Source organism: Haliotis asinina, chromosome 6, assembly GCF_037392515.1.
Source record: "Haliotis asinina isolate JCU_RB_2024 chromosome 6, JCU_Hal_asi_v2, whole genome shotgun sequence".
NCBI classification, from domain to species: domain Eukaryota; kingdom Metazoa; phylum Mollusca; class Gastropoda; order Lepetellida; family Haliotidae; genus Haliotis; species Haliotis asinina.
The window spans coordinates 42,516,022-42,576,478 of NC_090285.1; the positions used below are offsets into that span (position 1 = coordinate 42,516,022).

Below are 60,457 nucleotides of genomic sequence, written 5' to 3' on the forward strand. Positions count from 1 at the left end.
CTTTACATGTATTAGACAGTATTTCCGTACCTTTACTTTGACACATAACAGCAGTGCTGCAGGCATTGGGGCGAATGTCAAACGCACACGCCTCACACGACCAAGGGTGCACAACTCTTGTCGCCCTAGTCCTGCATAGGCGAGGTGTGTGTCGGTAAAACACCCGGTGGATGTCAACGTGCTTGTGGAGCTACATGTACACACATAAAAGGAAATCTGTATTGACGATATCTGATATCATCAACACTTTACATGATACATATACAATTTGCATTCTTTGCTTCACATCTTGCTTTGTTTATGTTAAACTTTTGTAGTCTTTGCGTTTATTTTCCTTTGTTTATTTTAGGGTCGGGTATCTGGCTTGAGTGTAATGTGTATGTGGGGTTATGTATTTTGATGGGTCTAAGTGAAACAAAACAAGACACACCGGCCATTAGATGGGGTAGGGTTTGGAACGCCCACTATCATATCAATGTAGGAACATACTTATCAAATCCTTCTTTGCTCAATGCTGTATATGCTTTTGCTCAATGTATATGGTTTTACCGACACCTACCTTGGGCAACGGTTTCTTTGCCTCACCTTTACGGTTAAGGCTCATTTTGTAATTATGATCAGTCTAAGCCATCATTCACACTATACCTGCTATCGCTGACACGCATTCTTTGTTATTTCTATGCTGCTGAAATAAATGGCATTGTTTTGTTATCAGTGTTTTCAAGTTTTCTTTTGGGGTATTTGGATGGCCCTGAAAAGGGCCTTTGGACCACAGAAATGTGGAGCGAAGGCGAGACAAAGAGACCTTAGGCCTTCTTTGGCTTGGTGGCCTTCTTCTTGGGGGTCTTGACCTTCTTGGGTTTGGCAGCTGCCTTCTTAGAGGTCTTTGCCTTCTTGGGCTTGGCTGCAGCTTTCACCTTCTTTGGTGACTTGGCGGCCTTCTTAGCGGCTGTCTTTGGCTTCTTGGCAGCAACTGGCTTCTTGACTTTCTTGGGAGATTTGGCAGCCTTCTTTGGCTTGGCAGCAGGCTTAGCCTTCTTGGGTTTTTCGGCTTTCTTCACCTCGCCAAGACGGAAGGACCCAGCAGCTCCAGTTCCCTTTGATTGCTTCAGTGCACCATTCTTGACTCCATTTTTCAAAGCAACCTTGACGCGAGCATTGATGGCGACCTGGTTGTCACCAACTTTGTAGTTGGCCAGGATGTATTTCAGTATAGCCTGTCGGGAAGAACCACCCCTCTCCTTCAAGGATGAAATAGCTTTCTTGATCATATCCACATAGGTGGGATGTGCGGCAACCTTCTTCGGCTTGGCAGCAGCTTTCTTCTTGGGAGTCTTGACAGCAGCGGGGGCAGCAGCAACATCAGCCATAGTGGTAGGTTTGAGTGCAGAAAGTCACGTCAGCTACAAACGGAGCACGGAGAGCGAATGCCTCTCCCCGTTGCGTTGCGTGCGTTAGTTTAGTGCTTTTGAGGTCGCCTTCGCCGGTTGGCATGTCGGCAGACCTATCCCTCCTTGGGATGCGTGGGGTGTCCCTCTTTGGGACGCATGGTTGCGGACGTGGTTGTGGCTGCCAAGGGCTGGGGGTGTCCCACTTTGGGACGCATGGGCCGTTGCTGGTGTCGGTGCTTGATGGGGGAGTGGGGTACACAGTGGCCTGTGTAATGGTTTTTTTTTTTTTTTTTTTTTTTATTTTTTTTTTTTTTTATTTTTTTTTATTTTTTTTTTTCGTACGGGAGTAGACACGGCCACTCCCCTCGCTATTTGCTGGGGAGTAGACACGGCTACTCCCCGACTTCACCCTGGGAGTGGGCACGGCCATTCCCCTCGCTATCTACTGGGGAGTAGGCACGGCTACTCTCCGACTTCACCCTGGGAGTGGGCACGGCCATTCCCCTCGCTATCTACTGGGGAGTAGGCACGGCTACTCTCCGACTTCACCCTGGGAGTGGGCACGGCCACTCCCCTCGCTATCTGTTGGGGAGTAGACACGGCCACTCCCCGACTTCATCCTGGGAATGGGCACGGCCACTCCCCTCGCTATCTGTTGGGGAGTAGACACGGCCACTCCCCGACTTCATCCTGGGAGTGGGCACGGCCACTCCTCTGGCTATCTGCTGGGGAGTAGACACGGCCACTCTCCGGCTTGACCCTGAGAGCGGGCACGGCCACTCCCTTAGCTCTCTGCCGGGGAGTGGACGCAGCCACTCCCTCCCATACCTGCTTCTGGAGCGGATATGGCCTCTCCATTGTGGTTACCTATGCTTACCTTGTTCTGTTTTTGTCCCTCCTTGGGACGCATGTGGTTGTTAATTGCCGACGGTTGTGTTGCACACGTGCAATGGTCCCAGACTATGGTGGGGAGTTTCAAACCATGGTGCGGTTGGGTTGAGACCTTGGGGATGGGAGCTTGGGTGCAATAATATCCCTGTGTATGTAACAAACCGGAGGACTGGCTGATTGATATAATTTCTCTATATATACTGACATAGTTCACTGTCCAGAAGAAAGTTTGCTAGTGGCTTATACATTGAATGGTGCTCCGTGTGAGCCAGCAACTGCTTTGCTGTCAACGTATCTAGTTTGGTTTCTCCCCGACAGCCAGCCCGGGTGATACTACAGAGGCGCGGACGTCGGAGGAGACACCCTGCATGTTGTGGCTGCTAGCTGCTAGCTCGGGAGCGTGTGTGCTTTCTCGTGCATTTGTATCCGAATAATCACTTCTTATTCGAGGAAAGTTTCTATTTTAACTTCATGACTGGATGCAAAAATCATTTGGCTACATGTCTGTTACAATAACAACACTCACAGGTGAATGGTGAAGCCACACGGGCTATTTTCAGTGAAGCCATCGAGGCAAAAATGTAGACATCGTTCGTTTCAAAAGTACATTTCGAGGCTTTAGACTCAAATTCAATCATTTCAAATGTTGTATGTCGTTTCTCAAGATATCTAACTATGAAGGTAAACCCCAACATAACTCATTACTGCCTCTCAGACGCTAAAACAAGCACCCAAACAAAGGCAATGAAGCACGTTTATCTGACAAGTTCGCCATTTTGCGAGAGAAAACATTCGACACTGTTACTGAACACATGATCTGGGGCACTACATTTACTGTTGAAATTTGCTTTTTGCCTCATAAGTAAGTAGCTAGGATGTTTCTTTCAATGAAACGGTGTTCCAAGACGCGAATCTCGGCACACAAACGGGGCGCGAACCCCAGTATGTAGAGTAAGATGGACATCTATTATACAAGACGCTGTACAGAACGATACCAGCAGTCGATCGTCACAGATTAACTATTTTTGCCTGCCACGATTAACCCGACTTTCTTGACATCACGACAGTGTGGGCCGTCATCGTTTTCATATTAATTTTATTCGAAAAACAACATAGGCTGCATGCACGATCTCTATTGGGCGGGCGAAAACTGGATGTTTGGGGCGAGGGGGCGGGCGAAGTAGTGTGTCCTTTCTCGCAGCAGATGCGCACAGAAACAGCGTTCATATGTATCACAAGTACCAAATACTTGCCAGATACTGTAAAGATAACACTCCAACATGAAAACACATGATTGTGTAAACCCACTGAAAATGCGAGGATACTGTTTGATCGCAATGTCCCTTCCCCACTACCCCGTGTGTATATGTAGCCGAAGTTTGCCTGTGAGCGTTGTCTACGGCCATACCACGTTGAAAACACCGGTTCTCGTCCGATCACCGAAGTTAAGCAACGTCGGGCCCGGATAGTACTTGGATGGGTGACCGCCTGGGAACACCGGGTGCAGTAGACATTTTCATTTTCTCCTTTTTTATGTATATTTTTTTTTATTTGTTTGTATTTCCACCACAAGGTGCATGTGTATCATTGACATCGGAAAGTCATGATACATTCTATTTCGTTTTGAATGGGCAAACTCCTGCATGCCTGAATATGCTTGTGAACGATTTGTTCTTACACACTTACATACCGAGGACTTTTCAGTTATACTTCTCACCATTTTCCCTCGTCAGTTCACTCGACTACTCATCATCTACTCTGAAGGCATGTATGTTTCATTCGCCACATGAAAGTGTCACTGTACTCCGACAATCAAACATGTCATTTACGATCTTACTTTCGTATATTAAAGGCTGCTTATGTCACATCACAATGTTGTTTGTATCAGGTCTCAGCGCACAACTCTTTGCCTATGCAGATGAGATAATAAGGAAAAGGTAAATCGCATTGAACGCCTGCTATAGGATTCACTGGTTTGCTGTAGGAAAATTACTTTCAAATCTGTGACAGCAAGCCCACAGTGATTCCCTGCTTTCTAAACACACATGGCATGACGATGCGGCTGGGTGGTGAATCAGTCAGCTATTTTATGTTTGCAGTTCTAGCTAGGTCACGCAGACGTACTTTACATGTATTAGACAGTATTTCCGTACCTTTACTTTGACACATAACAGCAGTGTTGCAGGCATTGGGGCGAATGTCAAACGCACACGCCTCACACGACCAAGGGTGCACAACTCTTGTCGCCCTAGTCCTGCATAGGCGAGGTGTGTGTCGGTAAAACACCCGGTGGATGTCAACGTGCTTGTGGAGCTACATGTACACACATAAAAGGAAATCTGTATTGACGATATCTGATATCATCAACACTTTACATGATACATATACAATTTGCATTCTTTGCTTCACATCTTGCTTTGTTTATGTTAAACTTTTGTAGTCTTTGCGTTTATTTTCCTTTGTTTATTTTAGGGTCGGGTATCTGGCTTGAGTGTAATGTGTATGTGGGGTTATGTATTTTGATGGGGCTGGATCTAAGTGAAACAAAACAAGACACACCGGCCATTAGATGGGGTAGGGTTTGGAACGCCCACTATCATATCAATGTAGGAACATACTTATCAAATCCTTCTTTGCTCAATGCTGTATATGCTTTTGCTCAATGTATATGGTTTTACCGACACCTACCTTGGGCAACGGTTTCTTTGCCTCACCTTTACGGTTAAGACTCATTTTGTAATTATGATCAGTCTAAGCCATCATTCACACTATACCTGCTATCGCTGACACGCATTCTTTGTTATTTCTATGCTGCTGAAATAAATGGCATTGTTTTGTTATCAGTGTTTTCAAGTTTTCTTTTGGGGTATTTGGATGGCCCTGAAAAGGGCCTTTGGACCACAGAAATGTGGAGCGAAGGCGAGACAAAGAGACCTTAGGCCTTCTTTGGCTTGGTGGCCTTCTTCTTGGGGGTCTTGACCTTCTTGGGTTTGGCAGCTGCCTTCTTAGGGGTCTTTGCCTTCTTGGGCTTGGCTGCAGCTTTCACCTTCTTTGGTGACTTGGCGGCCTTCTTAGCGGCTGTCTTTGGCTTCTTGGCAGCAACTGGCTTCTTGACTTTCTTGGGAGATTTGGCAGCCTTCTTTGGCTTGGCAGCAGGCTTAGCCTTCTTGGGTTTTTCGGCTTTCTTCACCTCGCCAAGACGGAAGGACCCAGCAGCTCCAGTTCCCTTTGATTGCTTCAGTGCACCATTCTTGACTCCATTTTTCAAAGCAACCTTGACGCGAGCATTGATGGCGACCTGGTTGTCACCAACTTTGTAGTTGGCCAGGATGTATTTCAGTATAGCCTGTCGGGAAGAACCACCCCTCTCCTTCAAGGATGAAATAGCTTTCTTGATCATATCCACATAGGTGGGATGTGCGGCAACCTTCTTCGGCTTGGCAGCAGCTTTCTTCTTGGGAGTCTTGACAGCAGCGGGGGCAGCAGCAACATCAGCCATAGTGGTAGGTTTGAGTGCAGAAAGTCACGTCAGCTACAAACGGAGCACAGAGAGCGAATGCCTCTCCCCGACAGCCAGCCCGGGTGATACTACAGAGGCGCGGACGTCGGAGGAGACACCCTGCATGTTGTGGCTGCTAGCTGCTAGCTCGGGAGCGTGTGTGCTTTCTCGTGCATTTGTATCCGAATAATCACTTCTTTTTCGAGGAAAGTTTCTATTTTAACTTCATGACTGGATGCAAAAATCATTTGGCTACATGTCTGTTACAATAACAACACTCACAGGTGAATGGTGAAGCCACACGGGCTATTTTCAGTGAAGCCATCGAGGCAAAAATGTAGACATCGTTCGTTTCAAAAGTACATTTCGAGGCTTTAGACTCAAATTCAATCATTTCAAATGTTGTATGTCGTTTCTCAAGATATCTAACTATGAAGGTAAACCCCAACATAACTCATTACTGCCTCTCAGACGCTAAAACAAGCACCCAAACAAAGGCAATGAAGCACGTTTATCTGACAAGTTCGCCATTTTGCGAGAGAAAACATTCGACACTGTTACTGAACACATGATCTGGGGCACTACATTTACTGTTGAAATTTGCTTTTTGCCTCATAAGTAAGTAGCTAGGATGTTTCTTTCAATGAAACGGTGTTCCAAGACGCGAACCTCGGCACACAAACGGGGCGCGAACCCCAGTATGTAGAGTAAGATGGACATCTATTATACAAGACGCTGTACAGAACGATACCAGCAGTCGATCGTCACAGATTAACTATTTTTGCCTGCCACGATTAACCCGACTTTCTTGACATCACGACAGTATGGGCCGTCATCGTTTTCATATTAATTTTATTCGAAAAACAACATAGGCTGCATGAACGATCTCTATTGGGCGGGCGAAAACTGGATGTTTGGGGCGAGGGGGCGGGCGAAGTAGTGTGTCCTTTCTCGCAGCAGATGCGCACAGAAACAGCGTTCATATGTATCACAAGTACCAAATACTTGCCAGATACTGTAAAGATAACACTCCAACATGAAAACACATGATTGTGTAAACCCACTGAAAATGCGAGGATGCTGTTTGATCGCAATGTCCCTTCCCCACTACCCCGTGTGTATATGTAGCCGAAGTTTGCCTGTGAGCGTTGTCTACGGCCATACCACGTTGAAAACACCGGTTCTCGTCCGATCACCGAAGTTAAGCAACGTCGGGCCCGGAGAGTACTTGGATGGGTGACCGCCTGGGAACACCGGGTGCAGTAGACATTTTCATTTTCTCCTTTTTTATGTATATTTTTTTTTATTTGTTTGTATTTCCACCACAAGGTGCATGTGTATCATTGACATCGGAAAGTCATGATACATTCTATTTCGTTTTGAATGGGCAAACTCCTGCATGCCTGAATATGCTTGTGAACGATTTGTTCTTACACACTTACATACCGAGGACTTTTCAGTTATACTTCTCACCATTTTCCCCCGTCAGTTCACTCGACTACTCATCATCTACTCTGAAGGCATGTATGTTTCATTCGCCACATGAAAGTGTCACTGTACTCCGACAATCAAACATGTCATTTACGATCTTACTTTCGTATATTAAAGGCTGCTTATGTCACATCACAATGTTGTTTGTATCAGGTCTCAGCGCACAACTCTTTGCCTATGCAGATGAGATAATAAGGAAAAGGTAAATCGCATTGAACGCCTGCTATAGGATTCACTGGTTTGCTGTAGGAAAATTACTTTCAAATCTGTGACAGCAAGCCCACAGTGATTCCCTGCTTTCTAAACACACATGGCATGACGATGCGGCTGGGTGGTGAATCAGTCAGCTATTTTATGTTTGCAGTTCTAGCTAGGTCACGCAGACGTACTTTACATGTATTAGACAGTATTTCCGTACCTTTACTTTGACACATAACAGCAGTGTTGCAGGCATTGGGGCGAATGTCAAACGCACACGCCTCACACGACCAAGGGTGCACAACTCTTGTCGCCCTAGTCCTGCATAGGCGAGGTGTGTGTCGGTAAAACACCCGGTGGATGTCAACGTGCTTGTGGAGCTACATGTACACACATAAAAGGAAATCTGTATTGACGATATCTGATATCATCAACACTTTACATGATACATATACAATTTGCATTCTTTGCTTCACATCTTGCTTTGTTTATGTTAAACTTTTGTAGTCTTTGCGTTTATTTTCCTTTGTTTATTTTAGGGTCGGGTATCTGGCTTGAGTGTAATGTGTATGTGGGGTTATGTATTTTGATGGGGCTGGATCTAAGTGAAACAAAACAAGACACACCGGCCATTAGATGGGGTAGGGTTTGGAACGCCCACTATCATATCAATGTAGGAACATACTTATCAAATCCTTCTTTGCTCAATGCTGTATATGCTTTTGCTCAATGTATATGGTTTTACCGACACCTACCTTGGGCAACGGTTTCTTTGCCTCACCTTTACGGTTAAGGCTCATTTTGTAATTATGATCAGTCTAAGCCATCATTCACACTATACCTGCTATCGCTGACACGCATTCTTTGTTATTTCTATGCTGCTGAAATAAATGGCATTGTTTTGTTATCAGTGTTTTCAAGTTTTCTTTTGGGGTATTTGGATGGCCCTGAAAAGGGCCTTTGGACCACAGAAATGTGGAGCGAAGGCGAGACAAAGAGACCTTAGGCCTTCTTTGGCTTGGTGGCCTTCTTCTTGGGGGTCTTGACCTTCTTGGGTTTGGCAGCTGCCTTCTTAGGGGTCTTTGCCTTCTTGGGCTTGGCTGCAGCTTTCACCTTCTTTGGTGACTTGGCGGCCTTCTTAGCGGCTGTCTTTGGCTTCTTGGCAGCAACTGGCTTCTTGACTTTCTTGGGAGATTTGGCAGCCTTCTTTGGCTTGGCAGCAGGCTTAGCCTTCTTGGGTTTTTCGGCTTTCTTCACCTCGCCAAGACGGAAGGACCCAGCAGCTCCAGTTCCCTTTGATTGCTTCAGTGCACCATTCTTGACTCCATTTTTCAAAGCAACCTTGACGCGAGCATTGATGGCGACCTGGTTGTCACCAACTTTGTAGTTGGCCAGGATGTATTTCAGTATAGCCTGTCGGGAAGAACCACCCCTCTCCTTCAAGGATGAAATAGCTTTCTTGATCATATCCACATAGGTGGGATGTGCGGCAACCTTCTTCGGCTTGGCAGCAGCTTTCTTCTTGGGAGTCTTGACAGCAGCGGGGGCAGCAGCAACATCAGCCATAGTGGTAGGTTTGAGTGCAGAAAGTCACGTCAGCTACAAACGGAGCACAGAGAGCGAATGCCTCTCCCCGACAGCCAGCCCGGGTGATACTACAGAGGCGCGGACGTCGGAGGAGACACCCTGCATGTTGTGGCTGCTAGCTGCTAGCTCGGGAGCGTGTGTGCTTTCTCGTGCATTTGTATCCGAATAATCACTTCTTTTTCGAGGAAAGTTTCTATTTTAACTTCATGACTGGATGCAAAAATCATTTGGCTACATGTCTGTTACAATAACAACACTCACAGGTGAATGGTGAAGCCACACGGGCTATTTTCAGTGAAGCCATCGAGGCAAAAATGTAGACATCGTTCGTTTCAAAAGTACATTTCGAGGCTTTAGACTCAAATTCAATCATTTCAAATGTTGTATGTCGTTTCTCAAGATATCTAACTATGAAGGTAAACCCCAACATAACTCATTACTGCCTCTCAGACGCTAAAACAAGCACTCAAAAAAAGGCAATGAAGCACGTTTATCTGACAAGTTCGCCATTTTGCGAGAGAAAACATTCGACACTGTTACTGAACACATGATCTGGGGCACTACATTTACTGTTGAAATTTGCTTTTTGCCTCATAAGTAAGTAGCTAGGATGTTTCTTTCAATGAAACGGTGTTCCAAGACGCGAATCTCGGCACACAAACGGGGCGCGAACCCCAGTATGTAGAGTAAGATGGACATCTATTATACAAGACGCTGTACAGAACGATACCAGCAGTCGATCGTCACAGATTAACTATTTTTGCCTGCCACGATTAACCCGACTTTCTTGACATCACGACAGTATGGGCCGTCATCGTTTTCATATTAATTTTATTCGAAAAACAACATAGGCTGCATGAACGATCTCTATTGGGCGGGCGAAAACTGGATGTTTGGGGCGAGGGGGCGGGCGAAGTAGTGTGTCCTTTCTCGCAGCAGATGCGCACAGAAACAGCGTTCATATGTATCACAAGTACCAAATACTTGCCAGATACTGTAAAGATAACACTCCAACATGAAAACACATGATTGTGTAAACCCACTGAAAATGCGAGGATGCTGTTTGATCGCAATGTCCCTTCCCCACTACCCCGTGTGTATATGTAGCCGAAGTTTGCCTGTGAGCGTTGTCTACGGCCATACCACGTTGAAAACACCGGTTCTCGTCCGATCACCGAAGTTAAGCAACGTCGGGCCCGGATAGTACTTGGATGGGTGACCGCCTGGGAACACCGGGTGCAGTAGACATTTTCATTTTCTCCTTTTTTATGTATATATTTTTTTATTTGTTTGTATTTCCACCACAAGGTGCATGTGTATCATTGACATCGGAAAGTCATGATACATTCTATTTCGTTTTGAATGGGCAAACTCCTGCATGCCTGAATATGCTTGTGAACGATTTGTTCTTACACACTTACATACCGAGGACTTTTCAGTTATACTTCTCACCATTTTCCCCCGTCAGTTCACTCGACTACTCATCATCTACTCTGAAGGCATGTATGTTTCATTCGCCACATGAAAGTGTCACTGTACTCCGACAATCAAACATGTCATTTACGATCTTACTTTCGTATATTAAAGGCTGCTTATGTCACATCACAATGTTGTTTGTATCAGGTCTCAGCGCACAACTCTTTGCCTATGCAGATGAGATAATAAGGAAAAGGTAAATCGCATTGAACGCCTGCTATAGGATTCACTGGTTTGCTGTAGGAAAATTACTTTCAAATCTGTGACAGCAAGCCCACAGTGATTCCCTGCTTTCTAAACACACATGGCATGACGATGCGGCTGGGTGGTGAATCAGTCAGCTATTTTATGTTTGCAGTTCTAGCTAGGTCACGCAGACGTACTTTACATGTATTAGACAGTATTTCCGTACCTTTACTTTGACACATAACAGCAGTGCTGCAGGCATTGGGGCGAATGTCAAACGCACACGCCTCACACGACCAAGGGTGCACAACTCTTGTCGCCCTAGTCCTGCATAGGCGAGGTGTGTGTCGGTAAAACACCCGGTGGATGTCAACGTGCTTGTGGAGCTACATGTACACACATAAAAGGAAATCTGTATTGACGATATCTGATATCATCAACACTTTACATGATACATATACAATTTGCATTCTTTGCTTCACATCTTGCTTTGTTTATGTTAAACTTTTGTAGTCTTTGCGTTTATTTTCCTTTGTTTATTTTAGGGTCGGGTATCTGGCTTGAGTGTAATGTGTATGTGGGGTTATGTATTTTGATGGGGCTGGATCTAAGTGAAACAAAACAAGACACACCGGCCATTAGATGGGGTAGGGTTTGGAACGCCCACTATCATATCAATGTAGGAACATACTTATCAAATCCTTCTTTGCTCAATGCTGTATATGCTTTTGCTCAATGTATATGGTTTTACCGACACCTACCTTGGGCAACGGTTTCTTTGCCTCACCTTTACGGTTAAGACTCATTTTGTAATTATGATCAGTCTAAGCCATCATTCACACTATACCTGCTATCGCTGACACGCATTCTTTGTTATTTCTATGCTGCTGAAATAAATGGCATTGTTTTGTTATCAGTGTTTTCAAGTTTTCTTTTGGGGTATTTGGATGGCCCTGAAAAGGGCCTTTGGACCACAGAAATGTGGAGCGAAGGCGAGACAAAGAGACCTTAGGCCTTCTTTGGCTTGGTGGCCTTCTTCTTGGGGGTCTTGACCTTCTTGGGTTTGGCAGCTGCCTTCTTAGGGGTCTTTGCCTTCTTGGGCTTGGCTGCAGCTTTCACCTTCTTTGGTGACTTGGCGGCCTTCTTAGCGGCTGTCTTTGGCTTCTTGGCAGCAACTGGCTTCTTGACTTTCTTGGGAGATTTGGCAGCCTTCTTTGGCTTGGCAGCAGGCTTAGCCTTCTTGGGTTTTTCGGCTTTCTTCACCTCGCCAAGACGGAAGGACCCAGCAGCTCCAGTTCCCTTTGATTGCTTCAGTGCACCATTCTTGACTCCATTTTTCAAAGCAACCTTGACGCGAGCATTGATGGCGACCTGGTTGTCACCAACTTTGTAGTTGGCCAGGATGTATTTCAGTATAGCCTGTCGGGAAGAACCACCCCTCTCCTTCAAGGATGAAATAGCTTTCTTGATCATATCCACATAGGTGGGATGTGCGGCAACCTTCTTCGGCTTGGCAGCAGCTTTCTTCTTGGGAGTCTTGACAGCAGCGGGGGCAGCAGCAACATCAGCCATAGTGGTAGGTTTGAGTGCAGAAAGTCACGTCAGCTACAAACGGAGCACAGAGAGCGAATGCCTCTCCCCGACAGCCAGCCCGGGTGATACTACAGAGGCGCGGACGTCGGAGGAGACACCCTGCATGTTGTGGCTGCTAGCTGCTAGCTCGGGAGCGTGTGTGCTTTCTCGTGCATTTGTATCCGAATAATCACTTCTTTTTCGAGGAAAGTTTCTATTTTAACTTCATGACTGGATGCAAAAATCATTTGGCTACATGTCTGTTACAATAACAACACTCACAGGTGAATGGTGAAGCCACACGGGCTATTTTCAGTGAAGCCATCGAGGCAAAAATGTAGACATCGTTCGTTTCAAAAGTACATTTCGAGGCTTTAGACTCAAATTCAATCATTTCAAATGTTGTATGTCGTTTCTCAAGATATCTAACTATGAAGGTAAACCCCAACATAACTCATTACTGCCTCTCAGACGCTAAAACAAGCACTCAAAAAAAGGCAATGAAGCACGTTTATCTGACAAGTTCGCCATTTTGCGAGAGAAAACATTCGACACTGTTACTGAACACATGATCTGGGGCACTACATTTACTGTTGAAATTTGCTTTTTGCCTCATAAGTAAGTAGCTAGGATGTTTCTTTCAATGAAACGGTGTTCCAAGACGCGAATCTCGGCACACAAACGGGGCGCGAACCCCAGTATGTAGAGTAAGATGGACATCTATTATACAAGACGCTGTACAGAACGATACCAGCAGTCGATCGTCACAGATTAACTATTTTTGCCTGCCACGATTAACCCGACTTTCTTGACATCACGACAGTATGGGCCGTCATCGTTTTCATATTAATTTAGTAGTATAGGGAATGACAGTTCTGGCTCACTTTCAAGAAATGTCTCTACAAAGCCTTATTTACTAAATAAGGCTTTGGTTGGGCCATTAGCTCTTGCTACTATTACCCCTACTACAAAAAAGTTGGCGGTAATTACTGTGCCTTGGTAGGAGGTAACACTGTGCCGTACGGTACGATCAATAATTCTTCTCTTACAAATCCCCTACCCGGCCCATCCCTCAAGTAGTACAAGTTAGGTTCGTCGGCTTTCATATCCACTTTATCTATGTTGTAAGTTTTGACTGACCATATAGGATCGGTGGCTCGCTTACGGCTATCGCCCTCGTGTTCCCCCGGCTGGTATAGATACCTCACTAGGGCCCTATCTGGTATCTGTTTCTCCTTCCCACGTAATGGAGCGGCCGACTCTGCAACTATTGATTTTAGTTTGATAGCGTCTGCCGGTTTCTTACCGGTGAGACGGGTGACTTCATGGTTGATTGCCGACACCACCTTGGGTAACCTCGTGACCCATTCAGTCGATCGTTTTCCAGGGGTGGCCATCTCCCTAGCATACTGATGGCCGAACAAGCGCTCAGCTAAAGTCCTATTAAATCTCTCAACTATGGCTTGGCTGCGATGGGCTCCGGCCGTACCACGCCTGACCTTTGTATCGTGTTTGGCTAGCAGTTGTGACACGGCACCCATGAACTCCCGTCCGGGATCAACTTGCAGCTCTGTTGGCCACGTCAGCGGGCTGCGTTTGTATATGCGTTCGAATCCTCTGGCTACCTGGGCCGAATCTTTCGTGGTCAAGTGGTCAAGGGTTCGGCTTCCTTGTAACGACTGGCTACGTCCACTACGGTTAAGGCATACTTGTACCTCTTGTCGTGGGGTAGGAACAGTAGGTCTGCCTGGTGAACGCTATTAGGTATGTTAATACCGAACCTCCTTCTAGGCACGTAGCGTGGTGCCGGCAAATAGATCTGCCACAGGGCTTGTTTTTCAAGCCACGCTTTGGCTTCCTCCGGGGGTACTCGCGCTATTTTAGCTAGCTTATCTACTGCGCTAGCTCCTTTCCAGTACCCACGCGGGCTGTAGTAAATAGCCTCAAATTTTTTCATGTCCATACGCGTATGTGTTTATACCATCAATAGCTATCCAACGTTTCGTGTCCATAGGCGACAGGGACGTCTTGTTTATAGTCAGTCCGTATATCTTATGCCCATCACTTCTAAGTGTGTTCATTTTATGTCTAAAGGTACGGGTCTTGAACAGGGCTTCCTTGAATCTGGCGTGTTTGATGTGTTGTTTCACCACATACTTCTTAACCCCCTTAGCCTTCCGGATCTCACTATTGTCGGCTTTCAGTATGGAGTACATCTTAGGTCTCAAACCTATGTACTCGGCTATGGGCGTGCCAGCACACTCGTCCTTCATCTTACCTAGGACCTTTTTATTTACCGTACTGTGTAGGGTATGGGTCTTAGGGTAGTCGCTGGTGTCGTATAAATCAAGGTGTTTTTTCATGTCCTCGTACACGTCCTCGGTTCGAATCTCCATCAGCAGGGAATCCGTGTCAGTGTACAGCACTTCACACCTGTCACCGTACTGTTTCTTGAGCTCGTTGTAGTAAAAGTCGTACATCAGGTGTTTGGATAAATCGAGGATGCTCATCCCCACGTAAACAGGCCGGTTGAATTTTATGTGGCTTTTCTTCATGTGTATGGCAACCAGGTCGTCTGTAAATATTTTATTACGGTTGAATGCCGGACTGGCTATCAATTTCCTGAGCTTGTCTTCCTCAATAGATCTAACCAGCTTCACGGTCACGCGTTTCCTCAGGTTCTCCATAGTCTTACCAAACACCGAGTTATTCATGAGCTTGTAGAGATTTTTCTCAAAATCACTGGTGGCTTTTTTTCGTAGGTCTGTGTTCATTCTGATATAGGGCTCCATCCATGGACTCTGGTCGAACATGAGCACCCTGTGTATTTTGGTCAGCCTCATACCCAACGACAGGTACAGCTGTAGGTTGCGATAGTGAACGATGTACTTGGTCTTATTCATTAAGTTAGGTACGAGTTTTTCAACGTCTGTCACACGACCACCTGACAAGTTATGTTGGTACTCAGACATCCAGTCTGTGTTAACCCTCATACGTTCGGGGGCCAGGGGGTAGCTGTTGTGTGATGTGTGTAATTCCTTGGGATACTCTAAGTCAACTTCGAGGATATACCCTTTGTTCGAATCTGGTGCAACCTCCATAACATCAACGTGGGGTACCCATTCGAATCCCCCTGTAGGTAGATACTGGCTCATGGCCCAGCCGTACAGGTTGTTTGCGTCGAGGTATAGAATGTGATTGGTTGGTTTGTTAGGATCGTAACCTTTCACGTATTGATTATTTGCTTTCGCGTATCGTTTGGATGCCATGGAAATACCACCTCGCAAGCCTTTCTCAATGAATAGGTGCATGTCGTAATCTGTGAGCAATTCCAAATTAACTCCGGTCTTTTTAAGCAGGGCGTCCCACGACAGACCTGGGCTGGTGTAATACCATGCGGGGTCGAGTTTATACTGCTTTAAACAAGTCCGCCTGAACGTTTCAAACACGTCGGCTAACAGCAGTACATCTGTCCTCAAGTACAGGTCGTGATAATCACCCAGGTTCTTACAACCCAGTTTATTCCATACGTTAGTCGCGTGCGAGTAATCATCTCGTGAGACGGACGCCTCATTCAGCTTGCTATAAAAGCAGTCAATAGGGTGTAGTCTGGTCTCGGTGAACTTGGCCCAACTATCCATGTACTCATAGGGGTACACACCCTTCCTCATAAGCAGGGGTCTAGTCTCAGCGTCTGTGTATCGATCGGTGATAGGGAAGGTATTGTTGGCCTTGACCAGACTGTCGAGTGACGACAGGAGGAACTGAAACGAGTCAATGAACCTAAGTCCGTTTAAGCTGAAGGAGATGTATCTCTCCATGTTGTTGGGGATGCACGTTATATTACCATCGATTTTCGCGATGGCCTGCATGATCAAGTGTGAGTCGTACCCTCTCAAGTTGTGAAAGACAACGGGGATGTTTATTGTCTTAGGGTTGATTTTAAGCTTGAGGTTGCACGCGTTGTGAGCGGCGCCTCTATACTTACCAGTTATGTGGCAGTGATCTCTCACCGAATCACCGTTAAGTGGTGAGTCGCACACGTGACAGCGAGTGCTACTAGCGTGGGCTAGCCTGTCGGCTCGGGTCATACGCATGGGAGCGATTCTATACAATGCATTCCTAATAATTTTTTCTTCCTCCTGCAAACACTTTAGAAACCTTTCAGCCGCGTCAGGGCCCCTATACACTACCGGAGCTTTCGTTTCCCCATCACAACGGACGACAATATATCCAAACGAACAGGCTTTATGCTCTTGTGTCTTGTGGGTGAAGCTACCCCCACTAGGGGGTGTGGGGGAATCCCCACCCACAACTAAGGCTTCGAAGTCGGCATATATAATATAAGGTACAGACATTTGGTTCTTGTGGTTACTGAATTTTAGGATATTTTCACCTTCCTTAGGCATGTCGACTCGTATGGCCGTCTGCCCCACACCTTGGCAATCATCCCGGTGGGATTCTAATAAATCAGCTCGACTGAAACCGTGTAGGCATCGTACACAAAAGTGTTTTTCCCCATCGTGTTTCGACTGGTCGTGCAACAACCGGCTGAGATGTTTTATCCACGTGTAGTGATACTTTTCACCTAGTTGGATCATGAATATATTGATAACTTGGCGATCCTTCACCGGGCTGACCCTGTGTACTATTGTTGTGTTACCTTCGTGTCCAAAGACATTTATAGCCAGATTATTCTGTTTTTCTACTTTAGTGATCTGGGATATGGGGGTGGGTTCATCTATACCATCCCAATTAAGCCCATCGTCTTGGGGATAACTAGAAAGCCTATCTGAATTCTTGCCAGCTGGAAATAAGGCTGACCTGATAGCTAACCTCAGGCAATCGTTTCCTCTATTCTTAATGTTTACTATGGCATGTTTGTTCCTATAGTAGGGAGGCAAGGCTAGGTATGACCCGCCTCTGAACGGCACGTAGTTAGCTATGTCTAGATAGACATTATCGATTTTATCTACAGCCCACCCGGACCCCAAGTGTGTATAGCGTTCTAGGTATTCTCGTATCTGCTGAAAACTTGTATCGATTGATGCATCAATGGTCTCTGCATGTGTGACGACCTCTTGTTGACCTCGGAAGTAAGGCTGAACATACTCAGTGGTACTCCCAACCTGCTTATCGAGCGACATTTTCACTGTGATCTGAAACTTGATACTTCCTAGATTATTTAGTTCCTGGTTGACCTTATCAGCTATCAGAGGCTTGATATCTATAATGTCTATGTTTCTATCAACGTGCATGCGCCAACCTCTCAAATAGTTACCTACAGCGCACTCAGTGCTCACGAACTGTAGGTCAATAGCTCTATTCTGTCGTAATAATTCTACAAGCTGTGGTTTTCTCATACGGGAATACCCGCCTAAACCCAAATCGTGTGCCTCGGCTTTCAGTTGTTTTACAGTGGGACGTGCTACGGGGGCATGTGATAACAATGCGGTTAACCCGGCTCTCCCCAGGTTTGAATAACCCGTGTGTCCAAGCTGTTTTGCTTGAGCTTTTAATTGTTTTACCGTAGGAGGGGCTTCTAAACCTAGTAATCTCAACAATGCTGACTTCCGCATTCTAGAATACCCGATAACACCTCTCTGTTTTGCGACCCTCTTGAGCTCGCTTACAGTAGACATCGTGTTTACACCTAAGAGAACCAATGTCTAATTGGTTCACAGTAAGGGGAGGTAACTCTTAAGTGGCTATCTTGAGCAGTCGCCTACGTTCTTTTATGTAGCCTTTTTTATTCTCGTAGATGAGTTGATGTCTGACTACGTTCGCTCCGTGAGCTTTACATAGACAGTAGTGTCCTTTAACCCCGATACCACACACAGAACACGTGTAGTTAGGACTTCCCATATGGAAACAACAGAACCCCTGATTCCTGCATTTCCTACCACAGGCCTCGGTCTTCCCCATAAGTATGTATTCGCATCGATATGGAGCGGGTCTCATGTTTACTTATAAAGGTATTTTAGTTTAATTGCTTCGCAACCAACGCAGTAGCTGCTATACCCAACACTATGAAGCCCAGTTCACGATTCATTTGTCCCTTGGATGGTGTGTAGTACTGAGCGAGTGTGGGTTTATTGAGCGGTTCCAATTGTTTACCAGTTAGTAGATAGTATTCTTTCATTGCTTCATCGACATCGTAGAATGTTTTAATGGCATGGTTTTCACGCTTGAGCTGTTCATTAATAAAATCGATCCTCTGGAGGCGTTTTTTAACGTACTCGTCCTGTGCCTTTTGTAAGTTCTCAGTAGCGAGATCGTGCCGCTTCCTTTCTTCCTGTATTTCAGCCGCGTGATCATCTCGTAGTTTCGAGAAGAGGAAATTACTCCCGGAAAATGCCAGGGCATTCACTAACGCCCCACCGACCATCATAGCTATCGTGGCCATCCCTATATTTATTTCATTATATTATCAGGTATTATTCCTTGTTTTACTAGGATGTCTTTTGTGGCCATCGCCATACCAAGGTTCATTATGAGCATACCCATATCCTGCAGGTTGAAATCTAGCTTGATAGTTGGTTGTTTAAGCACCATTTTAGTCAACCGAGCGTACCCTACGGCTAGACTGGCGACCACTGTGGCGTGGTATGCGTCGTTGACGAACGTTTTCCCCTCAGACATTATGTATATGATATAAAATATTAAAATTATAACATGATATGCGGGTCTACCATGGGGGATACCCCCACACCCCCACTGTTGTTGGTGGGGGGCTCACTGTTGGGTGGTGGCTCACTGTGGGAGGGTACCCCCACGTATAACCACGAGATAGCCAAGGCAGCAGTTACACCTACAGCCAACAACAGTCGGGTTGGGTTGGTCACTTTATGTTGGTTACACCACCGTTTTTTACCGGCAGCTACTCTCTTAGGATTCTTCTGTCTGGTTACTGTTGAAGTGGTCACTTCCCTCACTGTTGGGGGTATCACCTCGGGAGGGGTTTCCCTCACTGGTTCCTGTGAACTCACTGTTTGGGGTGTGGGGGGGTACCTCCACTGGGGTTTCCTGTGCAGCATCCATCTATACTATTATTATTATTCTTTCTCTCAAATTGACAATGTTTTGCCGTGATAATCGCCGCCGTCACTGGAGCCAACAACATACCATATTTGTGGTACAGCCCGCAGCTGATAGAGCTCACGGCGTGTTCGATAAAAGGGTCTTTATCTAGGTCCTCCCACAGGTAAAGTCGGCGCTCTGGTGGAATGGGAAGGAAATGTGACACAATACCGGTGTATATCTGGGTCATAGCCGATCCTATTGTCTTTGTCATTTCTGCTCCGAGCCGGGACTCGTATCTAGCGTACAGCTTATCGATTTCTTCGGCTGACATTTTGTTAATTTTATCCGGAGTGTAGTCTCCAAAGTAATGTTTGGCTTTGCCGCCAACAGCCAACGCCACCAGTTTCTCTCGCTTGGGGGAATCCCCAGTGGGGGTACCCTCCAACTGTTCGAGCAATTCCTCACACTCCATCTTATAATATAACAAGTAAGATTTAGTTTTAACTATATAATACCCGATGCAGACAAAACACAGAGAAATGAAGGTTAAGTTGCACACGACAAATACTTCAAATATCATAGCTATGCTTAGCTTTGCTTAGCTTTGCTTAGCTTTAGCTTAGCTTTGCTTAGCTTTAGCATACTATATATGCTACTGGTTGGTCGGTTTTTAAAACGAGCTTAGCGTGTTTAGTTTCAGCGAGCTGTTTCTTCACCCGTTCCCGTTCTAATTTACTCATCACATCGTTCTCTCTCAAACACTCCTCAAACGAATCCCTGTCCTTGCAGTGAAATAAGGCCACCCATCGCGTCTGCTCCCTGAGGTCTTTCAACACCGAGTTGAACTTCTGCGTTAGCACCCAGACGCTGTGATTTGCATGCCGGCCGGAGAAGGCCAGGTACGATAGCATGTCTCTCTTTTTTGTTATCTCGCGATTAGCGCTGCAGTCGTCCAGTATAAACAGCGTCGGTTCCCCTTTAAATTTCTCGTGAAGAGCTTTCAACCAGTCCTGCAGGCGTGTTCCAGGGTCGATTTTGTGTACGTACGGGTCCGTCATCACCCAAGGTCGCGCGTACGTTTTATTCATGCTCAGAGTAGGGCACATGATAACGATGTTATCGAACACATCCTTGTAGTAACCCTCCAACATATCCAACACGAAAACGGTCTTCCCACAGCCAGTCTGCCCACACACTATGGCGCAGTGTGGGTCAGTGGGTAACCCCAGGGGGTCTCCCCCATCAGTAGATGGCTTGCACGAATCTCCCATTGTCTATATTAAGTTGCGCGTCCATAATAACGTACAGATATAATTTCAACTTACCAGCGGTTTGAGCCTTCTTAGTAATCTGGATGGTTATCCCTTCGCTGCCGTTATCTATACGACGCCCGCTGCCGTGCAGTTTATCATCATCCGTGGATCGCATGTCCAACCATAGGGCGTACTTGGTGGTCAGGTATTCACCGATCTGCACGGAGCCGAGGTCCAGGTCCTTTGTTATGTAGTCCCCCACTGGTAGCTTTTTTATCTCATCCCACTGCTGGTGTGGTCTCATACCATGACTGAACAGCTGGTTGGGCACGCCCTCGATGGTAACTTCCACCTTTTCAATCTCGGGGTTGAAAAACTTCTCGCTGTCCCTCCGGAATGGATCGTAATCCTCCACGGGAACGACCAGGATACCTTTCATCGATCGCGCCGGCACGTTCAGGTTGATATTCCACACAGTGTCGCTCTTATCTCGCACGACTGATCTATGCCTCAGTACGCGATCGTACAGGATAGCCATCTTCCCAGAGTACTGGCTTCGAACCTGCCTGGCCAGCTCCGGGCTAGTGACCATGTCGAACTCCAGAGAGATGTTGTCTATGGCATAACTGGCCTCATCACCGTTCGGCGTACGCACTACTTTGCTATAGTCGTTAAACGTGAGCTCGTATTCGAGCCTATCACCCAGCGCGGCCTGGTAAAACGGCGCGTGTCCCGTGAGCAACTCGAAGTCGAGCGGCACGCAGAATCGATTTCCGTATGCTAGAGCGATGGCCTTTTCACCGTCCGATAGCTTGTCTTGCTGGTCTGTCGTGAAGACGTATCCTATGCGCGCCCGGGTTGATTTGCTGATACCCTGGTACACATCATTGACTCGTTCTCTCTCGCTTTTCCAGAGATCCTTGTAGCAGTGAAACACGTCGCTGTCGTCGATGCTCAGCACCTCCTTACCGCTGATCTTGACGGTCGTTTTCTTGATGATAGCTCGACCCACGTTCCGCACTAGCTCGCGTTTGTCGTTGTCGGAGGTCAACGTGATATTGAACGCCAGTCGAACAGTGCCTGGTACAATGAGGTCATTCTCACCAAGGTTTGGAAATCTAACCAGCAGAGTTTGATTCTGGTCTATCTTGCTGGGATTGTTGGTGATAGTCACCGACTGGCGCACGGCTCTGGCTCCTAATGGCTCTCTCAATTTTCTGAAAGGATCTAATTTTCTGCCGTACATTGTTATATATAAATAAAATATATTTAAATACTAATGGATGAAGACATAGATATGACGGAGATGCCGGGCGCTAGTGCCCAGGCATTCGATGATGAGCAGGAGACCTCATTTACTAGTTCATCATTGAACCAAGAACTTTTGGCAACAACGGTAGATGATTATTACGAAAGTTTAAGAAGAGATAAAAACTACGTTGAACCACAGGGTCGATACCTTGATAATTTTTTTATTGATACAAAGGGTGTTCTACGCCTTAAGTCTGACCCAGGGGTTGACCTCGTTAACAAGCGCAATAAAAAACCACTGGCCTTGTCAACTCTAGCCAGACGCCATGGTGTCGAATTTATCCGTGAACATCTAAACATGCATGATTACGTTGGTGCAATACCTAAGGCCGTTGTTGAAGATCTGCAAGCTACCAGATCCCACCTCACCACTAGAGATGAAATGACACCACAGCGTGCTACAGAAGCCTCAGACAGCATAGAAAAACTGTTGAGCACCTACTGGGACAAACCGTTACCGGGGTTTGACTTTCCGGTAAGGGAACTGCGCGGCTTGGATGAAGCCGTGAAACGCGTGCGTGGAGAACTCGTGAACAACATGGGGAAACTGAACGAAATCGACGAGCACATCGCTAAGGAAAAAACCAAACTCAACGAAACTGAAAACGATGATATTAAGCGTCGTATCAATGAACGACTACGCGATTTAGAAGACGAGAGACGTACACGATTGGAATCCGCTTCCTCGAATCGTGAACAGCTTCGATCCCAGATCAGTCGTATTCGGGAAACAATCGATAGAATACTGAACGAGGATACAACTTTAGCCAACAGGATTCGGATATTGTTCCGGGAGCAAGGGATCACCATCGCCAGCATTCTAACTGCATTGGGTTTCATCATATCAACCCTGGTGGTGTCACTGACAGGGGGAACCCCTGTGGGACCTGCCGGCGGAGGGGGAACTCCAAGTGGCGGTGGTGTTAAAGACTGGATTAAAAAACTCGGGGAAGGCCTAGCTAAACTGGCTGGTAAAGCCGCCGAAGCCCTTCCCGGCATCCTGGGTAGCATCGTCTCGTGGTTGTTGAGCGCTCTGTCTAAAACTGCCACGTGGCTCAGTCAAAACCTGTGGGCAGCCATCGTCGCCGTGGCGGGTCTGGTGTACGTAGCGGCTAAGAAATCTTTAACCAAATAAGTCCCAAAGCTACCCCACCAACCACCAGGGCCGTTTTACTATCAATATGCTGCTGATAGGGGGGTACCCCCACATGCACATGAGGGTGTGGGGGGGACACATGAACTTTAGGCTCCGGGGGTGGCGCCACTATACCCGTTTCACGTGGTTGGGTGTGTGGGCTAGGGGGGGTGTTAATATCGGGGTTGATACCCAATTTTTGGTCCGCCGTGGCTACGATTATTTTGTTGTTATAACCCACCTCTTTTTTTATTCTCAGTTGCATATCACTCGGAGCCATGTACAACCCCACGCCGAACACGTAATTGACTTTCGATCTGGCGTTTGCTAACGCTTTTTGGTAGCGGCCGATGGCCCGCGGTAGATCAACTGGAGAATTGATAGTATCATCAACGTTGGCAACGAACTGTTTCTGAGTGTCGAAAGCAGTTCCCTTACCGATAATGTTGGAACGCGTTTGCGCCTGCGCACCCAACAGCGCCCACACGTACGTTCGAATCGAGTCGTTCAACCTGACTATCCCGGCACGAGTGAATCCTTTCGACGTGTCCAGCATGAACATTTTCCACCCGTCTGCGGTTGACTGCTCCACTTTCTGGATTGTGAAACCAACACCACCTTTTTTAAAGTCCATACGATCATCCCTCCATTCATTACTCGACAAAGCAAAGTCCTGCCTAAGTATACCTAGTGTCAGTAAATCATCACTGGCATCTTTCACTGGTTTTGGTCCAGATTTGTTAGGTTTAGGAACAAGATCAGCTAATGCATGGGAAAAACGTTCCGTACTAAACATTTTTCGTTGCATAAATTTTATTAGTATATGTTTGTCAAATGCCTTTGGCGAGAGCCCATGAGCGTAAGGAATACCCAACCCGTGGTTCAGCCCCGGCAAACGCCAATCCGTCTTCGGGTCTATTTCGAATTCGTTGCAAATACGTTCGTAGACCCGTCTATCGTACGGGTTGTTTGTTGCGTCCCACGCTTTGTCCTGTGGGAGGGGGGCGCTGATCTCTTTAAGGATACGTCTGACCTGGTAGTACACGTGGAACTTGAACACAGACTGACTCAGCGGTCCACGCCGAGTGTCGGTCAATGTCACACCACACCCCGTTGTAGCGCACCACACGGCAAAGTTGAATTGGTTCTGCCAGAACTGCATAGGGTTGTTGAACCAAGCGTGGACTGCCTCAATGTTAGTCACCGAAAGCTTATACTTATCAGGCATATCTATAAACTTGGCATTGAAATACAACCCAGGAGCAACCACGATCTTCATGGTGGAGAAATCTACGTCCAGTTTAGGGTAAAACACACCAGGGGAATACATTTTAAAACTATTATATAAATAAATATATATGTAATATGTACATAACACTTCCAGGAATAACGAGCGGTGAGGCCGTTCAGCTGACGCACGCGATCGATAACACGTCAGGTCAACTCGAAGTCGCACTCTGCGATATCACCTACCTACCGCAATGGACTAACATTAATATCAGCAACAATAAGCTGTTCGTAAGTGGAACTCGCAGTCAGATAACTGACGGTTACTACAGCGTGTGCTCTCTAAACGACGAGGTCTTCAAACCCCTGGGAGCCGAACTCAAGATGAACGACTCAAACGGCACAGTGGTGTTAATCAACAACGGAAGAACCTCCTTGAGGCTCGGCCGACCATTAGCGAGGATACTCGGTATATCTCCTGACGAGATAAAACCAACAACAACCGTCACAGGCACGAAGTTACCCGACCTAGTACCGTACCGAGAGCTGTACATTCATCTCGATCAGGTGAGCACAACGTACAACATTCAAGGAGGTCACCCTTCCACTATACTGAGAGCAGTGCCGGTGAAAACTGAGAAATTCAACGACGGTAGAACCGAGTCGTTTTCACCACGGCAGTATAAGAGATTAACCCAGGGCAACATACCTGAGCTGACAATATCGGTGTTAGATATAAATCATAATCCTGTAAATATAGGATACCTCAGCTTAACGCTTCACGTAACATGACCAGCGCACAAGGGCCCGGAGTGAAAAAATGCGTCAATATCGGGATCTCCGACCTCGGAGACACACGCGGTTTCGACGCTCCCGGAGTAGATGGTAAATCGTATGCCTTGCAACTGAAAAACAACATTTACAAACGCGTTGAAATCCCCTGCGGTGGAACCCTAAGTGATATGATAGATACCACAAGAGCAACAGTCAACACTAAGTACACCCTTGTCAACACCGGTGATAATAATTGGGTAATATACCCATCGTTCGGTGGTAAACTGTTCGACTTAGACGATATTGAGAGCACTACCGTCGTCAAAAACAAACCATATATGCTCGTCTTCACCGAAGATAACAAGTGGGTGTTGTTACCCGAGAACGACTGGTTTATCAATATTAGACTCGTCTCTCCCTACGTGTTTACTGATAACAAAGACAACCACCTAAACAAAGTCGTGAACAATGGAATTCTGCTCGTGGCTTACGTACCAACTCAGAGACGTAGTATAGTCGTCAGCCCAGTCAACACTATAGCAGCCCACATGCTATCGAGTAAACCAACCATACAAAACGTGAAATTGCAGTTGGTGTCTGAATTCGAAGGCGTGGTCAAGATACTAGAGAGTCTGCCGGCAAACTCAACACTGATCATCAAAGTCTACCTAGGGGAACCATCGGTGAATGATGTCGAGATCGTGAAGGGGATCAAACTCGGGTGGGTGAAACAACACCAGTTTCAAGTTTGCAACGTTTACGTGCGGGTGGGTGTCGACTCCAAGACCAGTCTGCAGGGGGTCAACGTGATCGTGGAAAATAAGATATCACTAATCAATATCTTCCTGCCTGACAACATACACTTCATGGGTATGAAGTTAACCCCTGAATTATTATCAGAAAACCAGTTGGAAATTATATCGTAATAGTATAATAATGACCAGTCATCATCCCAACACTACACTTAACGACCTGGGAGATACGGAGGGATTCGATCAGCCTGGTGAGGAAGATGAATTTTACATCCTGCACTTCAAAGACAACGTGTACAGACGGGTGCCGTTACCAGATTTAAAAGAGCCCAAATGGCTGATCAACTTAACACCCACCTCACCTTATATCACAATAGACGCAGATACGGGGCGTATCTCTAAGATTAAGAACAACGGTATCTGGGCCGGGGATTTCATTCCGGAGAGGGCATTAGTACACATACCATCTACTGGTTACGGCAAAAAGGGGTTAAGTGCTTATCCAAACAATAAATTAACATTTAGCAGTAATCTTGATAGAATATCCTCCCCTTTCACCCTCATCATAGAAGTCTTCTTTACGGCTTTATTCGATGGAGACCCCCCAATAGTACACCAAATTTTACCCGGGGTGTCAATACGCTGGTCTGACATATACCAATATTGTCGTATTGTTATACAACGGGATACCACGGGTCCTATAAACCACTTAATAAGCCTCCGTGGGGTTTCTATTACAACAGGAAATTCTTTTAGCCTCTCACCTATTGCCCTGACTAGTAGTCTAGAACTTGTAGACTTCAAATTCATTGATAGATTTTTAACTGAAACCCAATTAAAATATCTTTCAAAATATATATTATAGGATGGGTCTGTACCCAGTTGTAGAGGAAGTAGCGAAGACGCTGGAAACCGTAGATGGGTTCCGCTTGAGGCAGTTATGTGATGTGAAACGTCAACTAGAACAAGACCGTGACACACGGAAAGCACTATGTAAAAAGTACAATAGAGCTTTCAATATCGTGGACGGGGCTGACACTACCCTTATGGCAACCAGCATGGGACTAGGGGCGGCAGGTGTTGGATTGTTAGCTACCATCGTGGCTGCACCTATAGTGCTAGGTATTGAAATAACGGCTGGGGTGACAGGGTTGGTAGGGTTGGCGCTTAAGTTAGTATCACGCAGACTTAATCGTAAGGCATTGAAACACGACGAGATCAGGGTTCTGGCCGAAGCAAAGCTGAACACAGTGAGTGAGCGAATTTCCACGGCACTCTCTGATAGTAAGATCTCAGAAGAGGAGTTTAGTTCAATCCTCTCTGAACTCAAAAAATATAACGGAATGAAACAAGATATTCGATCCAAGTCTCGTAAGTCTGCTATCAGCGAGGACGAGAAAAAAAAGTACATAGCACAGGGAATACAAAAAGCCCAGCAAGCCTTTATTATGAACACCAAAGAGATCGTAGGCGGTTCACATTAAACTGTTTCATTGATATAAACATAACATAGGGGAACACGAGGGCGATAGCCGTAAGCGAGCCACCGACCCTATATGGTCAGTCAAAACTTACAACATAGATAAAGTGGATATTGAACGCCAGTCGAACAGTGCCTGGTACAATGAGGTCATTCTCACCAAGGTTTGGAAATCTAACCAGCAGAGTTTGATTCTGGTCTATCTTGCTGGGATTGTTGGTGATAGTCACCGACTGGCGCACGGCTCTGGCTCCTAATGGCTCTCTCAATTTTCTGAAAGGATCTAATTTTCTGCCGTACATTGTTATATATAAATAAAATATATTTAAATACTAATGGATGAAGACATAGATATGACGGAGATGCCGGGCGCTAGTGCCCAGGCATTCGATGATGAGCAGGAGACCTCATTTACTAGTTCATCATTGAACCAAGAACTTTTGGCAACAACGGTAGATGATTATTACGAAAGTTTAAGAAGAGATAAAAACTACGTTGAACCACAGGGTCGATACCTTGATAATTTTTTTATTGATACAAAGGGTGTTCTACGCCTTAAGTCTGACCCAGGGGTTGACCTCGTTAACAAGCGCAATAAAAAACCACTGGCCTTGTCAACTCTAGCCAGACGCCATGGTGTCGAATTTATCCGTGAACATCTAAACATGCATGATTACGTTGGTGCAATACCTAAGGCCGTTGTTGAAGATCTGCAAGCTACCAGATCCCACCTCACCACTAGAGATGAAATGACACCACAGCGTGCTACAGAAGCCTCAGACAGCATAGAAAAACTGTTGAGCACCTACTGGGACAAACCGTTACCGGGGTTTGACTTTCCGGTAAGGGAACTGCGCGGCTTGGATGAAGCCGTGAAACGCGTGCGTGGAGAACTCGTGAACAACATGGGGAAACTGAACGAAATCGACGAGCACATCGCTAAGGAAAAAACCAAACTCAACGAAACTGAAAACGATGATATTAAGCGTCGTATCAATGAACGACTACGCGATTTAGAAGACGAGAGACGTACACGATTGGAATCCGCTTCCTCGAATCGTGAACAGCTTCGATCCCAGATCAGTCGTATTCGGGAAACAATCGATAGAATACTGAACGAGGATACAACTTTAGCCAACAGGATTCGGATATTGTTCCGGGAGCAAGGGATCACCATCGCCAGCATTCTAACTGCATTGGGTTTCATCATATCAACCCTGGTGGTGTCACTGACAGGGGGAACCCCTGTGGGACCTGCCGGCGGAGGGGGAACTCCAAGTGGCGGTGGTGTTAAAGACTGGATTAAAAAACTCGGGGAAGGCCTAGCTAAACTGGCTGGTAAAGCCGCCGAAGCCCTTCCCGGCATCCTGGGTAGCATCGTCTCGTGGTTGTTGAGCGCTCTGTCTAAAACTGCCACGTGGCTCAGTCAAAACCTGTGGGCAGCCATCGTCGCCGTGGCGGGTCTGGTGTACGTAGCGGCTAAGAAATCTTTAACCAAATAAGTCCCAAAGCTACCCCACCAACCACCAGGGCCGTTTTACTATCAATATGCTGCTGATAGGGGGGTACCCCCACATGCACATGAGGGTGTGGGGGGGACACATGAACTTTAGGCTCCGGGGGTGGCGCCACTATACCCGTTTCACGTGGTTGGGTGTGTGGGCTAGGGGGGGTGTTAATATCGGGGTTGATACCCAATTTTTGGTCCGCCGTGGCTACGATTATTTTGTTGTTATAACCCACCTCTTTTTTTATTCTCAGTTGCATATCACTCGGAGCCATGTACAACCCCACGCCGAACACGTAATTGACTTTCGATCTGGCGTTTGCTAACGCTTTTTGGTAGCGGCCGATGGCCCGCGGTAGATCAACTGGAGAATTGATAGTATCATCAACGTTGGCAACGAACTGTTTCTGAGTGTCGAAAGCAGTTCCCTTACCGATAATGTTGGAACGCGTTTGCGCCTGCGCACCCAACAGCGCCCACACGTACGTTCGAATCGAGTCGTTCAACCTGACTATCCCGGCACGAGTGAATCCTTTCGACGTGTCCAGCATGAACATTTTCCACCCGTCTGCGGTTGACTGCTCCACTTTCTGGATTGTGAAACCAACACCACCTTTTTTAAAGTCCATACGATCATCCCTCCATTCATTACTCGACAAAGCAAAGTCCTGCCTAAGTATACCTAGTGTCAGTAAATCATCACTGGCATCTTTCACTGGTTTTGGTCCAGATTTGTTAGGTTTAGGAACAAGATCAGCTAATGCATGGGAAAAACGTTCCGTACTAAACATTTTTCGTTGCATAAATTTTATTAGTATATGTTTGTCAAATGCCTTTGGCGAGAGCCCATGAGCGTAAGGAATACCCAACCCGTGGTTCAGCCCCGGCAAACGCCAATCCGTCTTCGGGTCTATTTCGAATTCGTTGCAAATACGTTCGTAGACCCGTCTATCGTACGGGTTGTTTGTTGCGTCCCACGCTTTGTCCTGTGGGAGGGGGGCGCTGATCTCTTTAAGGATACGTCTGACCTGGTAGTACACGTGGAACTTGAACACAGACTGACTCAGCGGTCCACGCCGAGTGTCGGTCAATGTCACACCACACCCCGTTGTAGCGCACCACACGGCAAAGTTGAATTGGTTCTGCCAGAACTGCATAGGGTTGTTGAACCAAGCGTGGACTGCCTCAATGTTAGTCACCGAAAGCTTATACTTATCAGGCATATCTATAAACTTGGCATTGAAATACAACCCAGGAGCAACCACGATCTTCATGGTGGAGAAATCTACGTCCAGTTTAGGGTAAAACACACCAGGGGAATACATTTTAAAACTATTATATAAATAAATATATATGTAATATGTACATAACACTTCCAGGAATAACGAGCGGTGAGGCCGTTCAGCTGACGCACGCGATCGATAACACGTCAGGTCAACTCGAAGTCGCACTCTGCGATATCACCTACCTACCGCAATGGACTAACATTAATATCAGCAACAATAAGCTGTTCGTAAGTGGAACTCGCAGTCAGATAACTGACGGTTACTACAGCGTGTGCTCTCTAAACGACGAGGTCTTCAAACCCCTGGGAGCCGAACTCAAGATGAACGACTCAAACGGCACAGTGGTGTTAATCAACAACGGAAGAACCTCCTTGAGGCTCGGCCGACCATTAGCGAGGATACTCGGTATATCTCCTGACGAGATAAAACCAACAACAACCGTCACAGGCACGAAGTTACCCGACCTAGTACCGTACCGAGAGCTGTACATTCATCTCGATCAGGTGAGCACAACGTACAACATTCAAGGAGGTCACCCTTCCACTATACTGAGAGCAGTGCCGGTGAAAACTGAGAAATTCAACGACGGTAGAACCGAGTCGTTTTCACCACGGCAGTATAAGAGATTAACCCAGGGCAACATACCTGAGCTGACAATATCGGTGTTAGATATAAATCATAATCCTGTAAATATAGGATACCTCAGCTTAACGCTTCACGTAACATGACCAGCGCACAAGGGCCCGGAGTGAAAAAATGCGTCAATATCGGGATCTCCGACCTCGGAGACACACGCGGTTTCGACGCTCCCGGAGTAGATGGTAAATCGTATGCCTTGCAACTGAAAAACAACATTTACAAACGCGTTGAAATCCCCTGCGGTGGAACCCTAAGTGATATGATAGATACCACAAGAGCAACAGTCAACACTAAGTACACCCTTGTCAACACCGGTGATAATAATTGGGTAATATACCCATCGTTCGGTGGTAAACTGTTCGACTTAGACGATATTGAGAGCACTACCGTCGTCAAAAACAAACCATATATGCTCGTCTTCACCGAAGATAACAAGTGGGTGTTGTTACCCGAGAACGACTGGTTTATCAATATTAGACTCGTCTCTCCCTACGTGTTTACTGATAACAAAGACAACCACCTAAACAAAGTCGTGAACAATGGAATTCTGCTCGTGGCTTACGTACCAACTCAGAGACGTAGTATAGTCGTCAGCCCAGTCAACACTATAGCAGCCCACATGCTATCGAGTAAACCAACCATACAAAACGTGAAATTGCAGTTGGTGTCTGAATTCGAAGGCGTGGTCAAGATACTAGAGAGTCTGCCGGCAAACTCAACACTGATCATCAAAGTCTACCTAGGGGAACCATCGGTGAATGATGTCGAGATCGTGAAGGGGATCAAACTCGGGTGGGTGAAACAACACCAGTTTCAAGTTTGCAACGTTTACGTGCGGGTGGGTGTCGACTCCAAGACCAGTCTGCAGGGGGTCAACGTGATCGTGGAAAATAAGATATCACTAATCAATATCTTCCTGCCTGACAACATACACTTCATGGGTATGAAGTTAACCCCTGAATTATTATCAGAAAACCAGTTGGAAATTATATCGTAATAGTATAATAATGACCAGTCATCATCCCAACACTACACTTAACGACCTGGGAGATACGGAGGGATTCGATCAGCCTGGTGAGGAAGATGAATTTTACATCCTGCACTTCAAAGACAACGTGTACAGACGGGTGCCGTTACCAGATTTAAAAGAGCCCAAATGGCTGATCAACTTAACACCCACCTCACCTTATATCACAATAGACGCAGATACGGGGCGTATCTCTAAGATTAAGAACAACGGTATCTGGGCCGGGGATTTCATTCCGGAGAGGGCATTAGTACACATACCATCTACTGGTTACGGCAAAAAGGGGTTAAGTGCTTATCCAAACAATAAATTAACATTTAGCAGTAATCTTGATAGAATATCCTCCCCTTTCACCCTCATCATAGAAGTCTTCTTTACGGCTTTATTCGATGGAGACCCCCCAATAGTACACCAAATTTTACCCGGGGTGTCAATACGCTGGTCTGACATATACCAATATTGTCGTATTGTTATACAACGGGATACCACGGGTCCTATAAACCACTTAATAAGCCTCCGTGGGGTTTCTATTACAACAGGAAATTCTTTTAGCCTCTCACCTATTGCCCTGACTAGTAGTCTAGAACTTGTAGACTTCAAATTCATTGATAGATTTTTAACTGAAACCCAATTAAAATATCTTTCAAAATATATATTATAGGATGGGTCTGTACCCAGTTGTAGAGGAAGTAGCGAAGACGCTGGAAACCGTAGATGGGTTCCGCTTGAGGCAGTTATGTGATGTGAAACGTCAACTAGAACAAGACCGTGACACACGGAAAGCACTATGTAAAAAGTACAATAGAGCTTTCAATATCGTGGACGGGGCTGACACTACCCTTATGGCAACCAGCATGGGACTAGGGGCGGCAGGTGTTGGATTGTTAGCTACCATCGTGGCTGCACCTATAGTGCTAGGTATTGAAATAACGGCTGGGGTGACAGGGTTGGTAGGGTTGGCGCTTAAGTTAGTATCACGCAGACTTAATCGTAAGGCATTGAAACACGACGAGATCAGGGTTCTGGCCGAAGCAAAGCTGAACACAGTGAGTGAGCGAATTTCCACGGCACTCTCTGATAGTAAGATCTCAGAAGAGGAGTTTAGTTCAATCCTCTCTGAACTCAAAAAATATAACGGAATGAAACAAGATATTCGATCCAAGTCTCGTAAGTCTGCTATCAGCGAGGACGAGAAAAAAAAGTACATAGCACAGGGAATACAAAAAGCCCAGCAAGCCTTTATTATGAACACCAAAGAGATCGTAGGCGGTTCACATTAAACTGTTTCATTGATATAAACATAACATAGGGGAACACGAGGGCGATAGCCGTAAGCGAGCCACCGACCCTATATGGTCAGTCAAAACTTACAACATAGATAAAGTGGATATGAAAGCCGACGAACCTAACTTATACTACTTGAGGGGTGGGCCGGGTAGGGGGTTTGTAAGAGAAGAATTATTGATCGTACCGTACGGCACAGTGTTACCTCCTACCAAGGCACAGTAATTACCGCCAACTTTTTTGTAGTAGGGGTAATAGTAGCAAGAGCTAATGACCCAACCAAAGCCTTATTTAGTAAATAAGGCTTTGTAGAGACATTTCTTGAAAGTGAGCCAGAACTGTCATTCCCTATACTACTAATTTTATTCGAAAAACAACATAGGCTGCATGAACGATCTCTATTGGGCGGGCGAAAACTGGATGTTTGGGGCGAGGGGGCGGGCGAAGTAGTGTGTCCTTTCTCACAGCAGATGCGCACAGAAACAGCGTTCATATGTATCACAAGTACCAAATACTTGCCAGATACTGTAAAGATAACACTCCAACATGAAAACACATGATTGTGTAAACCCACTGAAAATGCGAGGATGCTGTTTGATCGCAATGTCCCTTCCCCACTACCCCGTGTGTATATGTAGCCGAAGTTTGCCTGTGAGCGTTGTCTACGGCCATACCACGTTGAAAACACCGGTTCTCGTCCGATCACCGAAGTTAAGCAACGTCGGGCCCGGAGAGTACTTGGATGGGTGACCGCCTGGGAACACCGGGTGCAGTAGACATTTTCATTTTCTCCTTTTTTATGTATATTTTTTTTTATTTGTTTGTATTTCCACCACAAGGTGCATGTGTATCATTGACATCGGAAAGTCATGATACATTCTATTTCGTTTTGAATGGGCAAACTCCTGCATGCCTGAATATGCTTGTGAACGATTTGTTCTTACACACTTACATACCGAGGACTTTTCAGTTATACTTCTCACCATTTTCCCCCGTCAGTTCACTCGACTACTCATCATCTACTCTGAAGGCATGTATGTTTCATTCGCCACATGAAAGTGTCACTGTACTCCGACAATCAAACATGTCATTTACGATCTTACTTTCGTATATTAAAGGCTGCTTATGTCACATCACAATGTTGTTTGTATCAGGTCTCAGCGCACAACTCTTTGCCTATGCAGATGAGATAATAAGGAAAAGGTAAATCGCATTGAACGCCTGCTATAGGATTCACTGGTTTGCTGTAGGAAAATTACTTTCAAATCTGTGACAGCAAGCCCACAGTGATTCCCTGCTTTCTAAACACACATGGCATGACGATGCGGCTGGGTGGTGAATCAGTCAGCTATTTTATGTTTGCAGTTCTAGCTAGGTCACGCAGACGTACTTTACATGTATTAGACAGTATTTCCGTACCTTTACTTTGACACATAACAGCAGTGTTGCAGGCATTGGGGCGAATGTCAAACGCACACGCCTCACACGACCAAGGGTGCACAACTCTTGTCGCCCTAGTCCTGCATAGGCGAGGTGTGTGTCGGTAAAACACCCGGTGGATGTCAACGTGCTTGTGGAGCTACATGTACACACATAAAAGGAAATCTGTATTGACGATATCTGATATCATCAACACTTTACATGATACATATACAATTTGCATTCTTTGCTTCACATCTTGCTTTGTTTATGTTAAACTTTTGTAGTCTTTGCGTTTATTTTCCTTTGTTTATTTTAGGGTCGGGTATCTGGCTTGAGTGTAATGTGTATGTGGGGTTATGTATTTTGATGGGGCTGGATCTAAGTGAAACAAAACAAGACACACCGGCCATTAGATGGGGTAGGGTTTGGAACGCCCACTATCATATCAATGTAGGAACATACTTATCAAATCCTTCTTTGCTCAATGCTGTATATGCTTTTGCTCAATGTATATGGTTTTACCGACACCTACCTTGGGCAACGGTTTCTTTGCCTCACCTTTACGGTTAAGGCTCATTTTGTAATTATGATCAGTCTAAGCCATCATTCACACTATACCTGCTATCGCTGACACGCATTCTTTGTTATTTCTATGCTGCTGAAATAAATGGCATTGTTTTGTTATCAGTGTTTTCAAGTTTTCTTTTGGGGTATTTGGATGGCCCTGAAAAGGGCCTTTGGACCACAGAAATGTGGAGCGAAGGCGAGACAAAGAGACCTTAGGCCTTCTTTGGCTTGGTGGCCTTCTTCTTGGGGGTCTTGACCTTCTTGGGTTTGGCAGCTGCCTTCTTAGGGGTCTTTGCCTTCTTGGGCTTGGCTGCAGCTTTCACCTTCTTTGGTGACTTGGCGGCCTTCTTAGCGGCTGTCTTTGGCTTCTTGGCAGCAACTGGCTTCTTGACTTTCTTGGGAGATTTGGCAGCCTTCTTTGGCTTGGCAGCAGGCTTAGCCTTCTTGGGTTTTTCGGCTTTCTTCACCTCGCCAAGACGGAAGGACCCAGCAGCTCCAGTTCCCTTTGATTGCTTCAGTGCACCATTCTTGACTCCATTTTTCAAAGCAACCTTGACGCGAGCATTGATGGCGACCTGGTTGTCACCAACTTTGTAGTTGGCCAGGATGTATTTCAGTATAGCCTGTCGGGAAGAACCACCCCTCTCCTTCAAGGATGAAATAGCTTTCTTGATCATATCCACATAGGTGGGATGTGCGGCAACCTTCTTCGGCTTGGCAGCAGCTTTCTTCTTGGGAGTCTTGACAGCAGCGGGGGCAGCAGCAACATCAGCCATAGTGGTAGGTTTGAGTGCAGAAAGTCACGTCAGCTACAAACGGAGCACGGAGAGCGAATGCCTCTCCCCGACAGCCAGCCCGGGTGATACTACAGAGGCGCGGACGTCGGAGGAGACACCCTGCATGTTGTGGCTGCTAGCTGCTAGCTCGGGAGCGTGTGTGCTTTCTCGTGCATTTGTATCCGAATAATCACTTCTTAATCGAGGAAAGTTTCTATTTTAACTTCATGACTGGATGCAAAAATCATTTGGCTACATGTCTGTTACAATAACAACACTCACAGGTGAATGGTGAAGCCACACGGGCTATTTTCAGTGAAGCCATCGAGGCAAAAATGTAGACATCGTTCGTTTCAAAAGTACATTTCGAGGCTTTAGACTCAAATTCAATCATTTCAAATGTTGTATGTCGTTTCTCAAGATATCTAACTATGAAGGTAAACCCCAACATAACTCATTACTGCCTCTCAGACGCTAAAACAAGCACCCAAACAAAGGCAATGAAGCACGTTTATCTGACAAGTTCGCCATTTTGCGAGAGAAAACATTCGACACTGTTACTGAACACATGATCTGGGGCACTACATTTACTGTTGAAATTTGCTTTTTGCCTCATAAGTAAGTAGCTAGGATGTTTCTTTCAATGAAACGGTGTTCCAAGACGCGAATCTCGGCACACAAACGGGGCGCGAACCCCAGTATGTAGAGTAAGATGGACATCTATTATACAAGACGCTGTACAGAACGATACCAGCAGTCGATCGTCACAGATTAACTATTTTTGCCTGCCACGATTAACCCGACTTCGCCAGTTGCAGTCTGTACTCCAGCCTGACAACACCTCTCTCCAGCTCCCGAGCCAGAGACCACAGCCAACCACGCCAGCCTACCAAGCCTCCACCAGCCAGCACAACTGCTAAGTATCTTTTCCTCCATAAAACCTACTAGGTTAAAAGTAAACCATGGAACCCACCATGGGCTCCAAAACCCCCTACGCTAAAACCCTAACCTCTCCCCCCGTAAATCAACCCAAAATAAACCCCACCCAAACTGCAGCAAAAACCACCCAAAATAATGAGGACTACCCTCAATTGCCCCAACAAACTAGCAACCCCATACCCCCAACCTTCAACCCCCCAACCAAACGTAAAAGGTCTCAGTCACCTAACAACCCCCAAACAAACTCACCCCCCCAATCCAACTCAAACCAAAACCCAACAGTCACACTTCTACTATTCGCCATGGTGCAAGGGGTCCTCCTGTCCAAGGAACTATCCAAGGACAGGATAGGTACCTTCTTTGCCAGCCATGGCATAAAACTCACCACCATTAAACCATTCGGGCGAGGATACCTAATTAAATTTCTAAACCAAACCGCCGCCACACTCGCCCGAACCAAATTTCCAAAAATCCACGGTGTCCAAATTTCATACCAAACCCCCCTCTGGGAAACTCAATCCCGTGGGACTATACTGTTCTCCCCTAAGGAGGACGATCTTCAATACTACCTTACCGAAGCAAACAAAATTTCTAACCAACCCAAAATCCTATCGGCATCACGCATCACGCGCACCGCTTCGCAGGGTAGTAAAATAAATACCAGGGTAGTTATTTTAACTTTCGGCACCCCAAACTTACCGTCCCACATTCACTTCGGCGCATACACCAGGTCAGTACAACAATGCGCAAAACGTTTAACACAATGCCTTAACTGCCTAAAATACAACCACACAACCTCTGAATGCACCGCTCCCAAACGCTGTACCACATGTGGAAGCGGACAGTGTAGTGGCGAGGACAGTCCCAACTGCACCTCCTACTGCATCTTCTGTCAATCCCATGGGCACACTTCAGCAAGCAGCCAGTGTCCATTCAAAATACATAAAAAAAAGGTCTTAAACCCTAAAATATACCCTAACTATAACCCCAAAACTAGGCAAAATAACCCTCCCCCACCCTCACCCTCTCCCTCCTCGCCACCCCCATCCCCCATTTCCCCCATCCCTTCCACACCCCCCTCCAGTCCCATCTACTCCTCCCCCCCACCCACCCCGCCCCAAGCTGGTCGTACCAACCCCCCTCCCAAGGTTCAACCAACTCACCGCCAAAAACCCAACCCTCTCACCACCACCCACCCCAAAACCCATCCCATCCCCAAGCCCAACCCCCCCTCCACCCTCCCCTCCACAACGCCTAAGCCTTCCTGCTCCCAACCCCCGGCTAAACGTTCCCTATCCTACCCCCAACAACCCCCCAACCAACCACCAAATAACCAACAACCAAAAACAACCAAATCTAAGCCAACCTTTAAAACTACCAAACTACTAAGCTCAAAAATTAACTACTCCCCCTTTGCCAAACACACCACCTCTAACAAATTAGTCATATTCATAACTACAGTAGCTACAACCCCCAATTTATCAACTCGCAAAATATTTAAATTAGCAAAAAAACTTAACCTAACCACCCTGGTGCTCCACCAACTCACCACCCAAGTAAATAACCTTAAAGCCCAAATTCAATAAAACCATGGGTAGGGCCTACCTCTATCAAATAATCCTTGCAATAAACCTAATATTAACATTCATGCAAATAATACAATGGAACGCGGGTGGGCTCCCGTCCCACGGCAACGAATTAAAAGCCCTTACCAAGCTAAAACAAATAACCCCCCAAGTCATCCTAATTCAGGAAACCCACTTCGGGCCCAAAAGTAATTATAACCTCCCAGGATACACAACAATCAGGAAAGATAGGCCTAAAATCCGCCCAGGCCGCAGCTCAGGTGGCTTAGCCTTCTTTATACAAAATGAGTTAAACCATAACACCTTCGAAGTAAATACTCCTAACCTAGAGGCTCAGGGTATAACTATAACGTACGAAAACAAAAAACTAAACCTAATTAACATATACCATAAAGTAACACAAAAACTTCAAATAGAGGACCTAAACTACCTACAAAATCTAACCTCCGGCCCCACAATATTCCTAGGCGATTTTAACGCCCACCACCCCAACTGGGGAATAAACGATAAAACCGATCCCAGTGGTGAACTACTCGCCAACTGGATCACAAATAACGATTATGTACTTCATAATACAAATATCCCAACTAGGTTTGACGCACACCATAACACCTTCTCAGCAATAGACTTAACAATCACCACCCAGGAAATAGCAAGTGATACTGAGTGGTCAGTATTCGATGACTCCTGGGGTAGTGACCATTTCCCCATATCCATAAACATAAATAACTTTATACCATCCCCCCAACATACTGAAAATCAACCCCCTAACCCAAAATTCTTCTTTAACAAGGCGGACTGGGATAAATTCACAAATAACTGTAAACAAATCAATCCAGAAAGCCTTGAAAATAAAGACCCCCAAATCTTCTCGGATAATCTAACCAACACAATAATTAAAATAGCTAAGGACTCTATTCCCTTCGCCATTCCCAAAATAAACAAACCCACAGTCCCGTGGTGGACCGAGGAAATCAAATTAGCCCGCAAAAAACGTAAATCAGCCCTAAACAAAGCCAAACGTAACAAAAACCTACTACCCCAAGCCAGGCAAATCAAAAACCAGGTCCATACATTAATTAAGGACACTAAACAAAAACACTGGGAAAACTTCTGTCAGGGCTTCAATAACAAAACAAACTCTAAACAATTATGGGATCAACTTAAACTAATCCGGGGGGGCAAGCGTCGTAGCAAAATACCCCCAATTAACAATAAAAAACACCCCAAACAAAAAGCCAATATGTTAGCCGCTCACTTCTCCCAAGCCAGTAGCAATAAAAACAATAGTGACACCTTTAAAACAAACAAAAATAAAATCCCCCTAATTCCTAAACAAACAATAGACAATAAACCCATTAACCAACCCTTCACTATGGAGGAACTCCAATTTGTTCTAAACAACAAAAAAAAGGGCACCGCCCCAGGTCTGGATCTTACATCCTACCAAATCATTAATAGACTACCCACTAATCTAAAAAACACTCTCCTTAAACTCTACAACCTCATATGGCAGGCAGGTAAACTACCTCATAACTGGAAACAGGCTTTAGTTATACCGGTCCCAAAACCAAATAAACCACCAACCGACCCAAACTCCTATAGACCCATCTCCCTAACCTCCAACTTATGCAAAATAATGGAAGCTATGGTCAAAAACCGTTTGGAACACCACCTAAAACAAAATCCATTAAAACAAGACCAAAGTGGCTTCACTTCTGGTAAGTCAACCCTAAATAACCTAGCTCGGTTAGAACAGGAAATAAAAACAGGACAATTAAATAAACACTACACCATAGGTATATTCTTAGATTTCTCAAAAGCCTTCGATATGGTATGGCATAACGGGCTAATCTCAAAACTACTTAATAAAGGTCTCACAGGCAACATAATAAATTACATCCAAGATTTCCTAAAAGATAGACAAATAACTGTCGGGGTGGAAAACTTCCATTCGGATAACTTTAACCTCGAAAATGGCACCCCACAAGGCAGCATCCTAAGCCCCACCCTCTTCAATATAATGGTAGACGACCTATTCGAGGGCGTCTCCCCAAAAGTAAATACATCAAAATTCGCAGACGACAGCTCACTATGGGTCCGCTGCAATAACCTAACAACAGCATACAAATTACTCCAAAAAGCACTAAATAAAGTCGACCAATGGGCCGACAAATGGGGATTTAAACTTAATGCAGATAAAACTACAGGCGTAGTCTTTAAACATAAATCTATGGCACCAATCTACCCCAACCTATACCTCAAAAAACAAAAAATAAACTTCGAAAAACAAACAAAATTCCTAGGGCTAATCTTCGACCAACATCTAACGTGGGAACCCCACATAAATTATCTAACAAATAGGTGCTCCAAAGACCTTAATGTCATGCGAGCAATCTCCGGCACCAGCTGGGGAGCAAACAAACAAACTTTAATGCAAATATATACAGCCCTAATCAGATCCAAACTAGATTACGGCTCCCCTATCTATAACTCCCTCAAACCTTCCCTAAACGCAAAACTTAACCAAATTCAACTACAAGCCCTAAAAGTAGCCACCCGCACCCAAACAGGCACCTCATTAGAAGCCCTTCTGGCGCTAACGGGAGAAATCCCATTAAACCTAAGAAGGGACCAACTAACATTAAATTTCTGGGCCGCGTCCACGCAGGACCCATTAATACAACAAATACTCAAACAAAAATACCCCCCAAAAAAACTAGCATTAATAAAAAAAACACCCTATAACGGCCCCCATTTCAATCCGCATAAACAACCTCATACAAAATACAAACCTACAAAACACTACTCTACCCAACAAACCCACAAACATCCCCTACATCCCACAACTCCCAACACCCCACATCAACACCCACCTCCACCTCATCACAACCAAACAAAATCCAAACCAAACAAAAACAACCGCACTACACTACATTCACCACAATTGGCCCGACTGGTGCCACATATACACAGACGGGTCCAAGGATCCATCTGCATGCACCACAGGAATAGGCATCCACCTCTCACAACCCACCCAAGCATCACAATCACATCGCCTTCCCAATAATCAATCGGTCTTTACGGCCGAACTAATGGCAATACTGGTAGCCCTTAAACAACCAATAGTAAACCAACAAAACAAAATATTAATATTATCTGATTCCCTCAGCGCCCTTCAGGCACTAAAAAACAAAGCTACCAAAAACCGCAGTGACATTATCTCCCAAATACTTAACACTATCCAAAACCTAAACCAAAAAGGTAAAACAATCAAACTACTCTGGGTCCCCGCCCACGTAGGTATATTCGGTAACGAAAAGGCGGACTCAGCAGCTAAACAGGGACTAACATTAAACAACGTAACTCTTCCAATATTCCACTCAAAACAGGAAATTAAAAGCCTTATTAAAAGACACTTTAAACTACAATGGCAAAAACAATATGCTAATTCTACTACCGCCAAACACACCAAAAATATTTTACCCATTCCCTTATCCAAATACAAAAAATACCATAAAAACCAAAATATAGATAGGGCCATTACTAAATTACAATCAGGCCATACTAAGCTAAATTCCCTCCTTAACAAAATCAAAATTAAATCCAACCCAAACTGCCCACACTGCAAACACCCAGAAACAATCACCCACATACTCACACAATGCCCCCACTACAACCAACAACGTAGCATCCTACAAACAACACTCATCAATAACAAAATCAATCCAAATGAAATAAATCAAATACTAAACCCTCTAAACCAAACCCAAATATTCACAGCCTTAGGCACCTACCTAAAAGATTCAGGCCTCCTGGCCCGTATCTAAAATCATATATAAAAATTAAACATACCACAAATCCCCCCCCCCCCCCCCCAAAAAAAAAAACACTACCAATAAATTAAGTACCAATCCTCCTTACCTCGCCCTCTCTCCCTACCATATTATTCCAAATTTCAAAATTTCAAAATTCTCAACTTTTAGGCTATAAATTCAAAAATCACCCTTTCTTATATTTTCGGCCCTTCAGTAAAACCCCAAGTGCGAAATCAGCTCCGCTGGAAGCGCTTGTAAAATCTCCTAAAATAAGATAAGATAACCCGACTTTCTTGACATCACGACAGTATGGGCCGTCATCGTTTTCATATTAATTTTATTCGAAAAACAACATAGGCTGCATGCACGATCTCTATTGGGCGGGCGAAAACTGGATGTTTGGGGCGAGGGGGCGGGCGAAGTAGTGTGTCCTTTCTCGCAGCAGATGCGCACAGAAACAGCGTTCATATGTATCACAAGTACCAAATACTTGCCAGATACTGTAAAGATAACACTCCAACATGAAAACACATGATTGTGTAAACCCACTGAAAATGCGAGGATGCTGTTTGATCGCAATGTCCCTTCCCCACTACCCCGTGTGTATATGTAGCCGAAGTTTGCCTGTGAGCGTTGTCTACGGCCATACCACGTTGAAAACACCGGTTCTCGTCCGATCACCGAAGTTAAGCAACGTCGGGCCCGGAGAGTACTTGGATGGGTGACCGCCTGGGAACACCGGGTGCAGTAGACATTTTCATTTTCTCCTTTTTTATGTATATTTTTTTTTATTTGTTTGTATTTCCACCACAAGGTGCATGTGTATCATTGACATCGGAAAGTCATGATACATTCTATTTCGTTTTGAATGGGCAAACTCCTGCATGCCTGAATATGCTTGTGAACGATTTGTTCTTACACACTTACATACCGAGGACTTTTCAGTTATACTTCTCACCATTTTCCCCCGTCAGTTCACTCGACTACTCATCATCTACTCTGAAGGCATGTATGTTTCATTCGCCACATGAAAGTGTCACTGTACTCCGACAATCAAACATGTCATTTACGATCTTACTTTCGTATATTAAAGGCTGCTTATGTCACATCACAATGTTGTTTGTATCAGGTCTCAGCGCACAACTCTTTGCCTATGCAGATGAGATAATAAGGAAAAGGTAAATCGCATTGAACGCCTGCTATAGGATTCACTGGTTTGCTGTAGGAAAATTACTTTCAAATCTGTGACAGCAAGCCCACAGTGATTCCCTGCTTTCTAAACACACATGGCATGACGATGCGGCTGGGTGGTGAATCAGTCAGCTATTTTATGTTTGCAGTTCTAGCTAGGTCACGCAGACGTACTTTACATGTATTAGACAGTATTTCCGTACCTTTACTTTGACACATAACAGCAGTGTTGCAGGCATTGGGGCGAATGTCAAACGCACACGCCTCACACGACCAAGGGTGCACAACTCTTGTCGCCCTAGTCCTGCATAGGCGAGGTGTGTGTCGGTAAAACACCCGGTGGATGTCAACGTGCTTGTGGAGCTACATGTACACACATAAAAGGAAATCTGTATTGACGATATCTGATATCATCAACACTTTACATGATACATATACAATTTGCATTCTTTGCTTCACATCTTGCTTTGTTTATGTTAAACTTTTGTAGTCTTTGCGTTTATTTTCCTTTGTTTATTTTAGGGTCGGGTATCTGGCTTGAGTGTAATGTGTATGTGGGGTTATGTATTTTGATGGGGCTGGATCTAAGTGAAACAAAACAAGACACACCGGCCATTAGATGGGGTAGGGTTTGGAACGCCCACTATCATATCAATGTAGGAACATACTTATCAAATCCTTCTTTGCTCAATGCTGTATATGCTTTTGCTCAATGTATATGGTTTTACCGACACCTACCTTGGGCAACGGTTTCTTTGCCTCACCTTTACGGTTAAGACTCATTTTGTAATTATGATCAGTCTAAGCCATCATTCACACTATACCTGCTATCGCTGACACGCATTCTTTGTTATTTCTATGCTGCTGAAATAAATGGCATTGTTTTGTTATCAGTGTTTTCAAGTTTTCTTTTGGGGTATTTGGATGGCCCTGAAAAGGGCCTTTGGACCACAGAAATGTGGAGCGAAGGCGAGACAAAGAGACCTTAGGCCTTCTTTGGCTTGGTGGCCTTCTTCTTGGGGGTCTTGACCTTCTTGGGTTTGGCAGCTGCCTTCTTAGGGGTCTTTGCCTTCTTGGGCTTGGCTGCAGCTTTCACCTTCTTTGGTGACTTGGCGGCCTTCTTAGCGGCTGTCTTTGGCTTCTTGGCAGCAACTGGCTTCTTGACTTTCTTGGGAGATTTGGCAGCCTTCTTTGGCTTGGCAGCAGGCTTAGCCTTCTTGGGTTTTTCGGCTTTCTTCACCTCGCCAAGACGGAAGGACCCAGCAGCTCCAGTTCCCTTTGATTGCTTCAGTGCACCATTCTTGACTCCATTTTTCAAAGCAACCTTGACGCGAGCATTGATGGCGACCTGGTTGTCACCAACTTTGTAGTTGGCCAGGATGTATTTCAGTATAGCCTGTCGGGAAGAACCACCCCTCTCCTTCAAGGATGAAATAGCTTTCTTGATCATATCCACATAGGTGGGATGTGCGGCAACCTTCTTCGGCTTGGCAGCAGCTTTCTTCTTGGGAGTCTTGACAGCAGCGGGGGCAGCAGCAACATCAGCCATAGTGGTAGGTTTGAGTGCAGAAAGTCACGTCAGCTACAAACGGAGCACGGAGAGCGAATGCCTCTCCCCGACAGCCAGCCCGGGTGATACTACAGAGGCGCGGACGTCGGAGGAGACACCCTGCATGTTGTGGCTGCTAGCTGCTAGCTCGGGAGCGTGTGTGCTTTCTCGTGCATTTGTATCCGAATAATCACTTCTTATTCGAGGAAAGTTTCTATTTTAACTTCATGACTGGATGCAAAAATCATTTGGCTACATGTCTGTTACAATAACAACACTCACAGGTGAATGGTGAAGCCACACGGGCTATTTTCAGTGAAGCCATCGAGGCAAAAATGTAGACATCGTTCGTTTCAAAAGTACATTTCGAGGCTTTAGACTCAAATTCAATCATTTCAAATGTTGTATGTCGTTTCTCAAGATATCTAACTATGAAGGTAAACCCCAACATAACTCATTACTGCCTCTCAGACGCTAAAACAAGCACCCAAACAAAGGCAATGAAGCACGTTTATCTGACAAGTTCGCCATTTTGCGAGAGAAAACATTCGACACTGTTACTGAACACATGATCTGGGGCACTACATTTACTGTTGAAATTTGCTTTTTGCCTCATAAGTAAGTAGCTAGGATGTTTCTTTCAATGAAACGGTGTTCCAAGACGCGAATCTCGGCACACAAACGGGGCGCGAACCCCAGTATGTAGAGTAAGATGGACATCTATTATACAAGACGCTGTACAGAACGATACCAGCAGTCGATCGTCACAGATTAACTATTTTTGCCTGCCACGATTAACCCGACTTTCTTGACATCACGACAGTATGGGCCGTCATCGTTTTCATATTAATTTTATTCGAAAAACAACATAGGCTGCATGCACGATCTCTATTGGGCGGGCGAAAACTGGATGTTTGGGGCGAGGGGGCGGGCGAAGTAGTGTGTCCTTTCTCGCAGCAGATGCGCACAGAAACAGCGTTCATATGTATCACAAGTACCAAATACTTGCCAGATACTGTAAAGATAACACTCCAACATGAAAACACATGATTGTGTAAACCCACTGAAAATGCGAGGATGCTGTTTGATCGCAATGTCCCTTCCCCACTACCCCGTGTGTATATGTAGCCGAAGTTTGCCTGTAAGGATGTCTACGGCCATACCACGTTGAAAACACCGGTTCTCGTCCGATCACCGAAGTTAAGCAACGTCGGGCCCGGATAGTACTTGGATGGGTGACCGCCTGGGAACACCGGGTGCAGTAGACATTTTCATTTTCTCCTTTTTTATGTATATTTTTTTTTATTTGTTTGTATTTCCACCACAAGGTGCATGTGTATCATTGACATCGGAAAGTCATGATACATTCTATTTCGTTTTGAATGGGCAAACTCCTGCATGCCTGAATATGCTTGTGAACGATTTGTTCTTACACACTTACATACCGAGGACTTTTCAGTTATACTTCTCACCATTTTCCCCCGTCAGTTCACTCGACTACTCATCATCTACTCTGAAGGCATGTATGTTTCATTCGCCACATGAAAGTGTCACTGTACTCTGACAATCAAACATGTCATTTACGATCTTACTTTCGTATATTAAAGGCTGCTTATGTCACATCACAATGTTGTTTGTATCAGGTCTCAGCGCACAACTCTTTGCCTATGCAGATGAGATAATAAGGAAAAGGTAAATCGCATTGAACGCCTCCTATAGGATTCACTGGTTTGCTGTAGGAAAATTACTTTCAAATCTGTGACAGCAAGCCCACAGTGATTCCCTGCTTTCTAAACACACATGGCATGACGATGCGGCTGGGTGGTGAATCAGTCAGCTATTTTATGTTTGCAGTTCTAGCTAGGTCACGCAGACGTACTTTACATGTATTAGACAGTATTTCCGTACCTTTACTTTGACACATAACAGCAGTGTTGCAGGCATTGGGGCGAATGTCAAACGCACACGCCTCACACGACCAAGGGTGCACAACTCTTGTCGCCCTAGTCCTGCATAGGCGAGGTGTGTGTCGGTAAAACACCCGGTGGATGTCAACGTGCTTGTGGAGCTACATGTACACACATAAAAGGAAATCTGTATTGACGATATCTGATATCATCAACACTTTACATGATACATATACAATTTGCATTCTTTGCTTCACATCTTGCTTTGTTTATGTTAAACTTTTGTAGTCTTTGCGTTTATTTTCCTTTGTTTATTTTAGGGTCGGGTATCTGGCTTGAGTGTAATGTGTATGTGGGGTTATGTATTTTGATGGGGCTGGATCTAAGTGAAACAAAACAAGACACACCGGCCATTAGATGGGGTAGGGTTTGGAACGCCCACTATCATATCAATGTAGGAACATACTTATCAAATCCTTCTTTGCTCAATGCTGTATATGCTTTTGCTCAATGTATATGGTTTTACCGACACCTACCTTGGGCAACGGTTTCTTTGCCTCACCTTTACGGTTAAGGCTCATTTTGTAATTATGATCAGTCTAAGCCATCATTCACACTATACCTGCTATCGCTGACACGCATTCTTTGTTATTTCTATGCTGCTGAAATAAATGGCATTGTTTTGTTATCAGTGTTTTCAAGTTTTCTTTTGGGGTATTTGGATGGCCCTGAAAAGGGCCTTTGGACCACAGAAATGTGGAGCGAAGGCGAGACAAAGAGACCTTAGGCCTTCTTTGGCTTGGTGGCCTTCTTCTTGGGGGTCTTGACCTTCTTGGGTTTGGCAGCTGCCTTCTTAGGGGTCTTTGCCTTCTTGGGCTTGGCTGCAGCTTTCACCTTCTTTGGTGACTTGGCGGCCTTCTTAGCGGCTGTCTTTGGCTTCTTGGCAGCAACTGGCTTCTTCACTTTCTTGGGAGATTTGGCAGCCTTCTTTGGCTTGGCAGCAGGCTTAGCCTTCTTGGGTTTTTCGGCTTTCTTCACCTCGCCAAGACGGAAGGACCCAGCAGCTCCAGTTCCCTTTGATTGCTTCAGTGCACCATTCTTGACTCCATTTTTCAAAGCAACCTTGACGCGAGCATTGATGGCGACCTGGTTGTCACCAACTTTGTAGTTGGCCAGGATGTATTTCAGTATAGCCTGTCGGGAAGAACCACCCCTCTCCTTCAAGGATGAAATAGCTTTCTTGATCATATCCACATAGGTGGGATGTGCGGCAACCTTCTTCGGCTTGGCAGCAGCTTTCTTCTTGGGAGTCTTGACAGCAGCGGGGGCAGCAGCAACATCAGCCATAGTGGTAGGTTTGAGTGCAGAAAGTCACGTCAGCTACAAACGGAGCACGGAGAGCGAATGCCTCTCCCCGACAGCCAGCCCGGGTGATACTACAGAGGCGCGGACGTCGGAGGAGACACCCTGCATGTTGTGGCTGCTAGCTGCTAGCTCGGGAGCGTGTGTGCTTTCTCGTGCATTTGTATCCGAATAATCACTTCTTATTCGAGGAAAGTTTCTATTTTAACTTCATGACTGGATGCAAAAATCATTTGGCTACATGTCTGTTACAATAACAACACTCACAGGTGAATGGTGAAGCCACACGGGCTATTTTCAGTGAAGCCATCGAGGCAAAAATGTAGACATCGTTCGTTTCAAAAGTACATTTCGAGGCTTTAGACTCAAATTCAATCATTTCAAATGTTGTATGTCGTTTCTCAAGATATCTAACTATGAAGGTAAACCCCAACATAACTCATTACTGCCTCTCAGACGCTAAAACAAGCACCCAAACAAAGGCAATGAAGCACGTTTATCTGACAAGTTCGCCATTTTGCGAGAGAAAACATTCGACACTGTTACTGAACACATGATCTGGGGCACTACATTTACTGTTGAAATTTGCTTTTTGCCTCATAAGTAAGTAGCTAGGATGTTTCTTTCAATGAAACGGTGTTCCAAGACGCGAATCTCGGCACACAAACGGGGCGCGAACCCCAGTATGTAGAGTAAGATGGACATCTATTATACAAGACGCTGTACAGAACGATACCAGCAGTCGATCGTCACAGATTAACTATTTTTGCCTGCCACGATTAACCCGACTTTCTTGACATCACGACAGTATGGGCCGTCATCGTTTTCATATTAATTTTATTCGAAAAACAACATAGGCTGCATGCACGATCTCTATTGGGCGGGCGAAAACTGGATGTTTGGGGCGAGGGGGCGGGCGAAGTAGTGTGTCCTTTCTCGCAGCAGATGCGCACAGAAACAGCGTTCATATGTATCACAAGTACCAAATACTTGCCAGATACTGTAAAGATAACACTCCAACATGAAAACACATGATTGTGTAAACCCACTGAAAATGCGAGGATGCTGTTTGATCGCAATGTCCCTTCCCCACTACCCCGTGTGTATATGTAGCCGAAGTTTGCCTGTAAGCGTTGTCTACGGCCATACCACGTTGAAAACACCGGTTCTCGTCCGATCACCGAAGTTAAGCAACGTCGGGCCCGGACAGTACTTGGATGGGTGACCGCCTGGGAACACCGGGTGCAGTAGACATTTTCATTTTCTCCTTTTTTATGTATATTTTTTTTTATTTGTTTGTATTTCCACCACAAGGTGCATGTGTATCATTGACATCGGAAAGTCATGATACATTCTATTTCGTTTTGAATGGGCAAACTCCTGCATGCCTGAATATGCTTGTGAACGATTTGTTCTTACACACTTACATACCGAGGACTTTTCAGTTATACTTCTCACCATTTTCCCCCGTCAGTTCACTCGACTACTCATCATCTACTCTGAAGGCATGTATGTTTCATTCGCCACATGAAAGTGTCACTGTACTCTGACAATCAAACATGTCATTTACGATCTTACTTTCGTATATTAAAGGCTGCTTATGTCACATCACAATGTTGTTTGTATCAGGTCTCAGCGCACAACTCTTTGCCTATGCAGATGAGATAATAAGGAAAAGGTAAATCGCATTGAACGCCTGCTATAGGATTCACTGGTTTGCTGTAGGAAAATTACTTTCAAATCTGTGACAGCAAGCCCACAGTGATTCCCTGCTTTCTAAACACACATGGCATGACGATGCGGCTGGGTGGTGAATCAGTCAGCTATTTTATGTTTGCAGTTCTAGCTAGGTCACGCAGACGTACTTTACATGTATTAGACAGTATTTCCGTACCTTTACTTTGACACATAACAGCAGTGTTGCAGGCATTGGGGCGAATGTCAAACGCACACGCCTCACACGACCAAGGGTGCACAACTCTTGTCGCCCTAGTCCTGCATAGGCGAGGTGTGTGTCGGTAAAACACCCGGTGGATGTCAACGTGCTTGTGGAGATACATGTACACACATAAAAGGAAATCTGTATTGACGATATCTGATATCATCAACACTTTACATGATACATATACAATTTGCATTCTTTGCTTCACATCTTGCTTTGTTTATGTTAAACTTTTGTAGTCTTTGCGTTTATTTTCCTTTGTTTATTTTAGGGTCGGGTATCTGGCTTGAGTGTAATGTGTATGTGGGGTTATGTATTTTGATGGGGCTGGATCTAAGTGAAACAAAACAAGACACACCGGCCATTAGATGGGGTAGGGTTTGGAACGCCCACTATCATATCAATGTAGGAACATACTTATCAAATCCTTCTTTGCTCAATGCTGTATATGCTTTTGCTCAATGTATATGGTTTTACCGACACCTACCTTGGGCAACGGTTTCTTTGCCTCACCTTTACGGTTAAGGCTCATTTTGTAATTATGATCAGTCTAAGCCATCATTCACACTATACCTGCTATCGCTGACACGCATTCTTTGTTATTTCTATGCTGCTGAAATAAATGGCATTGTTTTGTTATCAGTGTTTTCAAGTTTTCTTTTGGGGTATTTGGATGGCCCTGAAAAGGGCCTTTGGACCACAGAAATGTGGAGCGAAGGCGAGACAAAGAGACCTTAGGCCTTCTTTGGCTTGGTGGCCTTCTTCTTGGGGGTCTTGACCTTCTTGGGTTTGGCAGCTGCCTTCTTAGGGGTCTTTGCCTTCTTGGGCTTGGCTGCAGCTTTCACCTTCTTTGGTGACTTGGCGGCCTTCTTAGCGGCTGTCTTTGGCTTCTTGGCAGCAACTGGCTTCTTGACTTTCTTGGGAGATTTGGCAGCCTTCTTTGGCTTGGCAGCAGGCTTAGCCTTCTTGGGTTTTTCGGCTTTCTTCACCTCGCCAAGACGGAAGGACCCAGCAGCTCCAGTTCCCTTTGATTGCTTCAGTGCACCATTCTTGACTCCATTTTTCAAAGCAACCTTGACGCGAGCATTGATGGCGACCTGGTTGTCACCAACTTTGTAGTTGGCCAGGATGTATTTCAGTATAGCCTGTCGGGAAGAACCACCCCTCTCCTTCAAGGATGAAATAGCTTTCTTGATCATATCCACATAGGTGGGATGTGCGGCAACCTTCTTCGGCTTGGCAGCAGCTTTCTTCTTGGGAGTCTTGACAGCAGCGGGGGCAGCAGCAACATCAGCCATAGTGGTAGGTTTGAGTGCAGAAAGTCACGTCAGCTACAAACGGAGCACGGAGAGCGAATGCCTCTCCCCGACAGCCAGCCCGGGTGATACTACAGAGGCGCGGACGTCGGAGGAGACACCCTGCATGTTGTGGCTGCTAGCTGCTAGCTCGGGAGCGTGTGTGCTTTCTCGTGCATTTGTATCCGAATAATCACTTCTTATTCGAGGAAAGTTTCTATTTTAACTTCATGACTGGATGCAAAAATCATTTGGCTACATGTCTGTTACAATAACAACACTCACAGGTGAATGGTGAAGCCACACGGGCTATTTTCAGTGAAGCCATCGAGGCAAAAATGTAGACATCGTTCGTTTCAAAAGTACATTTCGAGGCTTTAGACTCAAATTCAATCATTTCAAATGTTGTATGTCGTTTCTCAAGATATCTAACTATGAAGGTAAACCCCAACATAACTCATTACTGCCTCTCAGACGCTAAAACAAGCACCCAAACAAAGGCAATGAAGCACGTTTATCTGACAAGTTCGCCATTTTGCGAGAGAAAACATTCGACACTGTTACTGAACACATGATCTGGGGCACTACATTTACTGTTGAAATTTGCTTTTTGCCTCATAAGTAAGTAGCTAGGATGTTTCTTTCAATGAAACGGTGTTCCAAGACGCGAATCTCGGCACACAAACGGGGCGCGAACCCCAGTATGTAGAGTAAGATGGACATCTATTATACAAGACGCTGTACAGAACGATACCAGCAGTCGATCGTCACAGATTAACTATTTTTGCCTGCCACGATTAACCCGACTTTCTTGACATCACGACAGTATGGGCCGTCATCGTTTTCATATTAATTTTATTCGAAAAACAACATAGGCTGCATGCACGATCTCTATTGGGCGGGCGAAAACTGGATGTTTGGGGCGAGGGGGCGGGCGAAGTAGTGTGTCCTTTCTCGCAGCAGATGCGCACAGAAACAGCGTTCATATGTATCACAAGTACCAAATACTTGCCAGATACTGTAAAGATAACACTCCAACATGAAAACACATGATTGTGTAAACCCACTGAAAATGCGAGGATGCTGTTTGATCGCAATGTCCCTTCCCCACTACCCCGTGTGTATATGTAGCCGAAGTTTGCCTGTGAGCGTTGTCTACGGCCATACCACGTTGAAAACACCGGTTCTCGTCCGATCACCGAAGTTAAGCAACGTCGGGCCCGGAGAGTACTTGGATGGGTGACCGCCTGGGAACACCGGGTGCAGTAGACATTTTCATTTTCTCCTTTTTTATGTATATTTTTTTTTATTTGTTTGTATTTCCACCACAAGGTGCATGTGTATCATTGACATCGGAAAGTCATGATACATTCTATTTCGTTTTGAATGGGCAAACTCCTGCATGCCTGAATATGCTTGTGAACGATTTGTTCTTACACACTTACATACCGAGGACTTTTCAGTTATACTTCTCACCATTTTCCCCCGTCAGTTCACTCGACTACTCATCATCTACTCTGAAGGCATGTATGTTTCATTCGCCACATGAAAGTGTCACTGTACTCCGACAATCAAACATGTCATTTACGATCTTACTTTCGTATATTAAAGGCTGCTTATGTCACATCACAATGTTGTTTGTATCAGGTCTCAGCGCACAACTCTTTGCCTATGCAGATGAGATAATAAGGAAAAGGTAAATCGCATTGAACGCCTGCTATAGGATTCACTGGTTTGCTGTAGGAAAATTACTTTCAAATCTGTGACAGCAAGCCCACAGTGATTCCCTGCTTTCTAAACACACATGGCATGACGATGCGGCTGGGTGGTGAATCAGTCAGCTATTTTATGTTTGCAGTTCTAGCTAGGTCACGCAGACGTACTTTACATGTATTAGACAGTATTTCCGTACCTTTACTTTGACACATAACAGCAGTGTTGCAGGCATTGGGGCGAATGTCAAACGCACACGCCTCACACGACCAAGGGTGCACAACTCTTGTCGCCCTAGTCCTGCATAGGCGAGGTGTGTGTCGGTAAAACACCCGGTGGATGTCAACGTGCTTGTGGAGATACATGTACACACATAAAAGGAAATCTGTATTGACGATATCTGATATCATCAACACTTTACATGATACATATACAATTTGCATTCTTTGCTTCACATCTTGCTTTGTTTATGTTAAACTTTTGTAGTCTTTGCGTTTATTTTCCTTTGTTTATTTTAGGGTCGGGTATCTGGCTTGAGTGTAATGTGTATGTGGGGTTATGTATTTTGATGGGTCTAAGTGAAACAAAACAAGACACACCGGCCATTAGATGGGGTAGGGTTTGGAACGCCCACTATCATATCAATGTAGGAACATACTTATCAAATCCTTCTTTGCTCAATGCTGTATATGCTTTTGCTCAATGTATATGGTTTTACCGACACCTACCTTGGGCAACGGTTTCTTTGCCTCACCTTTACGGTTAAGGCTCATTTTGTAATTATGATCAGTCTAAGCCATCATTCACACTATACCTGCTATCGCTGACACGCATTCTTTGTTATTTCTATGCTGCTGAAATAAATGGCATTGTTTTGTTATCAGTGTTTTCAAGTTTTCTTTTGGGGTATTTGGATGGCCCTGAAAAGGGCCTTTGGACCACAGAAATGTGGAGCGAAGGCGAGACAAAGAGACCTTAGGCCTTCTTTGGCTTGGTGGCCTTCTTCTTGGGGGTCTTGACCTTCTTGGGTTTGGCAGCTGCCTTCTTAGGGGTCTTTGCCTTCTTGGGCTTGGCTGCAGCTTTCACCTTCATTGGTGACTTGGCGGCCTTCTTAGCGGCTGTCTTTGGCTTCTTGGCAGCAACTGGCTTCTTGACTTTCTTGGGAGATTTGGCAGCCTTCTTTGGCTTGGCAGCAGGCTTAGCCTTCTTGGGTTTTTCGGCTTTCTTCACCTCGCCAAGACGGAAGGACCCAGCAGCTCCAGTTCCCTTTGATTGCTTCAGTGCACCATTCTTGACTCCATTTTTCAAAGCAACCTTGACGCGAGCATTGATGGCGACCTGGTTGTCACCAACTTTGTAGTTGGCCAGGATGTATTTCAGTATAGCCTGTCGGGAAGAACCACCCCTCTCCTTCAAGGATGAAATAGCTTTCTTGATCATATCCACATAGGTGGGATGTGCGGCAACCTTCTTCGGCTTGGCAGCAGCTTTCTTCTTGGGAGTCTTGACAGCAGCGGGGGCAGCAGCAACATCAGCCATAGTGGTAGGTTTGAGTGCAGAAAGTCACGTCAGCTACAAACGGAGCACGGAGAGCGAATGCCTCTCCCCGACAGCCAGCCCGGGTGATACTACAGAGGCGCGGACGTCGGAGGAGACACCCTGCATGTTGTGGCTGCTAGCTGCTAGCTCGGGAGCGTGTGTGCTTTCTCGTGCATTTGTATCCGAATAATCACTTCTTATTCGAGGAAAGTTTCTATTTTAACTTCATGACTGGATGCAAAAATCATTTGGCTACATGTCTGTTACAATAACAACACTCACAGGTGAATGGTGAAGCCACACGGGCTATTTTCAGTGAAGCCATCGAGGCAAAAATGTAGACATCGTTCGTTTCAAAAGTACATTTCGAGGCTTTAGACTCAAATTCAATCATTTCAAATGTTGTATGTCGTTTCTCAAGATATCTAACTATGAAGGTAAACCCCAACATAACTCATTACTGCCTCTCAGACGCTAAAACAAGCACCCAAACAAAGGCAATGAAGCACGTTTATCTGACAAGTTCGCCATTTTGCGAGAGAAAACATTCGACACTGTTACTGAACACATGATCTGGGGCACTACATTTACTGTTGAAATTTGCTTTTTGCCTCATAAGTAAGTAGCTAGGATGTTTCTTTCAATGAAACGGTGTTCCAAGACGCGAATCTCGGCACACAAACGGGGCGCGAACCCCAGTATGTAGAGTAAGATGGACATCTATTATACAAGACGCTGTACAGAACGATACCAGCAGTCGATCGTCACAGATTAACTATTTTTGCCTGCCACGATTAACCCGACTTTCTTGACATCACGACAGTATGGGCCGTCATCGTTTTCATATTAATTTTATTCGAAAAACAACATAGGCTGCATGCACGATCTCTATTGGGCGGGCGAAAACTGGATGTTTGGGGCGAGGGGGCGGGCGAAGTAGTGTGTCCTTTCTCGCAGCAGATGCGCACAGAAACAGCGTTCATATGTATCACAAGTACCAAATACTTGCCAGATACTGTAAAGATAACACTCCAACATGAAAACACATGATTGTGTAAACCCACTGAAAATGCGAGGATGCTGTTTGATCGCAATGTCCCTTCCCCACTACCCCGTGTGTATATGTAGCCGAAGTTTGCCTGTGAGCGTTGTCTACGGCCATACCACGTTGAAAACACCGGTTCTCGTCCGATCACCGAAGTTAAGCAACGTCGGGCCCGGAGAGTACTTGGATGGGTGACCGCCTGGGAACACCGGGTGCAGTAGACATTTTCATTTTCTCCTTTTTTATGTATATTTTTTTTTATTTGTTTGTATTTCCACCACAAGGTGCATGTGTATCATTGACATCGGAAAGTCATGATACATTCTATTTCGTTTTGAATGGGCAAACTCCTGCATGCCTGAATATGCTTGTGAACGATTTGTTCTTACACACTTACATACCGAGGACTTTTCAGTTATACTTCTCACCATTTTCCCCCGTCAGTTCACTCGACTACTCATCATCTACTCTGAAGGCATGTATGTTTCATTCGCCACATGAAAGTGTCACTGTACTCCGACAATCAAACATGTCATTTACGATCTTACTTTCGTATATTAAAGGCTGCTTATGTCACATCACAATGTTGTTTGTATCAGGTCTCAGCGCACAACTCTTTGCCTATGCAGATGAGATAATAAGGAAAAGGTAAATCGCATTGAACGCCTGCTATAGGATTCACTGGTTTGCTGTAGGAAAATTACTTTCAAATCTGTGACAGCAAGCCCACAGTGATTCCCTGCTTTCTAAACACACATGGCATGACGATGCGGCTGGGTGGTGAATCAGTCAGCTATTTTATGTTTGCAGTTCTAGCTAGGTCACGCAGACGTACTTTACATGTATTAGACAGTATTTCCGTACCTTTACTTTGACACATAACAGCAGTGTTGCAGGCATTGGGGCGAATGTCAAACGCACACGCCTCACACGACCAAGGGTGCACAACTCTTGTCGCCCTAGTCCTGCATAGGCGAGGTGTGTGTCGGTAAAACACCCGGTGGATGTCAACGTGCTTGTGGAGATACATGTACACACATAAAAGGAAATCTGTATTGACGATATCTGATATCATCAACACTTTACATGATACATATACAATTTGCATTCTTTGCTTCACATCTTGCTTTGTTTATGTTAAACTTTTGTAGTCTTTGCGTTTATTTTCCTTTGTTTATTTTAGGGTCGGGTATCTGGCTTGAGTGTAATGTGTATGTGGGGTTATGTATTTTGATGGGTCTAAGTGAAACAAAACAAGACACACCGGCCATTAGATGGGGTAGGGTTTGGAACGCCCACTATCATATCAATGTAGGAACATACTTATCAAATCCTTCTTTGCTCAATGCTGTATATGCTTTTGCTCAATGTATATGGTTTTACCGACACCTACCTTGGGCAACGGTTTCTTTGCCTCACCTTTACGGTTAAGGCTCATTTTGTAATTATGATCAGTCTAAGCCATCATTCACACTATACCTGCTATCGCTGACACGCATTCTTTGTTATTTCTATGCTGCTGAAATAAATGGCATTGTTTTGTTATCAGTGTTTTCAAGTTTTCTTTTGGGGTATTTGGATGGCCCTGAAAAGGGCCTTTGGACCACAGAAATGTGGAGCGAAGGCGAGACAAAGAGACCTTAGGCCTTCTTTGGCTTGGTGGCCTTCTTCTTGGGGGTCTTGACCTTCTTGGGTTTGGCAGCTGCCTTCTTAGGGGTCTTTGCCTTCTTGGGCTTGGCTGCAGCTTTCACCTTCATTGGTGACTTGGCGGCCTTCTTAGCGGCTGTCTTTGGCTTCTTGGCAGCAACTGGCTTCTTGACTTTCTTGGGAGATTTGGCAGCCTTCTTTGGCTTGGCAGCAGGCTTAGCCTTCTTGGGTTTTTCGGCTTTCTTCACCTCGCCAAGACGGAAGGACCCAGCAGCTCCAGTTCCCTTTGATTGCTTCAGTGCACCATTCTTGACTCCATTTTTCAAAGCAACCTTGACGCGAGCATTGATGGCGACCTGGTTGTCACCAACTTTGTAGTTGGCCAGGATGTATTTCAGTATAGCCTGTCGGGAAGAACCACCCCTCTCCTTCAAGGATGAAATAGCTTTCTTGATCATATCCACATAGGTGGGATGTGCGGCAACCTTCTTCGGCTTGGCAGCAGCTTTCTTCTTGGGAGTCTTGACAGCAGCGGGGGCAGCAGCAACATCAGCCATAGTGGTAGGTTTGAGTGCAGAAAGTCACGTCAGCTACAAACGGAGCACGGAGAGCGAATGCCTCTCCCCGACAGCCAGCCCGGGTGATACTACAGAGGCGCGGACGTCGGAGGAGACACCCTGCATGTTGTGGCTGCTAGCTGCTAGCTCGGGAGCGTGTGTGCTTTCTCGTGCATTTGTATCCGAATAATCACTTCTTATTCGAGGAAAGTTTCTATTTTAACTTCATGACTGGATGCAAAAATCATTTGGCTACATGTCTGTTACAATAACAACACTCACAGGTGAATGGTGAAGCCACACGGGCTATTTTCAGTGAAGCCATCGAGGCAAAAATGTAGACATCGTTCGTTTCAAAAGTACATTTCGAGGCTTTAGACTCAAATTCAATCATTTCAAATGTTGTATGTCGTTTCTCAAGATATCTAACTATGAAGGTAAACCCCAACATAACTCATTACTGCCTCTCAGACGCTAAAACAAGCACCCAAACAAAGGCAATGAAGCACGTTTATCTGACAAGTTCGCCATTTTGCGAGAGAAAACATTCGACACTGTTACTGAACACATGATCTGGGGCACTACATTTACTGTTGAAATTTGCTTTTTGCCTCATAAGTAAGTAGCTAGGATGTTTCTTTCAATGAAACGGTGTTCCAAGACGCGAATCTCGGCACACAAACGGGGCGCGAACCCCAGTATGTAGAGTAAGATGGACATCTATTATACAAGACGCTGTACAGAACGATACCAGCAGTCGATCGTCACAGATTAACTATTTTTGCCTGCCACGATTAACCCGACTTTCTTGACATCACGACAGTATGGGCCGTCATCGTTTTCATATTAATTTTATTCGAAAAACAACATAGGCTGCATGCACGATCTCTATTGGGCGGGCGAAAACTGGATGTTTGGGGCGAGGGGGCGGGCGAAGTAGTGTGTCCTTTCTCGCAGCAGATGCGCACAGAAACAGCGTTCATATGTATCACAAGTACCAAATACTTGCCAGATACTGTAAAGATAACACTCCAACATGAAAACACATGATTGTGTAAACCCACTGAAAATGCGAGGATGCTGTTTGATCGCAATGTCCCTTCCCCACTACCCCGTGTGTATATGTAGCCGAAGTTTGCCTGTTAGCGTTGTCTACGGCCATACCACGTTGAAAACACCGGTTCTCGTCCGATCACCGAAGTTAAGCAACGTCGGGCCCGGAGAGTACTTGGATGGGTGACCGCCTGGGAACACCGGGTGCAGTAGACATTTTCATTTTCTCCTTTTTTATGTATATTTTTTTTTATTTGTTTGTATTTCCACCACAAGGTGCATGTGTATCATTGACATCGGAAAGTCATGATACATTCTATTTCGTTTTGAATGGGCAAACTCCTGCATGCCTGAATATGCTTGTGAACGATTTGTTCTTACACACTTACATACCGAGGACTTTTCAGTTATACTTCTCACCATTTTCCCCCGTCAGTTCACTCGACTACTCATCATCTACTCTGAAGGCATGTATGTTTCATTCGCCACATGAAAGTGTCACTGTACTCCGACAATCAAACATGTCATTTACGATCTTACTTTCGTATATTAAAGGCTGCTTATGTCACATCACAATGTTGTTTGTATCAGGTCTCAGCGCACAACTCTTTGCCTATGCAGATGAGATAATAAGGAAAAGGTAAATCGCATTGAACGCCTGCTATAGGATTCACTGGTTTGCTGTAGGAAAATTACTTTCAAATCTGTGACAGCAAGCCCACAGTGATTCCCTGCTTTCTAAACACACATGGCATGACGATGCGGCTGGGTGGTGAATCAGTCAGCTATTTTATGTTTGCAGTTCTAGCTAGGTCACGCAGACGTACTTTACATGTATTAGACAGTATTTCCGTACCTTTACTTTGACACATAACAGCAGTGTTGCAGGCATTGGGGCGAATGTCAAACGCACACGCCTCACACGACCAAGGGTGCACAACTCTTGTCGCCCTAGTCCTGCATAGGCGAGGTGTGTGTCGGTAAAACACCCGGTGGATGTCAACGTGCTTGTGGAGATACATGTACACACATAAAAGGAAATCTGTATTGACGATATCTGATATCATCAACACTTTACATGATACATATACAATTTGCATTCTTTGCTTCACATCTTGCTTTGTTTATGTTAAACTTTTGTAGTCTTTGCGTTTATTTTCCTTTGTTTATTTTAGGGTCGGGTATCTGGCTTGAGTGTAATGTGTATGTGGGGTTATGTATTTTGATGGGTCTAAGTGAAACAAAACAAGACACACCGGCCATTAGATGGGGTAGGGTTTGGAACGCCCACTATCATATCAATGTAGGAACATACTTATCAAATCCTTCTTTGCTCAATGCTGTATATGCTTTTGCTCAATGTATATGGTTTTACCGACACCTACCTTGGGCAACGGTTTCTTTGCCTCACCTTTACGGTTAAGGCTCATTTTGTAATTATGATCAGTCTAAGCCATCATTCACACTATACCTGCTATCGCTGACACGCATTCTTTGTTATTTCTATGCTGCTGAAATAAATGGCATTGTTTTGTTATCAGTGTTTTCAAGTTTTCTTTT

The 60,457-nt window shown here is 45.2% G+C and overlaps 10 non-coding genes across 10 annotated transcripts; all 10 read left to right on the top strand.

The window, feature by feature from the left end:
* The first annotated feature begins 3,676 nt into the window (after positions 1-3,676).
* LOC137288372 (5S ribosomal RNA) lies at positions 3,677-3,795 on the top strand. Its single transcript, XR_010957146.1, has one exon. It is a non-coding gene; the product is annotated as a 5S ribosomal RNA (ribosomal RNA).
* A 3,136-nt stretch (positions 3,796-6,931) lies between these two features.
* Positions 6,932-7,050, top strand: LOC137288293 (5S ribosomal RNA). Its single transcript, XR_010957072.1, has one exon. It is a non-coding gene; the product is annotated as a 5S ribosomal RNA (ribosomal RNA).
* Positions 7,051-10,186: 3,136 nt separating this feature from the next.
* On the top strand, positions 10,187-10,305 carry LOC137288373 (5S ribosomal RNA). The gene has a single exon (XR_010957147.1). It is a non-coding gene; the product is annotated as a 5S ribosomal RNA (ribosomal RNA).
* Positions 10,306-33,649: 23,344 nt separating this feature from the next.
* On the top strand, positions 33,650-33,768 carry LOC137288294 (5S ribosomal RNA). The gene has a single exon (XR_010957073.1). It is a non-coding gene; the product is annotated as a 5S ribosomal RNA (ribosomal RNA).
* Positions 33,769-42,732: 8,964 nt separating this feature from the next.
* LOC137288295 (5S ribosomal RNA) lies at positions 42,733-42,851 on the top strand. Its single transcript, XR_010957074.1, has one exon. It is a non-coding gene; the product is annotated as a 5S ribosomal RNA (ribosomal RNA).
* Positions 42,852-45,986: 3,135 nt separating this feature from the next.
* Positions 45,987-46,105, top strand: LOC137288374 (5S ribosomal RNA). Its single transcript, XR_010957148.1, has one exon. It is a non-coding gene; the product is annotated as a 5S ribosomal RNA (ribosomal RNA).
* A 3,136-nt stretch (positions 46,106-49,241) lies between these two features.
* LOC137288406 (5S ribosomal RNA) lies at positions 49,242-49,360 on the top strand. The gene has a single exon (XR_010957179.1). It is a non-coding gene; the product is annotated as a 5S ribosomal RNA (ribosomal RNA).
* A 3,136-nt stretch (positions 49,361-52,496) lies between these two features.
* On the top strand, positions 52,497-52,615 carry LOC137288296 (5S ribosomal RNA). Its single transcript, XR_010957075.1, has one exon. It is a non-coding gene; the product is annotated as a 5S ribosomal RNA (ribosomal RNA).
* A 3,130-nt stretch (positions 52,616-55,745) lies between these two features.
* On the top strand, positions 55,746-55,864 carry LOC137288297 (5S ribosomal RNA). The gene has a single exon (XR_010957076.1). It is a non-coding gene; the product is annotated as a 5S ribosomal RNA (ribosomal RNA).
* Positions 55,865-58,994: 3,130 nt separating this feature from the next.
* On the top strand, positions 58,995-59,113 carry LOC137288298 (5S ribosomal RNA). Its single transcript, XR_010957077.1, has one exon. It is a non-coding gene; the product is annotated as a 5S ribosomal RNA (ribosomal RNA).
* The last annotated feature ends 1,344 nt before the right edge of the window (positions 59,114-60,457 follow it).